General features: G+C 32.3%; 5 protein-coding genes and 1 pseudogene across 7 annotated transcripts; 3 read left to right on the top strand and 3 right to left on the bottom strand.

Moving 5' to 3' along the window:
* Positions 1 to 17,717: 17,717 nt before the first annotated feature.
* Positions 17,718 to 18,480, top strand: LOC129888586 (brassinosteroid-responsive RING protein 1-like). The gene has a single exon (XM_055963538.1). The coding sequence runs from the start codon at positions 17,809 to 17,811 to the stop codon at positions 18,304 to 18,306; it is 498 nt and encodes a 165-aa protein (XP_055819513.1). The 5' UTR covers positions 17,718 to 17,808; the 3' UTR covers positions 18,307 to 18,480.
* A 6,468-nt stretch (positions 18,481 to 24,948) lies between these two features.
* LOC129890802 (uncharacterized) lies at positions 24,949 to 27,313 on the bottom strand (annotated as a pseudogene).
* Positions 27,314 to 28,574: 1,261 nt separating this feature from the next.
* Positions 28,575 to 31,390, top strand: LOC129888585 (zinc finger protein CONSTANS-LIKE 2-like). Its single transcript, XM_055963537.1, has 4 exons — positions 28,575 to 29,489; positions 30,306 to 30,485; positions 30,588 to 30,725; positions 31,141 to 31,390. Exons 1-4 carry the CDS (start codon positions 28,932 to 28,934, stop codon positions 31,252 to 31,254), a joined length of 990 nt encoding a protein of 329 aa, XP_055819512.1. The 5' UTR covers positions 28,575 to 28,931; the 3' UTR covers positions 31,255 to 31,390.
* A 10,713-nt stretch (positions 31,391 to 42,103) lies between these two features.
* LOC129890081 (general transcription and DNA repair factor IIH helicase subunit XPB1) lies at positions 42,104 to 53,315 on the bottom strand. Of its 2 annotated transcripts, none has more exons than XM_055965608.1 (20): positions 53,169 to 53,315; positions 52,905 to 52,948; positions 52,730 to 52,802; positions 52,135 to 52,303; positions 51,820 to 52,042; positions 51,649 to 51,705; positions 51,327 to 51,470; positions 50,373 to 50,453; positions 49,386 to 49,473; positions 47,320 to 47,657; positions 46,313 to 46,388; positions 46,028 to 46,221; positions 44,814 to 44,977; positions 44,499 to 44,571; positions 44,000 to 44,113; positions 43,146 to 43,226; positions 42,972 to 43,031; positions 42,783 to 42,866; positions 42,523 to 42,665; positions 42,104 to 42,412 (listed from the first exon to the last, which is right to left on the bottom strand). In XM_055965608.1, the coding sequence occupies exons 1-20, from the start codon at positions 53,185 to 53,187 to the stop codon at positions 42,331 to 42,333; spliced, it is 2,307 nt and encodes a 768-aa protein (XP_055821583.1). In that variant the 5' UTR covers positions 53,188 to 53,315; the 3' UTR covers positions 42,104 to 42,330. The 2 variants fall into 2 exon arrangements, with proteins under 2 accessions (XP_055821583.1, XP_055821584.1); XM_055965609.1 differs by having other exon boundaries at positions 52,730 to 52,799.
* Positions 53,316 to 54,200: 885 nt separating this feature from the next.
* LOC129890080 (GPN-loop GTPase QQT2) lies at positions 54,201 to 58,772 on the bottom strand. Of its 2 annotated transcripts, none has more exons than XM_055965606.1 (7): positions 58,618 to 58,772; positions 57,764 to 57,835; positions 57,546 to 57,654; positions 57,193 to 57,419; positions 55,678 to 55,968; positions 54,859 to 55,064; positions 54,201 to 54,745 (listed from the first exon to the last, which is right to left on the bottom strand). In XM_055965606.1, the coding sequence occupies exons 2-7, from the start codon at positions 57,821 to 57,823 to the stop codon at positions 54,472 to 54,474; spliced, it is 1,167 nt and encodes a 388-aa protein (XP_055821581.1). In that variant the 5' UTR covers positions 57,824 to 57,835; positions 58,618 to 58,772; the 3' UTR covers positions 54,201 to 54,471. The 2 variants fall into 2 exon arrangements, with proteins under 2 accessions (XP_055821581.1, XP_055821582.1); XM_055965607.1 differs by having other exon boundaries at positions 57,764 to 57,832.
* A 2,803-nt stretch (positions 58,773 to 61,575) lies between these two features.
* Positions 61,576 to 71,321, top strand: LOC129890079 (beta-adaptin-like protein C). The gene is made up of 15 exons (XM_055965605.1): positions 61,576 to 61,769; positions 63,488 to 63,685; positions 65,277 to 65,390; positions 65,534 to 65,784; positions 66,055 to 66,190; positions 66,301 to 66,480; positions 66,612 to 66,704; positions 66,794 to 67,005; positions 67,088 to 67,151; positions 67,248 to 67,427; positions 68,915 to 69,007; positions 69,273 to 69,661; positions 69,901 to 70,090; positions 70,237 to 70,440; positions 70,762 to 71,321. The coding sequence occupies exons 1-15, from the start codon at positions 61,683 to 61,685 to the stop codon at positions 71,059 to 71,061; spliced, it is 2,691 nt and encodes an 896-aa protein (XP_055821580.1). The 5' UTR covers positions 61,576 to 61,682; the 3' UTR covers positions 71,062 to 71,321.
* The last annotated feature ends 768 nt before the right edge of the window (positions 71,322 to 72,089 follow it).

Raw genomic sequence — 72,089 nt, 5'->3', positions numbered from 1 at the left:
TATTTATAAATATAAAGTAAAATTTTAACACAAATATAAAATATGTGCCACTATTACTGAATGTTATCGAATTCTTAATCGAAATGCTGACTCTGCTCCAACATCTGATACGAATAAATATTTACCATCTAATACTAATTATGTAAAGGCATGGTGAGATTTTTAACGCATCAGAAAGCATTAAGTTCAAAGTTCAGAATAAAAATGAGACCACATTATGGTCCCTTCTAAAAAAATAATTATCTGTCAGCTTTTCTTTATAAAAAATTCATAGGTAATGAATTTAAAATAGGGACAGAGCCACTTATTAAGAAATATGAGGGTTAATTTCTTCCACTAAATATACAGCTAATTAAGTTGAGATTAAAAACAACAACTAGTTTCATTTAATTTGAAATATGGATCTTGTAATATAATTAAGTATAACTAATTTGGCACGAAGAATTACTCAATATTAATATTGATTGAAAGCAGTAGAAATACGATAAAATATTCAAGAAATTAATAAAAGAAATTCTTGAAATTTGTATCGAAATCCATGTTAAAGAAAAAGTAGAATACACTTATGAAATAGTAAAACTATATGAATCCACAAGTTATTGATGTGTGGTTATTATCTAAAATATTAATTTGAGGTATTAGTATAATATAATTGATTCATGAATCTTAATATTTCTAGCTACTCAGGCTTAATAAAAATAAAAAGTTCTTAGGAATGGCTTTTTCACTTTATTCAATGCCCCTTGGACTCTGAGTATCACATGCTCATCTGCCCAACACTTATTTATTTATTTCAAATTTGATTATCTTTTTAAACTTTTTCTTCTTTTGGTACCATCACTTCCCAATTAACTTCCTATTTTCTTTTTGGGCCAAAGTCCATATGAAGGGCCTGATTTGATTACTTAGGAAAAACTACCTAATTAGACATACTATACTATTATATATACTATTATTATTTATACTTTTATAATATTATGTATCTTGTCATTAATTAAGAGTTTTCTACAATATATTGAGAAAAACACACTTAAATACATGTATTTTTGCTACCAAATACAATAAAATAAGGAGAGAGACGAGCGAGATAGTCATGTATCTCAGATACATAGGAGAGTCGCGGTCGAGGTGGGAGGGAGGCAAGTGAGATAGTCATGTATCCCAGATACATAGGAGAGTCACGACCGAGGTGGGAGGGAGGCGAGCAAGATAGTCATGTATCCCAGATACATAAGAGAGTCGCAATTGATGTGGGAGGGAGGCGAATGAGATTTGTTATGTATCCCAAATACATAAAAATTCACTTGGATACAGTATATCTAGAATAAATTATACCTAATTTTGACCTCCATGTATCTGAATGTGCCAAAATCTGGTAAGATTCGTAATATTGCAAATAAAAGTGTATCTAAGTAATTAGCTCCTAAGCAAATGAGATTTCCGTAAGTTTTATTTCTTAACAATCAAATTAGCCCAAGGCTTTCTTGGATTGGGCTGGGCTAATCTGAAGAGTTTGATAGAAATTTTCATGATTTATCACTTAAAGGGATAATCCCTGTATGAATTATTCAAACAAGGCCTCATTTAGTTTCAATTAGCCCAAGACTTTATTGGGCTTGAGCTGATTTAGTTACTTGAAAGTTTGTATATCTGAAGGGTCTGATCTGGTTTCTTAAATATAATTGCATGTCTATTTATTTTGGAATTACTTCATATAGTTTTGTGTGAAGTGTCATATAACGAAGTTCAGTCATTTTTACCTAAATTTTACATATATATAAATGCATTAAGTTATTTTTACCTGGACTTCAGGTAAAAAAGCATGAACTTTAGACATATCTAACTGTAGATACTGTATATGTGAAGTTATTTCAAAATGAACAGACATATTTTTTCTTTTTAAAAAAAAATAAATAATATAAATTAATTAGTGATATCTAAATTGGACATTTACATTGTCACTAGGGCTATGAGTGGGTCGTGTTATCATAACATAGGAATTTATTTAAATGTCACATAAATCATAACATGGGGATCTTATACTATATAGTAAAATTAAGTAAAAAAAAATGTCACTATCTTAATGGGACCTTAATTATGTCAATTTAAACTGAACTTAACCGTCACTCTTACTCAATTTAAACATCATTACTAATTCACATTAGTTAATTAATAATTAATATTCTACTTTATACTTTTTCTTGTTCCAAATTGTCATTTTCCTTTAGGTTAATTAGTTTTACCAATTAGAAGAGCATAGAGCATATCTTAAAAAGTGGATTCTACAAGTACACAAAGCAAGTTGTTAACAGAAACCGAATCACGTTAAAATTGACCTCAAATGATTAGTATATAATAATATAATTTATAAATTTACAGTTAAATATTTGTAAATATTAAAATTCAACATTAAAATCAATAATAATAATATTAATACCTAATATGGAATGAAAAATAATAATATTAAAATAAAATAGGAAAAAGATGTTTGGTAGTCAAGGAAAGGTCACAGTCCCATGATTTGAAAGTTGAGACCTGCTCATTGGCTTGCTTGCACTTTTTTTTTTTTCATGTGATGTGGACATTCCAAGGGTCTCCTGTAAAAATTTATTCACACAAAATTCTTACATGAATACCTTATAACATATGTAGGGGCTAAGGGACGTTCAAGGATTTATCCAAATTTTTTCATCAAAAGATAAGGTCATAATCTTTTTTATACATACGCATTATTACTTTAATCTATCATTTGATCATCACGATGAATGATTTAATATAAACATCGACTATAAATAAATTTTTTGGAATTTTTCGAACTCCTTAATTAATCAAATTTTGGAGGGGATAGGGGTGGGGTGTGGGCCTGGGGTACTGTTATAGTTAGGTAGAAGAACACAAGAGACATCCCACATGATAGAATGACCCACATATCTGACTATTTGTCTCTGCTAATATCGATATCACACACACATACATAGTGTATTCTTAACTAAAGGCTCTTGAGGTATGTCATAAAAAGAAATTAAAATTAATTACAATTTTCATCGCTATATTACTTGTAGCTAATTTTACTGTTTACCAGCCTTGGGAATGAAAATTATTATTGTACGTAGAAAACATTTTAACCTTAATATAACATACGTGGTGTGAAATCAAATGAATCGAGAGAATATCAAATGGAAAATAAAAAAAAATGACGAAACAGTACTATCCTAAATGAAAGCAAAGAAAAAGACAAGTAGAAAAATACAAAGGTAAAGTTAGGTTATGTCCATATATAATACTAATAATTATGGAAATATAAGTTGTATCCATGTTCTGCTTAGTTATAATTATAACGATAATTATGAAAGGAAAGCAAGCAATAGGACATGTTACATCAATAAATCTTGATAATTACAAACATGAAAAGAACAGGAGATAAAAAAGTTCGATTATTAGATAGAGACAGCCAGCTCTGCAAGAAAAGAAAATCCAAATCAAGGGTCAAAAAAGAAGAAGGAAAAAAAAAACCACAAATCCACATCAGAAGAGATAATGTTTTCTCCTTGTTGCCAATTTGAAGGACTCTAAAAACTATAGGACCATTTTTTCCATCTTGTGGGGATGTGAAAGAGAAAACCAAACACTATCATAGGATGGAATTTACCTGATCGCTTAATCTTACATCAATATGTATTATTGTTTTGATTGATTCATTTAACTATTATTATTAGAGTTAATGATTCGATGAGACGAGTATAAAAATGGTATAGGATTCTTGATTTAATTCTTTTCTCATGTCAAAAGTAGGCTTAGAGATGCACACGTACATAAAAAACTAGCTCCGAGCTTCGATTGTCATAAATACTCGTTCATGTGGGTGATATACAATGAATCTTCAAAATTAAGTACTAGTAAATTGTGATAATAGGCTACTTGAAACTTAGTTAAAAGTGATGTGACAGGTGAAATTTAGTTAAAAGTAAGATTGTTGTGTGGCGAACAAAGTCTCACATTAATAGTTAAAATAATTGTGAAGTTGTATATTCAAAATTTGAATCTCTGGGTATCACACCGCTTTGAACAGTAACCTATTGCAAAAATTCCAGCATAAAGCAAGATAATACTTAATATTTATTAGCAAATTTGCATACAAAATTAAGATTTGTTTTGTTGGTTTAATTAAGATTTTACTTACAAGAGATCTAGAGTTCTAATCTACTTATTCACAAATTCTTTTACAATAAATTCGCTACAAATGTCTTGCATGATAAAATAAAGTTCTAAACAAATACACCCCATAACAAGGCTCTAACTTGCATCTCTACAGAGGTAAACCTGAGCTTTAACTACTTACACCACAAAACTTATTATTTCTAAGGATGTCATGTTTAATATTTATACTTTTCTCATAAATATACATACAAATATACATATATATACAAATTTTTCAATCAAGACTACGGATGGCGTGGCACCCCCACGATCTGTTGGGTGAGGAAACACTACAATTAAAGTTTGATATGATAATAAATAATGAAAATAAATTGGACACGAGAATTTTACGTGAAAATCCCTCAAACAGATAGAGGAAAAAAACCCACGGGGTAGAAGGATCTTACTATAATAATATGAGAGTACACTGCTCTCAAATACAAGGAGAAAACAACAATTAACACTTCTCTCTTGTAAAAGGACAACTCACTAAAGAGGACACTCAAGACTACAATATTTATCTTGATGTATAACTCTCTTTGTGTTATTACTCTTTTGGATTGTATTTTGTGGGATAATCTAAATGAGGGCAAGAGGTCCTCTATTTATAGGAAACTAGAAACGCGTAAAATTCGCGTATTGCACCTCCTTTTTTAATTACGCGTTCAAAACGCGTTTTGTAGTATTTGACTATCTTGCATTCTCACACTTGAAGATTTAATAGAGAATCAATTAAGTCTTCACACCATCTTTTCTACCCAATTACTGCAATGTTACGTTTCTGCTAAGACAATAGAAGATCGACACCATATAAACTTGCTAATGTTGATCGGCTTCGTAAACATACCTGCTAGGATTGTCATTAGTGTGAATTTTCTGAATATCCACACTGCCTTCTTCCACCTTTTTACGAAAAAAGTGATACTGAACTCGTATGTGCTTTGTCCTTGAATAAAATATCGGATTCTTTGCAAGATGCAAAGCGCTTCGACTGTCACAAAATAGAGCAACCTTCTCTTGTTTGTGCTCGAGCTCCTCCAGTAACATCTGCATCCATATTGCCTCTTTGCTAGCTTTTGTAGCTGCTACTTATTCTGCTTCCTTCGTTGATGTAGCCACGGTAGATTGTAGTTTTGAAACCTAGCTTACAACTCCTCTAGCAAAAGTAAACACATAATCTGTAGTGGACTTGCTTTTATCAAGATCACCTGCATAATCTGAATCAACATAACCTTTAACAGTAAAGTCTGATCCTCCATAACATATTGCAACATTTGAAGTACCTTTGACATATCTCAGGATCCGCTTAACAATATTCCAATGCTCTCTACCATGATTAGCCATGTATCGACTAACCACTCTCACTTCTCGTGCAATATCAGATCTTATACATATTATGGCGAATATTAAACTTTTTACTACTGATGCATACGGTACTCGAGATATTTCCATCCTCCTTGCTTCATTACTAGGACTCATTCTTGAGGATAACTTGAAATTAATAGGAAGTGGGTAGAATTTGACTTATATTCTTGCATCTTGAAGCGTTGCAAGATTTTCTTCAAGTAGTTCTTTTGAGAAAGCTATATCTTTCTATTATTTCTCGGTGAAATTTGTATCCCTAGAATCTTGTTTGCTGGTCTCAAGTCCTTCATTTCAAACTCTCTAGCCAACTGTGCATTTAAATTTGTGAGATGATCTTTGTTAGGGGCCGATACCAATATGTCATCAACATACAACAGCAAAATGACAAAATCGTCATCACCAAATCTCTTGTAATAAGCACAAGAATCTGAACTATGTCTGTTGTATCCAAGGCTTATAATGAAGGAATCAAATCTCTTATACCAATATCTCGGCGCCTATTTAAGACCGTATAGAAATTTGTTCAACCTGCAAACCAAGTTCTCTTTTCCCTGTTCTTCAAAACCTTCTGGTTGGAGCATGTAAATTTCTTTTTCAGGCTCTTCATGAAGAAATGCAGTTTTGACATCTAACTGCTCGAAGTACAAGTCAAATATAGCATGCATCGCCAGGACCACTTGAATTTTTGTGAGTCTAACCATCGAAGAATATATCTCATTGAAGTCTATACTTTCTTTCGGAGCGAATTTGTTTACCACCAATCTTGCACGATACTTCTCCACTTGATTACTACCATTGCGTTTGATCTTGTAGACCCATTTGTTTTCAATGGCCTTCCTTCCTTGTATAAATTAAATAAGATCCCATGTTTTATTTTATGAAAAACTTTAATTTCTTCTCGCATTGCTTCCATCCACAGAGATGATTCTTGGTCTTTCATAACCTCATGAAAAGTTGAAGGGTCTCCATCCTCTATTAATAGACAATGTGCAACATTGCCCTCCATAGAATAATCTGATTGACTAGTTGGTTCTCTTTTCTCTCTATTTGACCATCGAACTTGTGGAGTTTTGATCTCAGGTTGCTCTTATTCTTCGTGCTCTGGTGCTGCCTCATAAGAAACTTGAGCTTCTTCTATTTCTTCAACTTCAACTATAGTAGTCTCTGAATTTTCTTTCGAAGTGCTACCTTTTTTTGCTTGTATCTTATTTTCAACAAATAAAACATCCCTACTGATTACCACCTTGCGGACAATGGGATTCCACAAGCGATACCCCTTGACTCCATCAGCATACCCTAAGAAAATACATTCTATGAATTTCGAATCCAACTTTGATTTTTGTTGGGTGTTGTACATAACATAAGTAGGACTTCCAAATATATGTAAGCGATAATAATCAGCTGGTTTTCCTGTCCACATCTCCATTGGCGTTTTCAGATAAATTGCGGTTGATGGTGACCGATTGATCACATAACAAGCGGTTTTGACTACTTCTGCCCAGAATGGTTTTTTCAACCCTGCAGTTGCCAACATAGCTCTTGTTCGTTCCAACAAGGTTATGTTCATCTGCTCTGTTACTTCATTATGTTATGGAGTATATGCCATCGTGAACTACTATTTAATACCTTCTTGTTTACAGAAGTTATCAAATTCATCATCAGTGTATTCTCCTTCATTATTTGTCCTCAAACACTTGATATTTTTCTCAGATTCAAGTTCCACCTGCTCTTTGAACTCTTTAAAAATCAAAAAAAAATCTGACTTTCTTTTGATTGGATACACCCAACTTCTCTTAGAGTAATTGTCGATAAATGATACAAAATATTTCGCATCTCCTAGGGACTCCACCGATGCTTGCCAGACATCAGAGTGGACCAGATCTAATATTTTCTTACTTTTAACAGAGGAACTGCTAAATTTTAATCTATGTTGCTTACTGGTAGCACACTGCTCACAAAAAGGGTAGTAAAATCTTTTTGAACCTTGGAAGAATCTTTTGCTCAGCAAGAATCTTCAAACCTCATTCCGACATATGGTTAAGTTTACGATGCCACATCATCATTGATTCTTCAAATAAACTTACTGAAGTGGTTGATGTTCCTCTTTCTTGGTGTGTTTCACCTTTAAGCACATATAGATTTGTAGTAAACTTTTCCACTTTCATCACTACAAGCGCTCCTTTTGATATTTTCATGACTTCACCATGAGTTTTATATAAACATCCATTATCATCTAATTGTCCCAAAAATAATAGATTCTTTCTCAAGTCTGTTAGATGTCGTACCTACTGAATGGTGCGTACCTTGCCATCATACATCTTTATTTTGATGGACTCAATACCAATAACATCCAAAGCATGATCTTCTCCCATGTACACAGACCTTCCTGAGATAGAATTATATTGATGGAACCATTCTCTCCGAGAAGTCATGTGCCATGTTGCTCTTGTGTCCATGATTCAAACATTAGTGAAACATTTTTTGCCTTCATTATTTGATATTGCTTTACTGCATAAAATATCGCCATCATCCGAGATACTTGCAACATTCCCTTGAGCATTTGATGACTTAGGGTGTTCACTCTTCTTCTTGAACCGACAATCTTTCTTGAAGTGTCATTTCTTGCCATAGTTGTAACACTTGATATTCTTCTTACTTCTTGATTGAGATCTACCATGATTGTGACTCCCACTAGGGCCACATTCCGTTGGTCTTCCTCTCACCATCATCAAAGCTTCAGCTTGCTGCTGTGTCTTTCTTATTTTTGCGCTGATTTTCTTCTTCTAAGACAACGACTGCAATTTCATCAAAAACTAGATTATTCGTATTGTTTGTCAAGCTGATGATGAGTTGATCATACGAGTCAGGCAAACTATGAAGTAGAATCTCCGCTCGTTCAGTTCTTTCTATTTTGCAACCTATTGTTGTAAGTTGCGAAAATAAAGTATTCAAAGAATTGACGTGTTCAGTAACCGACATGGACTCTGCCATTCAAAGTGTATACAATCTTCTTTTTAAGAAGATTTTATTATGCAAAGAGTTGGCCTCATACAATCTCGTAAGAGTATCTCATATTTCCTTAGTCGTCCGTTTTTCAGCCTTACCAGACAACACTTGATTAGTTAGTGTCAAGTGTAGATCAGCAATTCCGTTGCTGTCTATGTCGTCCACCTGCTGTCATCAGTAAAGTCTGTAGGCCTGCCTTCAATTGCAGGTAAGTAATTATCTTTTTCTCAATATTACTCTTATTTTCATTTTTCACAATGAGAAATTAGTCCCATTGAATTTCTCAATGTCAAACTTTTTTGTACTCGACATTGTTATTTGCTTCACACCCTTTTAGATTTCTGAATAATTTGCAAACAATCTTGATAAACTGTACCGTCATCGAAATTTACTATTCACATGAATAGTACTTTTCACCGAATTTTACTATTCACAAAAAAAATACTATTCACAGATAGTATTTTCGCATAAAACAGACATAATAACCGAGTGCTTTGATACCACTGTTGGGAGGAGGAATCCCTACAACTAAAATTTGATATGATAATAAATAATGAAAATAAATTGGACACGAGAATTTTACGTAGAAATCTCTCAAACTGATAGATGGGAAAAACCACGAGGTAGAAGGATCTTACTATGATAATATGAGAGTACTCTGCTCTCAAATATAAGGAGAAAACAACAATTAACACTTCTCTCTTGTAAAAAGAACAACTCAATAAAGAGGACATTCAAGACTACAATATTTTTCTTGGTGTATAACTCTTTTTGTGTTATTACTCTTTTGGATTGTATTTTGTGGGATAATCTAAATGAGGGCAAGAGACTCTCTATTTATAGAAAATTAGATCCGCGTAAAATCCGCGTATTGCACTCTTTTTTGACTACGCATTCAAAACGCGTTTTGTTCCCTTTTTGACTATGCGCTCAAAACGCGCTTTGTAGTATTTGACTATCTTGCACGATCAACATAGATCTGCCCCTAATTGTATGCATATAAGATATAGGGTAGACGATATTAATAACCTACCACCTTTAGGTAAAAAAAACTATACAAATTTGATCGAAACAAATAATATTAATATCATATTAAGAATATCTTTAAATCAGTTGAACAAAAAAAATGATTAAATCCTAAAAAAAATAAAATAATCCCTCTCCATTTTTTATAGCTCAAAAATCAATTAAAGTAATTAATTATTTCTCCTGACATACACAAAACATACACACTAAACAGTGGCAGCTTTATTTTGTTTAATTTAGGAAACAAAACATGGTTTTACAGTACACAAACAAACAATCTTTGTATTAAGATTTTCTTTTCTTGCTCATTTAGTGAGGGGTGGGGTGGGGGAACAAAGATAGTGTTGTTACAGTATATGCATAGCTGTAATTTTGGCCTTTTTATTGAGTCAAAAATAATTTTAAAAAAAATTGGGTGCTTAACAATATTACTGACTTACTGTAATTCAATATTATTGGACATGTAACATGCAGTGGAAACAACTTATAAGAGCAGTGAATAATTAGCTTTTAGTACTAATTAATACTACTAAATTATTGATTGTGAATCATCATGTTTTGTCTTAAGCTGTGAATCACTTTTAACATTATTATGCACTTTACAAACAAGTTTTCAGAATTGCATGTGATGGTCTCTAGTAAAGTCTAGTAAAAATCATCATTTTTTTTATTAACCCTAGAAACACAGAAGATAGAAATTAAAGAAAAAAGATTATTATTAAATCTTATTATATCTCTGTAGAAATTTTAGATTTATGAGTTGTTGTTTCAACTTTGTCTGTAATTTTTAGAGCAACAAGTACTACTTAGTACTGTACTATATTGTAAAACTTATTTTAATGTAGGAGGAAATAAAAAGAAATAATTTAATATTTTTATATTACAAGTGTATTGTAATTTGTCATTGATATAGAATCAAGGTTCTATATATCATCGCTGTAGCTGATATTAAGGATGCAATTTTATTTTTTAACCAAATCCCATCAATAATCTACCTAGCACCACGTTTGACAATATGACTCTGACCTGGATTATTGATAAATGATAATGATAGCAATATGACATTATTTCATCACCTGAGACTCACTATAGCCAAAATGTTAGCGTTATTTATGAATTTTTCCTCCCTAACACATGTCACACACAATATATGACATTTTTCGAAATCAATCGCGTGCTTATCAAAATTAATTATAGATAATGATAGCAATGACACGATTTTTTAAGTCTATCAAAAAGCGTAATGTTTGATTATAATTTCAACTTGCATGAGCCTTGCCATAAACAAAATATTGCCAAATATGACTAGTGGTTTGTGCTATCACATGTCTAATTAAGCGTGATTAAAAGAAATCTTTAACTTTTTTCACTTTTAGATACAAGTTGATATTAAATGTCTCATTAATAACGTGGTAATTAATTAATTTTATCACCCATTATACATATAAAATAAAATAAAAAACAAAGACAATTTCTGAGATGCCTTGTAATCCTATACCCTTAGACTTTATAATATGGCAGGCAATTCCTGATATCTTAATGATAAAATTAATCAAAAAATTTGGAACTAAACGCGTACAAATCTGGTTTGGTTATCATGGAAGTCTCCTATTTTAATTAGAAGAACGGTTGGATTATTAATTAATTAATTATTTTAATTAAGGGCTAGTGGAATTGCTTTGGCATGATTATAAAAAGCAATCAACAAGGGTGGGAAGTTAGCTGGCTTAACTACTAATCTTCATCCTAATTAACAAAGCCAATGGGACTTCTGTCTTATTTTCAATAACAATATCATTATTTCGGGAGTCAAATAATTTTCATTTATTAAGATTTTTCAAATGTTTCATGAATATTTCTATTTATTAACGTATTATTATTAGGAGTTATTTTTTTCTCTCTCTATGTGTGTAAATGCATAGTTTCTCCTCCAAAAATGACTATTCTGGTCGGAAAATGCATCATATATTGCCATACGCAAAAAGGAACTCCAAGATAGACTCCAAGAATGTGTCTCGATCGTAGATATTTCTGAACACCCTCCAAGACATGGTCAGGAACGACAAATCTCTTTATAATAAACAGATTCATTTTTGCAAGTTCTTATTATAGGTGGTTCTTAGGAGAATACACCGTGATCAATTATCTTAAAAAATATTGGGCACTCTAAACCGTACGTCAAATCAAGTCATTTTTAAAATAAAGGATAAAATGTTACTTAATTCAATTTATTAATAGATCACTATATAATTAATAGTATTAATTTAAAATATTCTGTCAAAAAGAAAGGATTGACTCACTTGGACTAAGAAAACAAATATATAATTGATAACCATCATATTATTTAGAACTCTGTATATGCGCCTGTCCAATTATTAAGTGCTGACTGAAAGCCACATCACTTTGTTGATTATGTCTTATATTGCTGAATTTAAATTATCATCGATAATAACATACTTCATAACATTTGTTATTCTCAATTCATATTCCAAGTCATTCAAAAATTTATATATACAAAATCAACACTAATTAGCTAAGTGTGTTTGGTACAAAAATATTTTCTAGAAAAATATATAAGTTTGTTTTTTATTATTTTCTTGTGTTCAGTATGTAGATAAAAAAATATTATTTTAAAAGGATATAATCTAGATAATTATTATAGGAAATCGATAGAGGCGGGGATGCGGGGTGAAGATGAGTGTGTTGGAAGGTGAAGAGATTAATTATAATCACGAAATGTCATTTGTACACAACTTGTTCATTTTCGAAAATTTATTTTTTCAGGGAAGATATTTTTCAACAATTTTAAAATTAAAATGAATTATTTTTTCGTTCGTACGAAAAAACCCTTAGAGAGAAAAAAAAAGTACACTAGTGAAGTCACGGATTTTGTTACAAAAAGTTGTGAAAGTAAAGGAATTTCTAACTGCTGATTATTATATGACATAAAAAAATAACTACTACATTATTTTACTTACTATAAGTACCTAGGAATATTATTATTTAATTAGCCACTGAAAATAACAAATATTTTATTTTACAAAAGAAATGTTGGTGAGACGAAAACTTTAACAGAAAGTGGTACCTCCTATGTTTGTTTTTGGAAAAAGCCTAGGTAGTATAGTCCTACTCCTTTTATACACAAATATTTTTCTCAATGTATGCTTATAAAAAATACACACTTTTTCCACCCAACAATTTTTACTATATCTATAAGAAATTGGAAGTATTCATTAATTACGCCAATCATGCACGCAAAAACTATTTTCTTGTCCAGTATTTTAACAATAGATTTTCAATTTTATTTGTTATTTTTAACATATTCAAGAAAAAGACAATTAGTTTTTTTATGTTTATCCTCAACATTAATTACTTATTTTTCAAATCATTTTCCAAGCTAAGACTTAAAATTATAGATCAATAAACAATTAATATGATTAATATAGTAAAATACTCATATTAATTATTGTTTCTTAAAAAGTATGTCAAATTTAAAGTGACAAGTAATAGTGAACGGAACGGAGGTACAAAAGCAAATGAGAGAATCACAGAAAGACAAAGGAAAGGGAGCAGAGTTGCGTGGAGGTGTTTTGGAGATTAGTGAAGAAAATATGTTAGAGAAAGGGTGCTGTGCTCCCTTCCAACTGGTTGGCGGTGGGTGGGGTGGGAGGGGTGGGACATCTCTCTATATAATACTATATATTATATGTATATATTTCATAATAAGTATATATACTTGAATAATACTTCCATTCTTTCGTGGGGCACCATGTCTTGGTCTTGTTAGACATGGTTTAAGGGTGAAGGTAAGTTCCTTTAATTTCACTATTTTGCATATGTTTTGGGGGTAGGGGGTGGTTGATTAATTTGGGGAAAGAAATAGACCTTAAATGATTCAAGCTCGCTATTACGGATTGTTCCTATATGAAATTCGGACTAATTATGGTAAGGTAATAAAAGTATTTTTTTTTTTGGTGTAGAGAGTTTACTAATCTAATTAATTTGAATTTGTGCCGAATAGACTCTCCAAAAAGAATAAAACACTTAAATTCTTATTGGAAGGCTTCACTCATAGGACTTGAAATCGAGACAAACCAAAAGAGCTAGTCATATCAGTGCACCTAGTATTTCATATTCACCTCAGGATTCAGGATTAGACGGCAACCCGTAAAATGTATGTATTGTAGATAAACAATCCTGATGCAAATATCAACGGTTGATTTCACGATTCAAACTTATATATACATAAATAATAATATTGATGATGTACATGTGGTGCAATTTTTCAACAATGGTATATGTATGGATGAACCCCTCTTGACCCTCCTAACTTCACCCCTAACTATCTATAACTTCCAACGAAAATAACTTTACTGTTGATTCAAGACTTACGAGGAAGAAATAAGTGAGTTTTGGAATAGAGCATAGTAGAAGATGTAACAAACACAAGTACCCTACACACCCAACCTTAGCCAAAAAAATGCCACGCCTACGCACTTAATCCAAAACCCACCCATGCTCTTTGGCTGGTTGGCCAAGACTCATCACTCACCACCCATTGCCGACATTTGCACTTTTATTTCCTTTTCCATATGATCCCACAATAATTTTTTTTCTTTTGGTTCTTTTTCCTCTCTTTATATCTTGGATTCAAAAAACATGTTCTTCTTTGATAGCTCATATATATTCATTTCTCATTATCTCTCTCTATATATATAAAAAAAAAATTATATAAGCTAGATCTCACTACCCATAATTGTTGGAGTAAAAGTGATGGATCATGTTTCTTGATCCACCAACATATATGCATCCATTAATATTTGGATATGTTTTTTAAAAAAATTGTACCATTGATGTTATCTTTGATGCAACTATAATAATTTGTGAATACCCCATGCTTATATAGCAGGTATCACATTCTATATGCACATGTTTTGCCCTTCATTTCATTAATGACAATTTAGAATCAACCACACGAAGGAATATTGTGACATGACAACAAAAGGTTTGATCAACGATTAAATTTTTATATAAAGTGATCAGTAATGGAACCAGAAGTAATTAACACACAAAGAAATCAAGATGATTCAATATATACTAAATATACATAAGAAAATATTGATGTTGTAATTTATTTATTTTTAGTGAAAGAAATTCGAATGAACCCCTTACGCCTCTAGCTCTAACTTGATAGTGATTAATTAAAGGGAATAAGTTTGAAGATTTCTTTAACAAAGTGGACAAAATAAATGGGCAAAGTGGCACCCTAATGAAGATGCAACAATGACAACACAATGGGCATATGCACCAAATAACACCCCACTAGCTAACTAAGGGGTGAGCCCCTTTCTAATTCTTGCTCCTTCTATTCCCCATTTTAATTTGTTCTTTCTTTATCATGTTTTGGCCTGTTTTCTTTTTGTGAGTTTTCAATAAGCTAAGAAAATGATTTATATATTGTTTTTTACTTTAATTTGTTGTTTCTTCATGATGTCTTGGCCTTTTTTATTTCTTTTCTTTTTTTAGTTTTGAATAAGCTAAGAAGATGCATGATTGCTTTTTTCCTTCTAATTTTATTTTTCTTTTGACAAGGATGATTAAATTCTAGAAACTATTAGTCCCCACTTTATGCCTTTGGATATTGCATAATTCTTTCACGACTTTTCCCTTTTGGTCCCATTGCTTTTATCATTAGAAGAAGAAAAAAACCTTTTTTCTACAATATTTCGATAGATTTTCTTGGTCCTGACCATTTCTATTTTGAAATTAGGGAGCGACATTGTAAAAGCAAAGCGAGTTTAAAGTAACAACCTGTTATACTTTTCGACTTTTTTTGAATTTACGTTTTAATTAGGTAGAATTGTCACATTAGATACCTAAACTAATAAGGATCGAACAACTATAATTCACAAGGATTATGGTCATTTTTCAATCACTATCTCATCTAGAGATTGCAAAAACTTGTACTCAAAATACTTTGAAAATATTAGAGCCAAATTTCAACCAAAAGGTTGAAAAAGTTGGTACATTACCTAACTTTTAAAAGTAAAAATCAAAGTCTCTTTTTTTGGAGGGGATATAATTACATCTATCTATTTTTGAGTTAACAATTTTGAAGAAAGTAGAAGTATGTGCATTTACATGAACACACACAAATAAGTAATAATTGCGTCTCGATTCAAATAAGTTAGAATTAGCTAAATGAATTTTAAGTGACAAGATTTCTCTATTTAAACCCAAAAGTGAAAATAAGTTAACAACAACAACAAATGAAAAAGGAAAAGTTTCAAAAACACTTACTAACAAGACTAAAAACTTATTCTAAAACTAGTCCACGTGACCTATATGAATCTTAAATTCAAAGTTAGATGTGCATAGTCTTTTAAAATTTATTTTTAATATAATTTTATATCTACTTCATTCTCTTTTATCACATTTTCTCACCATGGATTTACACTTATAAACCGATGCATTTGTAGATCAATATAATGTAGTTTTATATCTATTTCATTCCCCTTTTAACATATTTGCTCACCATAGGTTTACACTTATAATCAAACCATCTCAAACAACATTCTCTTATTTACGTGAAATAGTTAATTAAAATTAAACACATGCATGAACAATTTTATCCAGGGTTATTTGTAAATGGTGTATACACTTGATCATAAATTTTTGGTTTTATAAGTAATATAAATAAATATATACAAAGATTACTTCCTCGATTTTTTTAATTTTTTTAGTAATTAGTATTGTTCCTCGAAACTCTTTACAGAACAACTAGTACTTTTTTTTTCTTGTGTTTTGTGGGCTGTGACTCATCTCTTGAAATTGTCATAAAAATATTCAACTTGCTTAAGATACAATTACTTTCTATTTTAACATATTTTGTCATGATTAATTCTTGAAAATGAGGGTTATTTTCCAAAAAATTGAAACATGATCTAACATATTAAAGTGATAGTAATCTAGGTATGTTTCTTCATTTTTTTAAGATGTCCTCAATTACATATGATACGTAACATATATCTATACTATCTTTTAATTTTCAACCAATTAAAGTACTAAACATTTAAAGGTTTCTATATATGTTATCTACTGGTGTATAATTGAATTGTTTTAAACTACGTAGTACGTACATATATATCCCATTTTTTCCCTTGAATTTTATAAATAGTCATATATATAATGTGTCACAATTCTCTTTTGGTCCACCAATTTTTTTACGTCATCATTCATATTATTAGATTTGTGTATGCTTTTATCAAATAAAAAACCACAAAGATGATTTAAATTCGTCACAAAGAAACCTTCATTTCCTTTTATGTGACATGACCAATATTTTTATTTTTATTTTTTTAAAATCCATCCCAAAATGTCTAATTTTACAAACAAAAATGAGAAATTTGTTCTCCAAAGTACGTAATACAAAAAACAATGAAGTATGAACACCTTCGGGATGGGATAGAGCGAGAATCAATTAAAAAAATGTCAGATATTTTCATCAAATCGATAGATGCATGACAAATAAATGAAGTTTTATTATTTTTATTGAAATTCAGTTATATTTAACTTTTGATAATGTATCACTAAAATCATTTTGAGATAGATATAGTATAATCACGTTTAATTTGGGTTCAACTCATAACATGTATGTCCTCAAACTTTGAAATACAAATAAATAAATAAATAAATAAATGCATCCTACATGACAAAAAATATGAGATACACAGTGCATGTGTCCGTGTGATTTGTCATGTAGGACAAATATGTCTATTCATTAATAATGTATCTACTTATCAAACTTAAAATAAATAAACGTCCAACTAAAACACCGTTAAATCTTTTAGGTAAAAAGGAGAAAAACACAACGTGTTTATCAGTGAGCGGCCCAAATTGTATGACAACTGCACCCCTACAACTATCGAATGGGACATTAGCGTATAATACAAACACATCGTCACGTCCCTACTACCCCCACCCCCTTCCACGACCTACCCCTCATATTCACACAGGTTCACCGCAATTTCCTCCAAAATTCATACCCTTTTCTGTCATTTCATCTCTCCACCTCTACCCCTATATAATCCACCTCCCCGTTTCCCGTTTTCTCTCCGCTTTCTCAAATCTCACGTTCTGCTCCTCACTCTCCATTTCAACAATACTAGAGTTGTCTTTTTTGTTCTTACATATTAGTATTTCGAGAAAAAAAATATGGGTTTTCCGGTGGGATACACGGATTTATTCTTACCCAAATTGCTAGTCTACTTACTTACCATTCTAGGATTCATTAGAAAGTTCATTTGCACGCTTTTCACCGTTTTTGGTCTCGGTGATTTCCTTGAACCCGAAATGTCGTTCCCGACCCGACCCGAATCACACTCGGAGCTCCATTCAGTGTCGGCGGCGTTGATCCGGGAGCTACTACCGGTGGTGAAGTTCTCCGAGCTGGTTGACCCGCCGGAGAGCTGCGCAGTTTGCTTGTACGAGTTTGACGGAGAAGATGAGATCAGACGGTTGACGAATTGCCGGCATATTTTCCACCGGAGCTGTTTGGACCGTTGGATGGACCATGATCAGAAAACTTGTCCACTTTGCCGGACGCCGTTTATTCCCGACGATATGCAAGAGAGTTTTAATGAGAGATTATGGTTGGCTTCCGGCATTTCTGATTTTTACGGCGAGTATTCTCCGGTCGCCGCCGGTTTGTAGCATTTTTTGGGGGTAAAATGATTTGGATTTGATAGTGTAAAATGTATATAACTACAAGATTAAAAAAAAAAAAAAGAGGTGGGAAAATGATTACGGAGGAAAAGTGAAAATGTTATTGTATAGTCTCTACAATTTTGAGAATATGGAATGAAGATAAATAGTTTAAATTTTCAATTTTGGATGTTCATCTAGTATTTCGTTATGGTATTGAGATTCGATCAAATTCGTAATAACTTCTAATTAAAAATGTAGGAATTTCTATCGTCCCAACTACGTTGATCTTATCACTTGTCACAATTGCAATAGAAACACTCCTCCAATTAATTTCTTTCCAAATTCAGTCAATTTTGGCTGTTACTGTGTCTCACAATATGGTCAATAGTATCAAATTTAAAATAAGTTAAACCCATTCAACATTTTTTTAATCAAATTTTGGATAAATAAAATATAACATTACCGATTTTAACTTGTTTGGAAATAAGCGTATCTTAAATATTTCTGTAAGTTTTTCTCTAAAGCAGAGCTGGAAATTAGGAGTAATGAGATTTGATCTGAGAACCTCTAATACGATTTGTCTATGAAATTAAGACGGATGATATTTAATCATTTAAACAGAATAATTAAAACAAAATCAGGTTTTGTTCAGATTATAAGATTTTTTTATTTTTAATTTAAAAGTTTAAGAATAATAAAGTGATAAATATAAGACATGAGGGGCTTGTAGTGTGGAATACTGTTGGCTATCAGTGTTTGTACCTTGCCGGTTAAACCGGATCTTGTCTTCCACTTCAATAGTGTACGATATGTTTTTTAGAAAATAATGATTAGTTATTTAGTTCGAGATTTTAATCCGAAATTTATAATTAAGAATTGAGAAATTTCATCTATTTTAATTTCAAAGTAGGAGTAATTAATTTTGTTTATAAGCACATGTTCATTAATCCTTCCTATACATGATTAATAGACAATTTTACATTAAGAAAACTACTTAATACACACAAATATTTTATACATTATCCAAATGATTTTCAACGACAATCATCTCGTTGCTTATCTGAATCAAAGTATCTTCGACTAAAATATATATTTATAAAATTTTAACAATCATAGTTAAAGGATGTTCCTATGAGTTAGAGCTATCAATCTCTTTATGTCTTTTTAATTTGATGGAACTTGGGCTTGGTGTTTTGTGTCAGCATGGAAGAATAAAACCTAGGTCTTAGGTCTTAGAATATAATTAGGGTTTTCAGATGGAGTACCTAGCTAATATTCCATGGCCCCTACCAACACAAAAAGACCTATCTATCCCAGCTAAGTTCTAGATTGGCAACTTATATTTCTTCTAGTAAGATATTTGGTATTTGAAATTCACTCATTTAATTAATTTAAATTAATTTGATTAATTCAAACTCATGCTGAATTAATAAGATCCAATTATATATAAAGGTAAATTAAAGAACCCCCTAGTCGCTAAGGTAGCCTTCAGGATACATGTTCCGCAAAATATAGTAGTATTAGCTCAAATTATATATATGTATTGAGAAATTAATTAAATATATATAAACATTAAATTTAAAATCTAATGACTAGCAATAAAGTTATAATCCTAAAATTCAAAACTCATAAAGTTTAAATCACTAATCTGTCTCTGCTACTCCCTAATCAAAATTCCTGTTTATAACCCGAACAAGACTATTTAATTATGAGAAAATTAGTTATCAGTATGATGCACTAATGGAGCCAGATCCAAGCTTGCACCTGACTGATCTATTTATTAGCAACATTCGAACCAAATATTTTTTTGTCTCGACTGATTAATGCTCAAAAATTAGAGGTATATATCTTTACTTAAATGCACATTCATTTGATCTCACAAACCTCTATTTATAGTGAAGGAATTTCAATTATCCCTCAGTTACAACTCTTAGTGGTAGGCAACACTCATCTCAATCAATGGGAATGAGTCTTTATCTAATGCAACAATAGCCAAAAAAACAAGTGTCAAATTGAAGTAGCACAATCAACCTGGCCTCTATAGGCTGGTCCTAATATAAGTTATTGGCATATCAAAACTTTGCCATTTGTAGTGTTGGACTTCAATCTTAATCTTTGTGCCCATTTCTTGTATGTTTGTTTGTTTGTCCCTTCATATTCAATTAATCGACACCTTTGTTACTGTCTCTCTAATTATTGAGGTTGTTTATTATGTATGGCTGTTTAATAATATTCCCTTATCTTCTTTTGGGCAGATGTGAAAGCTGTCATGTACCAAAAATTCCTTGTCGAAAATGAAGATATTTTTTTAAAAATAAAAATAAATTCATAGCAACCAATTTAGTACTCATATTACTCAGTTAATTGATTTGAACTAGTTTAACAAATAGAAATGCAGAAGAAATAAATTGATGAAAAGTGGTGGAGCATAGTGTCATTGTCATAGTTGGTAATAGTAGTACTAGATCTTGGCTTAATTAATCTTATAGTTACCAACCAGAGGTGTGATGGAGTGGTAGGTGTGATGGAGTGGTAAGTATTCCTTCATCTTTAATCAGATGTCTCGAGTTCGATTCGTCTTTGTTAGGGAGCTGAAAATAAAATTTTAAAAAAATCTTATAGATCCATGGGCAAAAGAAATGAACTATAAAGTATGGAAAGTGGAAAAAAACTGCCTAGCTATTTGATGTATTGTTTATCAAAGAAGCTCAGGATAAATTTGCAATGTCACTTATTTGGGACTATAATTGCAAACCATAAGTATATATGTTGGAAGCTTATAAGATCACGATCAATGTGTCAATTTATTGGCGAATGAAGGTCATAAACACACGCAAAAAAAATTATAACATAGTAAACGTGCTAAAAAAAAATAAAGTTTAATTTCTTCTTTTAGCAGATTTAAGAATTTCATCTAGTCAATTTTGAATGTATCAAAAAAAAATTTGTAGATCTCAATTTAATATTATGACTAGTCATTCAAAATTTTATTTGGTTTTCACAATTCTATAACAAAAAACTATATTAGACAATACCTTATTCCATAGAAAAAAAATGAACAACAAAAGAAATCTTAGTTGGATATCGAATATCCAAGTGAAAAACGAAAAAAAATCCATCATCCCTAATTTATCACCACTACTCAATATGAAATTAAATAGTGTATCACTTGGACTACAAAAAGTATATGACTTTATAAGATTATAATTAAGAAAAAATTACTTAAATACATATCTTATTTTATCATAATATTTAAAATTTTCTATTATTTTAAAAAAAAAAAATCAAAAAAACCCTCTCATATACATCACTCTTCTCTCGGTGATACATTCCTATCCCTCCCCTCCGTGATACAACCCTTCTATGTATCCGGATGTCATATCCATTTTCTGATACACGTTTCTTTCCATCTCTGATACATCTCTTTTTTATGTATTCGGATGTATGCTGATATATTCGAAAGTCCAGTAATATATTCGGGAGTCAAGTGATGTATTCGAAATTCATAAATTTTAAGAATTTTTCATAATTTAAAAAAAATTAGAGAAATAATATATGCTATTTATGTAAATTAGACTAAAATTAATACTGTAGTCCGTACGTTGTGAATGTATTAGAGACGACGTGGCCGACGCGTAACGAAGCCTTCCTGCATAATCCAGCTATGGATTAATTTATATGGTGCCACGTGTCCAATACCCGACAAAATAGTTTAGTATTTACAAAGAAAATATTTATTTTATTTTATTCTCTTTAAGTACTTATAAATAATGACGTACCCTAAAATCAATATAAAGAATTTTTAATTTATTCTTTATTCAATTTGTCGATTTATAACAAAAGCCAACCTAGGAATGTTTCATTCAAACAAATTAAAGATGGAAAAAAAAACAAAGAAAGAAAATAGCCGCCCACGCTTTATTTTATATCCAAAAAGGGAAACAATTGACAACTAACAGAATATTGCTTAATTAATTTATATTCAGAGAGGTCATTTCTTTGTAGTTTCACGTAGATAAATTAATTTGTACTTCTCTTATCGTCATTTTTAAATCTTTTATGAAATGCTCATTAGTCAACATAGAAAGTCACAGGAAGCCCTCTAATTTTATTATATATAGCCGTCTTTTATTTCTATTATTAATAAATTAAAAAAATCAATAAATTGGTTTTAATCTATGTCTTGAATTTCTTTTCGAGAGTGAGGGACTTTATAGATGATACGCTCTTTTCCTGTTGCTATGATACTGATAACGAGTAAAAAATGGTCAATTTATTGATTGGGAAGACACTTAATAATTAGAACTAGTCACTTGATAATTTCAGTTGCATCATAGCATGATATATGGTCCTATATATGTGATAAAAAGTTGATTTAGTAGTTGTGAGGTTTGCGTGATGAGTCTTGAGTGAAAAATTGTGATTGAAAGAGTAAATTCTAGATCATGATTTAATTATCTAAGAAAATTAGAATTTATGAATAACCTTATTTAACTAGCACTAATTTGATATGGGGTCTATAAAGGATAGGATTAATTGTCTGAGGAAAAACAAAAGATCATGATACAATAAATATAATAAACATCAAAACACCAAATGAAGAATATATATGCCACAAATTAAAATAATTTTTGGGTTTTTTTTCCTTGTCAAAGTAGATAAAAAGATGAAGAAAAAATGAAATAAAGAAAAGAGCCGCCCACGCTTCACTTTAGACTATAGTACCTTTTAAAGAATATAATCCAAAAGAGAAAAATTATTACAGCTAACACACCATGATCATGTTGCTAAAGTACTATATATCCACAATAAGGCCACGTAACTTTTTTTAATCGATGAATCGTCAAAAAGCTAAATTTATCCTCGATTGATATTAAAATACGCTTTATTTCTATACTTGTTTAAGTTAATTGATGTCATGAGTGATCTCTTTATTTATAAAAATAAATTATTAAAAATAGAGTTAATTTCTGAGATGATCATTCGATTAATAATGTTATTATCTATGATTCAATAGGAGTAGATCTTATTTCTTTTTTCATTGGTTTATATGTAGATGGAAAGTCAAACATTTATAGTCACAGAGTCAGCAGTCTAGCTAGTATAATATTGTAGTGTCATTTTGTCTTTTACTTCTTATTTTTTAATTTCAGGTGAGGGAAATTTACTTTTTTGGTCCTCACCAATTTTGTTTCTTGTTCAAATCAAATGTATAATGACCAATCATTAGTGAATTATTGATTATTAAACAAGTACTGTGCCCATTACGTATTTCTGATTAATATGTGAATTTAATGTAAAGAACTACTAAATAAAAGATATAACCTTTTATTTTAAATATTTTATTTTATATATATATAGAGAGAGTGTGTTTTCATTCGTACTCTATTTAACTTTATATGTCAATTGTTCATTATTGATTAAATAGAAAAAAAGTCAAAAATATTTTTAAACTATTTTAAATAGCTTTTTTATTTATCCTCCATTTGCTTTGGATATCAAAAATATCTTTTTCCATCTATTTTTTGGACCACAAATGCCTTCAAACTAACGGATATCCAAATGATCCATTTAGATCGTTCACATGGCAGTCCAACATGGAAAAAAATAAGATCAAAATTATCATCCGCACTATCAAAAATAGCTCAATAATACCATCCGTTTGCTTTGGTAAATGTGAACTATTTCGGATAGTTGGAAGATATTTTTTGCCCCTTTCTGTTAATGAATTTATAGGTTAAATGGGCTCTGTCAAGTTCCACATAATAGATAGCCCATAGACTAATCCTTTGGGTTTATAGCTCTCCTGTTTAGTCTTAATACTTTTCGGAATGTTAGAAATATTAACAAATAATGTAGTTTTTAATGAAATATTTGAGTATTACAAATTGATCATAACAATGTTCAGAGTGTAGTTAGAGCAAGTGATAGACAAAAACTTAATTGCCCCTAATGTGTAATTTACATCAAACTAATGAATATAAGATATTATGTTTCTGTTATACACACTAACTAATTTCACTTCATTCTTTTTTTAAGTTGTTGAAGTTAAATTGTTTAATTTGACTTCCCGATGCAGGTAAGGTTTTACCTATCAACTGAAATCTGGAAATCACTATACCATTGCAGTTTCCCTCAATTCAATTTCCTACTACCATGATGGGACATTTACAAACTTGTGGAAAACATCAAGCCTAAGGTTCATGGTATCATGATTATGAAAATCTGAAAATTGGAAAGAAATTAAAAGGGCTGCTCGGTGCATCCAGTATCCCGCATTCGCATTCAGACAGGGTTCAAGGAAAGGTCATACGCCAAGTGGATCTAACCCATGAGGTTACACAAGGACATTTTTATCGTAGCTCCAAAGTTCCCTTCCTACTAAATAGAACATAGAAACAAAAAATATGCATTTATGAATCCATAACCCAAGTTTAGCTAGTAAACAACAATCAAAATGAAAATTTTCCATTTCTATTAGCACATCACATGTCACAACAAATGTAATATCCAAACACCAAAAAATAACTCAGCTCTAGGATGCATACATATGTTTTCTGTTAATCACAAAAAGCCTACTATATATTTTCATGAGACAGGGAAATGTACATAGATATCAGGACAAGCAAAAAATTAAACATGGTTGCTATATATAATTGCTAGTTCCATCCGATCGTAGAGACAACACTTTTCGTGCTTCATTCATGTGAAACGACATTATAAATCTTCAAAATCATCACATCCAGAAGCCAGGTTGTTGCTGCGGTGGATAAGGTCCTGGAGGTGGATAAGCTGAGGCTGAGGGTGGTGGGAAGCCAGAAGCTGGTGCTGGATAACCTTGATGATGAGGAGGTTGTGGTTGACCGTAAGGTGCCCCATAGGCCGGAGGATATCCAACCGTTGGTCCATAAGGCTGATCAAGCCGCGACATCTGTTGAAGGGGTAGTATTGTCATTGGTGAAGGATCACCAAACTTGCCATCTCTTTTGTCCAATTCAATCTTGTGTTGTGTCTGCAATCTCAAGAATAGTAGATATTAAATGATAAAAGGAAACTGGGGAAAAAAACTTGAGAGAAGATCAACCATCTCCTGCTTAGCTGCATACAGGCACAGACCCTGCAACCAAATGTGCAGCAAATTGAACAATGTTGAATTGTTTTGTCGGAATAAATAATGCTAATGAAGAATGTATAGAAGCTTACGAATAGTAGACCATGTCAGAGAGGCATGTCAATATATGAGCAGCATCCTCAAGTCCATCATCTCCAGTAAGACAAGCTGCAATTCTACATAGGCAAGAAAGGAAACATGTTTGATCAAATTTCATATACATGAACTACGCGATCTAACAAATGAGGAAGATTTGGGGAAACAGAGAGAGAGCCTACGATAATGCAATTATCAAATTTTGTTGTTCATATGTTGAATTCATCTTGCAATAGGAAGCGAGTTGAGCTCACTGAATTTCCAAAGCAACAACAAACCTAGTCGCGAAAGTCAATACATCAGCATTACAGCAGAATATTGCTATGTGTATTGTTATGCAGCATCTAATTCCCAATTTAAATAAATGAACCAATTTTTTACTGAACTCAGTTACAAGGCAAAATTCAGGGCAACTACTTTATCCACACCTACCACTGCAAGGCATATAACCAGCACAGCACTTATACCTGTCGAAAACAGAAGTTTGTTCATCAGAAAGGCAGTAATTAACATGATACTGAAGAAAAAGAAAGTATCTTACCTTGTCATATCACCCATATAAAGCTCTTTTCCTTAGCACATACGATGAACATGGTCCATTGCAGTCGATGAGATCAGAGAGGACGTTATATAACTACTAAACGTAGTTGCATAATATCAAATGTAGATGAGTTTGTAGAATAGTAGGGCAACAGTCAACACCACAAGGGAAATTCTTTAGATTTGATCACAAAACCCCATGAATCGACGTTTAATTATTGAATATTCATCTGTCAATTCCTTTCTCTTGTTGAAATATGCTACATCAAGATGAAGGAAGTTAATAGTTCTTCAATATATGCTACGATACTAAGTCTTAGCCAATATTTTCTAGGATACGAACTTTATATTTTCCATTCACATCACATCGAAATACTAAAATCAAAATTAGCTCAAAAGTCGAAAAAATCTGCACTTTGCTGTAAGCATTTATATCTCAATTGAGTTATGAAATCCTTCAGCAAGACGATGAACCCCTTTGGAACAAACATTTAGACATATAGTAATCAAACTGATGAAACAAACACAAATAAAGAGCAAATCAATAGCACTGGAGAAACAAAATAAACGGACGTAAAATACAACTCACCACCATAGCGCGAAACACCAAACTGCAAAACCAAAACATGAAAAACGATTATAAAGTCAAACACATTACACCTTACATTCTTACTTCAAAAAGAATCATGACTTGCACAGACTCTTCAAAAATGTCAGACGAGCAGTAGCCTAAGCTACATTGATCCAAGTGTGGTCACTCAAACACCCTTCCTCAAAAACAATTATATTATGCAAATAGAAATAAAAAACAACTTTTATAGAGATATATACTAAAGTTTTGAACACCCTTTGCAAAATTTTTAGTTTCGCCACGGTTTATACGCGTGCCTATAGTAGTAATGTGACAATATTTTTGAAGAATCCGAGCAACATTAAGTAACCGGGTCAAATCATCCAATTTTGACATTAGCTTATAGAGATTTGAGAGATACAAGAGAAATTTTACATGGTGGATCGGCTTTAAGGGTGCCCATGAGATCCATGAGCCATAGATTTTGAAAAATTTTACGATTTTCTGCCTTATTGTGCTGACGCCATTTTTTGATTATTAAGATAAACAATGAATATGAAATCCTTATAAGATTTCGACCAGAAGCGTCTTGTGGCCAGAGTCAAAATGAATTCAATTCTCAAATTGGGTGTTTTTATACAAAATTTTACAAACCGTGGAATTTCTGAAAGACACATTTCCTCCTCCCCTGCCATTTTTCACGGTGAGAATTTGAATCTTTTACACACAAAAAATCAATGGACTGAAATTTGTTTGGTTAAACAGAAATTCGTCAGATTTATTTATAATTGCTTTAATAAATGAGACATGAAATATAGTTGTCAGATTTTATCTAATAATTAATAAAGATCAAAAGTGTTTACTTGATTCTTTCGTTAAAGTTTAGAGATCAAATTGCTTTGACACATATATATGAGTGGCTATTTTAAACCAAGCCTAAAGTATATGAGATCATTCTTTCACTAATAACAATTAGGATCAAGCATTTAATATCAGGTCAAAAGTCATGGCAAATAATAAATATGTAACTTTATTTTTAAAAAATTATCAGATAAGTATCATGTTCGATTATGACTTCGACCTAAATCATTTTGTCTCTCTCGTTGCCATAGTTAGGATATATTTACATTACCCAATAAAAATATAGATCGGAGACATCGTCAGCTCTTTAAATTTGCTTATAAACTTTTTTGAACACTTAAACTATGAATGAATGAAAGTGTAATAGAAACACTTTATTATATATTCAAGTACTTAATTAAAATATATCATAATTCATATGTCTAATGAAATTTTACTGAAAATTTAAAGGAGAAATCAATAAATTCCACCAAAAATATATAAAAACAATATCAAGACAACCATAGTATTGTAGTGTAGTGAATAAAAAAGGAAAAAAGAATTACTTCACAACTAAACTATTACCAATAGTAAAAAAAAATCTCTCCCTAAATTCTACTGAAGTACTCGATAGTCTGCTTTGAAAAGAAATGGAAAACGTGTTAAAAATATTTGGACAACTCTTCAAGTAAAAAGACAATTCGAATTTGAGAAATAATGACACTTCAAGAAACATGATATGATATAGGCCGTCTATTAATAATTATTTTTATGATTTGAGAAAGGATCACACTTTAAAAAGCATAATATATATAATTTATTTTAAATTAGTATTAATAATTGTTTTCATGATTCGAGAAAGGCATGAAATATATGATCTATCCTATACAAACATTAATAATTATTTTCATGATTTGAGAAGGATCGTACTTCAAAAAGCATAATATAGACAATCTATTCTATATCAGTATGAATGATTATTTTCATGGCTTGAGAAAGGCATGATATAAACGATCTATTCTACACAAATATAAATAATTATTTTCATCACTCAAAACCGTGACCTATAAATCAGACCGCAGCGACTACTAACTTCTTATTGAGTGACATAAAAAAAAGATAGATAGGACTTATTCCAAAGTCTCCTCCTTTATATAATGGAAGTGGACTAGTAATCTCTCCTTGTCTGATTTTGTTTTTGCTTACATACACAGAGAAAGAAAGAACACTCCAAATTTAAATTGTCTTCTTTCTCCACAAACCAAACAAAAAGCAATAGTGAAACACAGCTTTTTGCTGCTATATTTCTTCACTCAATCAGAGCCAAAATAATCAGAGAGAAAATTAGTTTCTTGTCTTCTTCCGCTGTCAATATGGACAAACAATTCTGAAATCATCTTGAACATTTTTGTCCTGTTTCTACAAAAAACAACAAAACCTTTGAAATTTACTTCCAAGATTCAATTTTTTTCAATGTCTTCTGAACTTTTTGTATTTGACAACACTTTCTTTACTGACCCTTTTTCCCCTTCTTTCATTGATAATACTATTTTCCAAGATAACAGCAATTTCACCATGCCCACCCACTGTTTGATACAAGAAACCCCACAAACCAGAGTTGATGACACACCTTCAATTGACCAAATTGCTTCAACCCTTCTCTCATCTTCACCTCCAAGTCATCAATTTGAGAATCTTTCACTTTGCCAAATTGGAAATCCCAATTCTTTGGCTGGTGTAGATGGATTTCTTGATTACTCCGTAAAAGCAGAGGAATTTCAAGTCCATTTTGAATCTGATTACTCTTTAATGGTGCCTCAAAATGATGTGAAATTGATGCAGAGGAGTTTTAGTAGTAATTGTTTTGATAATAATAATAATAATGATAAAGCAAGTTTTTCTATTTTTACACCAAAGTTTGATAGTTTAATTGAGTCTACAAATTTTCAAACATCAGCAGCAATTAGCTCACCTGAAAACAGCTTTTCTTCTGGTCAAATGAGAAGGGTTTGCAGCACTGGTGACTTGCAAGTTAGTCCTCCTTTCTTATAATTCCCATTTTTCTAAGTATTTTTTTTAAGTACCTTCGAAAAAAACGAATGACATCTTTCTATATTCGAAAATAAAAATGGAATTATGTAATTCTTTTATGAATTTGACTGAATTCAGCAGTATTGGTCCAAACTTTGTATTTGTATTTAAAAGATTCACTCAATGTCTGTCAACGGTTTATTCAATAGTATTTCTTTTAGTAAGTTCGGGAAAAAAAAGAACGACATCTGTTGATATTTTGAAAAGGGGTCTTTATACAAATAGTCGGACAAATTATACATAAATTTTAGTCGTTATATCTAGATTATACACTGATATACATGATCATGTACATAAATATATATTTATATTATATATTCACAAACTACTTTTAATTTAATCAGTGGTCAAATGATTATTTAAGTTAATTCTTCATTTCTAAATAGGGGTGGAGCTACCTATTCACTTACAAGTTTGATAGAATTTAACAGTTTTGATTCAAACACTATATTTATATTTAAAAAATTCACTTGTATGTTAATAATTTATATTTAGAACCCAATGAACTATCATTTCAAGAATCCAGAATTCATACACTCAAAAAATTGTAGTTTCACTTTGTTTGAAAACTCTTTTAACTCTACCTTTTTTATGTATGTTTATATCTTGAGATGTTCAAGATCATAAGTTCTAAAGACAAGTTTTGACGTATAAAAAAAAAATCTTAATCGTTATACGTAATCAAATATCGTCAAATAAAAATAAAAATGAATACATATTAATTTTTTCTTAATTATTTATCCTTTTTTTAAACAGAAGATGAAGACAAGTCAAACAAGAAACACTTTATCATCGAGTCCATTATCAGGAGAAAGAACATTTATTGAAGAAGCAGCAAATATCAAAGTGGGGAGATATACTGCAGAAGAAAGAAAAGAAAGAATTCATAGGTACAGAGCAAAAAGAACTCAAAGAAATTTTAACAAAACTATAAAGGTAATTAATTTATTAACACAATTTTTTTTAGGATTTTATTATTTGTATTATTTTGATTAAAATGTGATTGTACAATTAATTTTTATAATGGTACAACAACAGTATGCATGTCGAAAAACACTAGCAGACAATCGTCCAAGGATTCGTGGCAGATTTGCTCGTAATGATGAAGCTGATCTTGAGATTCCAAAAACTTCATCATCAATGTTTAATAGATATGAAGATGAAGATGATATTTGGGTAATATTCTCTCTTAACACTTTTTCTTAAACAAGAAAAAAATATTTATTTTATCGATCAATCAATCAACCAAAAAGATTTATTCTAACCAGAATTTTGAGTTATTTTATTGTATCTTTTGTGTAATGAGTTCGCAAGTTCAGCAGAACTCAGCCTTTCTGAATGAAATCCTATAAAAAGTACATAAAGATTTGTGTCATGTAAGGCATAATAAAAGAGAAAACATAACGCTGCATACAAGAATATTTTTCCTTATGGACGCCTGATCATAAGTGGAGAGATCGTATTGATGCCCACTATAATCCTTAATTAGTGATGTGCATTTTTTATTAATGAGAAAAAAAATTTGATTATTTCTTAGTCTTGTATTATTTATTTTATTAATTTATTTTTAAATATAATTTTATGGTTGTAGGTTGAGGGAGTTCATGAAGAGGAAGAAGATCATCAAGGCTCAATAGGGAGAAGACAATTCTACCACAACTTTGGTCCAATGACACAATATCATCAACAATATTCAAGCCACTAAATGGGGTCATAAATAGAGATTAATTTTTATGATTAATTAAGTCATTAAAGTTTGTATTAATTAACCATGATTAATGAAAGATGTTAGCTTTGGTTTATGAATAAGTTTGGTGCACTTGCAAGTGCTACAATTTCAATGTCTATGGAGGGAGTAGACTAGCTATAGTATCGAGCACAAATTATTTTTCTATCTTTTTCTTTATTATTATTATTATTATTATTTGTTTTGTTTAGGAGCTTAATTATTAATTAAGTGGTCATGTACAACTCATTGTCCTCTATTTTATTTTAAAAAATTAAGATTGCTATCAACTGAATCTGTATTTAATATGACTTTAATTTTCATCTAATAATAGTATTATGAGTTGATTAATTATGACTAGTGCAATCTTACTATGTTACGTATGTTTGGAAAATAATTGTCAAAAAAAATGAAGAATATACGTAGGGTTAACCATGCAAAATGCATGGGATGCCTATTGCCTAATTAAACTCTAAAAATAGTGACGAAATTAAAATTTTTACTACGAGATCAAAATATAAAAAAAGTAGTTAAACACACAAAGAAGGTAAATGAGTCAACTTATATACATAATCTCGTCTTACCTATCCACCCATTAATTATATTTTTTTAACTAAGGATGTCAATTGTCAATTTGACAATCATTGGACAAGTGTAGCTCCGCCATAGCGCCACTATATACATATTATACAGTATAATTTTTCAATTAAAAAAAGTTTTCAATAACAAGAGTGCTCCGCCCCTCCAATGATGTAAAATAAATAAAACTTAGAGGTAGTTACATGAAAAACAAGGCAGACAATCTATTACAACTTATTAAATTACATTAAAAGTATAAAATTTATTTATATTGTCATTTATATAAGTTAATTAAATGTATTTTCATTTTTTTAAAAAATGTTAATGATAGTTGAGAAACTATATAGGTCTTTAAAAGTGAAAAATAGGAAAGGGAAGAAGTGAACAAACAGTAGAAATAGAAAGTCAACAATTTCACCTCAAATATGATGGGATAATTAAGATTCTTTTTTCTTTAATAAAAGGTTTTGAATTTGAATTTTTTAAAATAATAATAAAATTATTGAAAGTATCATCTCCAAAGATGAACTTTATAATGTGTAATTCAAACTCAATCGAGTTTCAATATAAATAATACACACGTATTTTAATTTTCTAAATCAAAGTAAAATTAAAGAAACAAATATCAAATATTATTGTATTTCTTAGCGTTGAATTGAATTTTTTTTGTTAGCATTAGACATTAACATTGATTAGGCTTTATTTGAGTCTCTAGTATCAGCTATAACCCCTACTGAATCATTCAAAATTCCGACTCTCAAAATTAAAATAATATATTAAAACTAAAAATTATAAATAAATTAAGAAAATATTTATAATTATCACAGTAAGTACTTTTGTGTACCAAATAGGAAAAAACACCCACACTAAAACTTTCAAGTGGAGAGCACATGAAGAATAGAGTGTTAGTGGAGACAAGAAGAATAAACAAACAATATGCAGTAAAGCAAGACAAAGTGGACATATATGGAAATATTATATACCATAGAGAGTAATAACTGTGTTATTTTGTAGAACAATTCCAAATATATATTGTGGTTTAGTCAACTGCAAGCCTTTATTTTTTGGGTTAAATTTGATATTTTATTGATAAAGTAAAGAGTATAAAACAGTATTTTACATTATATCGGATAAAGTTCATTCCCTGTATGGTCCAATCGACTAGGAAAAAAATAAATAAACAACCAAAAATAAAATACTTAACACTTTACTTTCAAATAGGGGCATTTTAGTTTATCACTGTTAATGATAAGCCATCACTAACTACTATGAGCCCGTTTGGATGGGCTTTAAGTTGGTCAAAACCAACTTAAAGCCCCTTTTTAGCTTTTGGACGTGTTTGCCTAATGCTAACTTTAAGCCATAAAGTTCTTAAAGTCAGTCAAAAATGAAAAGTTAGGATTCCTAACTTTGTTTCCTAAGTGCTTAAAGTCATTTTCTTTGACCATAAAAATTACTTTTATATCCCTTATATTTTAACTAAATTCCCAAACTACCTTTTTTATTCTTTTAACCCTAAAATTCACATCATTTTCCTTATTTAAGCACTTTTATCCAAACACCCAACTGTTTATTTATAAAAATAACTTTCATCACTTTAAAGTTCTAAAAGCACTTCATACATAAAAGTTACTCTTTTTAAGCTCATCCAAACGGGCTCTATATACGATATATCTTTAGTCTAACTCTATCTACATAAAATAACCTCCAAAAAGATAAAAATAAAAAATAGAAAAACATATAGGAGGAAGAATTTAACTTATATATATGTGTATATTTTTTAATACATTATCAATATATTTTAACATGTTATATAACACATATTTTGCCTTATTTTCTCGACTACTATTTTTATGGTAAAATATCCATAATTATTTTTTAAGTTATCTGATAATATATCTTATGCTATTAGCCTAAAGAAGTTAAAACTCACTCACTAGAAATACTAGGCTTCAACTTGATTTTAATTTCGTAGGGGGTTGGATGGAGTTGAAACTATTGAAGTGTATATTATTGTGAGATTTCGATTTTGCACCTTGAAAATTTAGTTATCTTTGGTACGTAGAAATCTTCGTACTCAAAATGAGATAAATGGCTGATTAATTAATAGAAATAAAAATGAATATCGAATATAAAATGAAAAAAAATTAATTTACTTTTGAAATTTCATCATGGTGACATATGCGATGTTTAAAAAGAAAGTTGAAAATCGTTGTATTTGCAGGGATGTTAAAACAAGTTAGTTGAAAATTGTTGTTGTCGCAATGATGATTTAAAAAAATAATTAAATTTTATAAAATCATTGCAAGAATAGCGATTTTATTAAAAAATTTAACGGCGCTAAAAGTAGTAAAGGAAATCGCTGCTGAGGTAACGATATGTTCCTTTTGTTTTTTTTTTAAAAAAAAGAATGGCCCTTTATGCATTTTTGAAGAAAAAAGTAGCCCTTTTTTGGCTCCGGACTCTGAATAGTTTGAAGTTTATGGATTTTTGGTAATATAAAGTTTCCACTCTTTATGGTTAATTAGTGTCATTCGTGCACATTTGGTATGATTATATCTTCTATCATAATTGAAAATCAGATCTTATTATAAAAATGGTTGAATAAATAAGAAGAAGACACTTGCGAGAGTGGTCAAGTTGTTGAACCAGTGATCTCTTAAATAGAGGTTCTCGAATTTTAAATTTTCAACATACTTTTTCAATCAAGCTCATCGTACTAGTGCGTTTTGTGAACTATTACATTAAAGTAAAATTTATCCCACGTGCACCTAAAAAATAACGAATACGGATTCTTTTATATAAAAAAAAAAGAAGGAAAATGAAAATTTTGACAAGAATTGAAGAATCGTTCTTCAAGAATAAGCAAAAGTCAGTCCAAAAACAACTTTTTTGTATTTTAAATTAACAGCATTTTTAATTCATTCTCTTCTCAATCCTCCCATAAATTAAAGCATTGAGTTTTAAATATATTTTTTCAGGTATCTTACAACTATTTTTTGGTCCAATCGAACTCCTATTCTATAGCAATTGCAATGATAGGGTATATTGAAGTTGAAACTTAACTAGTACTATATTTTTAATTTAATAAAATTGGAATTATTCTTTCATGAGAAATTAAAGAGTGTGTTGGTCAAAAGTGATCATATTCCTATTGGAATCTTTGTTTTGTTGGGGTTGTTTGTTGATCAATTTAAATATTAATTCTTTTTTGCATTTTGCTCATTCCATTAACTTAGTAGTTGGTTCTCTCTTTTCACTATTTTTCTCTCAAGAATTAATCAAAGTTACTCAAAATATTACCATAAAAAGAATATTGCTAGCAATTCAGTTGTGGAAAGTGTTAAATAAGACCAAGATGGTACGATAAAGTGACTAAAAATGTTATCTTTTAATAAGGTGTAAGTTTGGAAATATGAACAGAAAAATTCTCAAAAATCGCCAGTTCAAATTTTGAAAATAAAGAAATTATGTTATAAAAAATGATTTTATCTTTTAACGAGTCCTATATGGAGCCAATCCATATTAATCGATGTACCACAACGGATATCAAATATGTGGTAAAATCCCCTCTCCCTTCCCTCACCCCCCACCCCCACCCCCCCAAAAAAGAGACTCTCTATTGCTTTAGATTCATTACTTATAATATTTTACTTGACAAATATGTTCAATTACATGGTTCTCGAGTTAAAAACAACTCTACTTTCAACATAAGAATTCAAAACTTATATTTTATTGATTCAATTTCCTTTTTTTTTGTAAGTTCTACGTATCGATATATGATGCTTCATCTAAAAGAAAAGAATAAAAAATATTTTAGTCATAAAAAAAAATCACCATAAAAAGATTCCAAGTGTATCATAAGGTCAAATATGTAAATGATTTAAAGACCAATATCTTTGAAACATTTTAAATGAATTTTATTGTGCAAACTTCAATTTGATCTTAAATTAAAGTTCATTTGTTGTGACAAAATATTTTTTCTTACAAAGCATAATGAATTTGTTAGAAAATAAAAGAAAATAGTATCATAATAATCTATTCAAAATTAAAATAATAAATAAAGATCAATAATGACAAACACAGAGCTGTGAAAAAATAAAAAAGATTCGGTCTTTGCATTAATTCCTTTTTTTTTTTTGCTATTCTTTTTTAGATGCTTATTGCTTCTTTTGGGGGTTCATAGCAATTTTATCTTAATTTCATCTTTGATAGGTGTCAAAAGAAGGAAAAAAAGACAATTTGATGAACAAAGCATTTCGCGTTTATGCAGAATTAGGGAAAGGGTCGCTTTTCAGGGTGTGATGTCGATCGTCTATCCTAATGCAAACATTAATAAATATTTTCATGGTTTATTGAACCCGTAATCTATAAATCACGCGAAAATAATTTTATCATTGCTCAAAAAAAGCAACAACAACTATATTCTTTTTATTATCATTTTATAGAAATAATTGAGTCTCAACCTTTCTTAACCTAATAAAAAATTAAATGAAGATGGTATCGAAGTGTTAGCTAGTCAAAGAAAAGGGTTTTTTTGGGCATATTTTCTAAATATAACTTTCATAAACTTTTTAGTAAAGGAGATAGCTTGTCATTTCATTAATAATAGTGGTGACAACTAGTATTAATTAAATAAAGTTGCTTATAAAAAGATGCTAATCAAGCTTTGGAAAGTGTTTTTTTCCATCTATGCCTACTACCTAGAAATAAAGCATGCTTTGGCTTCTGAAATATCTATACAAATGAATAAATGATTGGTAACTCTGTAGTGAGATGGACGAAATTTTTATATTAATTAGCGATTTTGATTTTGAATTATAGTAATAGAGAAATTCTGGTAAAAATATCACTCATTAACTACATTTCAATTTTGTTTTTTTAAAATAATTACTATTATGGAGTTAATGAAATTTAAAACGGCATGATATGATTTGGATTAAAAAGTGACTATTTGAAAAGTTTACTCGATTTTTTTAGTGGGGAGAACTGGGGTAATTTATAGTTGAAAAATAATTTAGAGTTTCACTTATAGTAATTGAAATTCTAAGATGTTATCATAAAAATTTGTTTGTGAAAGTTGAAATCATAGTATAGTGACTATTTTTCAAGACGTACCCAATAATTAACCCTATTTCTCATAATACTTCTCCTTAAATGATCACATTCGGTTCGATCTGAATTAATCAAGTCAGTCGAATTTGAATATTAAATAATTATATAAAAAGAAAATAAATGCTTCTTAATAGTTTCTTTTACTCACTTCTTTTTAGTTTTAGTCATTGGAAAGCATGCATTTGTCTTTGTCAAGTACTTCTATGAAAATGTAGCAATTGAGAAAACTAAACATATGCGACGATGGATAAGCTTATGAAGAAGAGGTGCATATCATATATTAGATAAATTATGTATTGGAATAGAAGGAAAAATTAAAGACTATATAAAATGAGTTTAGAGCCAATTATTAAAGTGTCTTTTGGGTTAAAAGTTAAAAGACAAATTTGTGCATGTCTAGGTCAAAAATTGTCAATACCTTATTATATATATATAAGAGCAAACCTTTGATGATCGAAGGGTGCATATTACACTTTAAACGAATTTCACATCTGAATGAAGAAGAAAACTAGAAATTATGAGTAAGCAAAATCATAATTAAGTCACAATAAAATGTCAATTAAAAGACATTATGCCGACCACATTCTATCAATGGCTCTAATAGATTTAGCAAAATTATAAATATATATATATCACTTGATTTGACAGCACGGAAAGGGAAATTGATCAAAATATAATAATTTTATTAGGTTCTTTTTTATTTTTTATTATTACTAATAAATTACATCTCCTAGGCTCTAGGGTTTGAAATTCCTTGACTGAACTTTTTGATAAATTATAAAAATAAAAAGGTCTCATGTTCTTCTATATATAACTTTCCCTTAAAGAATTCAGAAACAATTTGTGCTAGCTCTGTAGTAGTTAAATTATATTATTATTGGTTACCTTTTTTGTCCAATTAACGGAGAGAAATTTTTCAACAAATTAAAAATTAAATAATATTACACTAGTTGTTCATAACTTAATTATAACGGTGAAGAAGCTAATTACAATTATGATTATGCTAAACATCTCTTTTGTTAGTGCAGCATATAGTCAAAAATTAATAAGACCTAATAAGAGTGATAATTAGGTGATTACTATTTTGAAAATCATAACATATGGGCTAATACAATTTTATTAGCTTTCTAGATTAATCAATCCAAAAAAAAAAAAAAAATCAAAAATAAATAAATTATACCCTTATTTGATTGAGAAAAGTGTGTAACTGGAAATTCGCTCATATATAGTTTAAGGAGTACTTGTACATTTTCCCAATTTCTAACTATAATGTAGTTTAATTATCTGCTCTGTTTATTTTTACTTGTTTAGTATTTCAAAAATACATTTTTGCTTCTACTTATCGCTTTTAATATATCAAGAAAAGACAATTATTTTTTCCTGTTCTACTCTCAATATTAATTACTGATTCCCCAAATTATTTTTCAAGATCTAAGACTATACATCAATTAATATGAATATTGTGAAAAAATATTCATATTAATCATTTTTTTTTTATATTTAGGGGTGTGCAAAATTTAAAATGGACAAGTAAAACTGAACGGATGGAGTAATTGGTTAAGCAGAGTTTAATTAACAAGATTTGTACAAGTTGACAGAGATTCTATGTACCTAAATATATACTCATATTTGATTTAATTAGAAAGCACACTAAAATTCCTTAGGGTAGGTCGTAATAATATTAATGGGACTTAATTCAGTGAACCATAAAGTTAATTCTTTCCTGGTTAATGATTACATTCAAAAGTAATGAACATGTCTTAACAGTGCCTTTAATAGCATTAATTAAGAATAAGAACTAGAAAACTAGTTGTTGATCGGGGCAGAGCTAGAAAGTTGGTTCAAATTTAATATTTGCTTTGGAGCTTCATTAATTTGGATTCATGTTATAAATTTTCCTTTGTAACTAGGAAGGTAAATTATTTCGGATTAAAAATGATTTTATCCTTTAAATTCGAATTCAATTACCCGAAAACTTTTGATTAAAAATAGAAGCATACTTAAACCTTTTGTGGTACATATCTTTTTAAGTTTATATCGTTTTCAACTTTATAATTTCAATTAATATTCGACATTCAAGTGATGAGAATCTTTTCATTTTGTGTTACAAAATGAAACTTTCTTGTACCAAATGAAGTACAAATATATATGTCACTTTTTTAAACCCTATGTTTACTTACAAAATATATTCTTCTAACCTTCACATAAGCCATAAGTTGCCCATTTTTTCCTAACTTCAAAAAAAAAAGAAGTTTTTCCATGATGTGCTAGTTTTGCAAAGTTTTTGGGGTCTTGTTATTAAGCTAGTCTTGACTCTTAAAGCTGATATTTTTCATTAGTAGGACTTGTGAAACGAGTTTAAGTTATATGCATCAATGGTACTATAAAAACATACATATGAGACGTTAATTGGAAAGAAACTATGAAAAATCTTTTTCTTAAGATACAAATTGGTGAAAATGAATTTGAGAAGTTCATCCTGATGATTTATTTAATTTAAACGGCTCATGTACTTCTCACGATCCAATTCCAACAAATATATATAACATCATTATAATGATCAAAAGTTCTTGATTTTAGTAAATATAAAGAACTAGAATTGTTCGAATATATATGTAGCAATTTAGACTGATCTTCAAACATATTGAACTATTTTTTTTTTCAATTTATCAACTTAAAATCTTGTGAAATAAATGCAAGTTGTTAAAAGAATATTTAATGAGATTCTAATTTGGAAAAAAAACTTCTTTTTTTTTTAATGACGGGGACCTTAATTATATCCAGTGCTTTTGAGTCTGTAAGTAGCACGATTCTCATTTTAGGTAGTTTTGATAGCTTATAGATATTACAACTAAACTTGCCTTTTCAAGTCTGGGATTAGACATCATACTTTTGAGTTTTGACCTTTCTTTTTGGTTCTGCTTGGTATTTCTTTAATTGAGACGTCCGTAAGTTGACTCAATACGCATGTACGTCCAACACGACTATTAGGTAATTGTGTTCATTAAAGCTAATTAAGCATATGATAAGAAATCATATAGCATTTAGATTAAGTTGTATCTACTAGAATTTGAATTCTGATACTTTACGAATTTGATCTAACTTCAATTACCACTAGACCACATTCTTGAACGCACAATAGCATCTTAGTCTTGAAACTTGATTGTTCCTTTTTATATCTTTTTTCCTTTGTTAACCTTTCATGTTTGTTCACCAAGGCAGACAACAAGATTTACATTTGCAATCTTCTAGGTCAAATAATGGGATATATTCTTTTTAGTATGCAAGTTACACATACTAAAAATTCTTCCATACTAAAAATAAAGCGTGAAATGTGAAAAACACATTTAAAGTATTCAGATATTTTCGTTTCGTAACTAAATTTTTAGGTAGGAACAGTGAACATTTAATAATTGAGGTATGTTTTGATAAATATTTGATGATAGTTCAAATAGAAAACACCTACACTTAATAATGCAGATAGGAAACTCAAAAAAATAAGAATACTGTAAATATGTTTTTAATTAATAATGAAACATAACTTCTTCCATTTAGTGCAAATGTAGGCCTTTGAAAATGAGACAATAATAAGAACCACCCTTTCTAGGAAGTCTTAATAAAAAGAAAACCTTTGGAGTTTAATTTTTCTAGTAAAACCTAGGTCCCTATACAACTCATGAGAACCAATTTAAGATATAGAGTATCCATTATGTTATATGAGCAAGTCATAATCTGTCCCTATTTACTTTCTTATTCTATGGTCACAAAGTTCTTCTAGGCTCTAGCTATTTTCCAACTTTTATAGAAGCCAATTTTCTATTTTAATTTCTTTATGAAACTTTAATTTCAATGAGAGAGTTGTGTGATTGTGGGTCATAGCTTCACTAGAATTTTCGACTTGAGAATAAAAAACTTCTTGATCAGAGGTGTTTTATTCAAGGGTCGATTCTAGTATACTATAGTTGCGGTTTTCTATTTTAAATCAATACTTTTGACTTACACCTAAATTTATTTGTGTAAAAGTCATTGAAATTAACCGAAAACTCAAATAAGGTGATGGAATCAATAGTTGAAACTTGAAACTGAGTTTTAAACCTACTGAATTAAAATCTTGAATCTACCTTTGGACAAAGCTAGAGACGGAAAAAGGGATCCATTTGAATTCGTATCGGCGAAAAATCTCGAATGAAAATATCAGCTATAACCAAAACTTAAAGCAAGACCCCACAAATTCTTTCCTTTTTTCGGCATATGATATTTAAAATTTACTGATCCGACTAATTTAGAAAATTGGTGAATAGACCCAACCGAATGGATATGTAAAAATATAATTTTGCCCAATGATTGGAGTATGATCTATTATATATTTGTAAAAAGAAATTTTGATATATATATATATATACACACCCTTGTATTTGTTTATACTTACTTGAGAAGTATTGATCTGGACAAGTGCTTTGTTAAATTTTTTAAAACCTCCCAAACTTAAATATTGATATGATATAGTGTTTATCGAGTATATTACCAAATTGTTAATTGACTTCTGTTTATTTCCGTTAAGACTTGCTTTGAAATTCAACCCCTTGGTCCTAAATTGGCTAGTTTGGACTGGTGAAATGAGGTTTTGGACCTTTGTTCGTTTCAAACTGGGCCTGTTGCCATGTAACCTTGTACCTTGTTCATATTTTAAGACAAATATTGTATAGAAAATAACAATTTGGAATGTATAATGTCCGTATGAAATGCAAATTTATATTTATAACATAATAATGCAGACTAATACTGTAATCATTAAATCTACATGTTATTTCTGTGAATATATCAATTTCTGAAGGTTAACTTCTCTTTCCTGTATAAAAGGATTGTTCCTCGAGAACTATGTGACACTTTTATATTCTTTTTTCTTATACGTTTGATCAGTTGATTTGAATGTTTATAATATTTAATTGTAAATTTTAATCAATTAAATTTATAAATATCACACGTAGCACAGAGAGTTTCCAACTAATTATGGTTGACTTCCATTAATAAACAGAATAGAGAGATCTGCATGAAATAGGGGTGGCTCAATAGTAAAACTCTGGCTCTTCTTATGGCATGAGTCTCAATTAATTTGAATTTGTGTTAGCGCACGTAAAACAAATGATTTCTTCCACAATTTTTCTTAGTCGTCTCTTTTTGGGACAATTGCTTAATGAATGACCCAGTTTTGATTTCTCTTGCAATTTATAGACCATTGTAATAATAAAAAATATTGAGCAAACTGAAAATCTTATATGAGAATTTTATGAGGAATTTCTAGACAAAAATCTAATGAATTGTGAATCCTAAGAGATATATTTGTACAAGTTTAGGGTTGAATCAACCAAATCGTTTCTTGAATAATTGATGTCTCTTGGTTGGATCTTTAGGCTTGCCTTTGATAAGGCCCTTCTTTCCAGTGCTGCATATTTTAGATAAACAACTATTTGTTAGAAAATTTCAGTTTCAATATTGAAATTTGCATTTAATTATCTGCATTCATTCAAAGTGAGAGAAAAGTAATCATCATACTTGTACTCCATATAAACCATCCCTTTAGCTCCTGACATGGCACTCATAGAACCCACATAGCGACGGGCTTTTTGAAGAGCTACATCATCTGCATCTTCATCTAGCTGCTCCAAACCGACTGCATCATCGCCAGCACTCAGTACCTACAGGCGAAAGTAAAGAGCAGGTGAGTAGAGATCAACAATCTTAAAGTTTAAGTGCTGAACAAAAAAACTCCTTGCTTGATGTATAGATAAAAAGAAAGGAGGAAGTACAACCACCTTTCCAAGAAGTTGAAGCTGATCATCAAGACGATGGTAAGATAACTCAGGCCCAGAATCAGAAGGCGGCAAACTTGTGATCACCTAATACAACAACAGGTCAGAAGAGGAATTACAAACGGTCGCTGTATTCAGAAGAGAAGGTAGAACAACATGTATGCTATAAATGGCTTTGCCAAGAGGCAGTACCTTAAAGCTATAACCTTGATCGATCAAGAACTGCTGCCTTTTGGTTGAGTAGTACATTTCCTGGAATTGAGAATTGCTTGTAAGGTCATATACTATTAAAATGTTATTTCCAAATAGCGCATAAGAAGACATAAGATATCAACAGAAACTAGAAACCCGGAAAGGATTCTGTACCTGGGTATCTGTTGACACGAGCGAGTAAAAGAATGCATTATACTCCTCTTTACCTCCTGCCATCCTATCTTGATGCCGCCCCTGTCAACCCAACAATGAGATGAAGACAGCTAGATTTGGAAACATCTTTTTGGGTAAAAAGGTTGCAAGCATCTAGATGTCAAATCATATATTACCAGAGGCTGTTATGAGGATATATTCCCAGAGAAGTCAGATAATGATTACACACATGCATCTCCCTAGAATTACAATTCCTTTTCGACTCTCATTGGCAAGTCTGCCGAATAAACTTCCGCAAAAGATAAGACCAACTAAAAGATAATTAATATGCTTAATACCAGTAGGTATATGTTACAGTTACCAATATTAAGGAGTTCTGACTTACTAATAAGTGCTTCTTTCCTAGATATGCAGGTATTTTCAATTCCAAGTCTATTTGGACATGCACTAAATATTTGAAGTTATTTCAACTTTTATGTTTAAAACCATGGAAGAAGGTTTGGTTTTTTTCTTTTTTCTCTTGTATAGAGATGTTTATAGAATGGTCTGTTAGCCAAGTACATATTTCATATTACTTATCAGGAGGAATTTCGGCCAAATAATAGCTAATCTTATCAAAAGGTTAACTCAACTGTCCACCATTATGGTAGCAGATAAAGGATGAAGAAGACTGCCATGAGCCATCTATTAGTCATATATATGCCCTTCGAAAACACAATGACAACATGTTATTTGTATAAAGGATTTACCTGGAGAATCACTCACTAGAGAGATTTTATCAATTATCGTGATTTTTAATAGACACTTAAAATACGAATCAAGGGAGGCAATTATGAACGAGAAAACAAACACACCTTGGCCCTGAGAATACGCCCTAGACGTTGAGCTTCCTGTCGCCTTGAACCAGCATGTGACGAAATTTGTATTATAACGTTCGCCTCAGGAATATCGATGGAGTTATCACCCACCTGTAAATAAAAGTAGAAATCACACCATCCACACAAGAAAAACTTTGAACTTAACACTTACGAATAGGTAGCAAGAAAATTATGATTTTAACTGGAAAGAGGCTAAAGCAAATGAATTATGGCATGACAGATTAGAGAATCATGGTTCAGCACAACCACAGACGCAAACTTTCAAAGATCTTGAAGAAAACACACACATATGGATAACATGTGTGTGTGTGTGTGTAAAGAGAAAGACAGTGAGCCATATTTGGCAATCCAAGGTCCAAAATCAACACTTTATGATCAATGCGAAGTACTCAAAAAACACTCGGCTGAACACAACTTGCAATGTCCATCTAAATCACCGAGCTAATGATATTAAAAATCTGCTTGAACACAATACCTTGGAAAGGAATATGGTGTTAACTTCCTTGCTAGTTTTAAATGCCTCAAGAATTTTTGTTCTTTCAACATGGCTGCATAACAAGAAAAAATTCCCCTTTAAGACCTTTTAAATGGAGAAGCAAACAAAAAGGCATTTAAAATCTATATTGCTCGGACTCTGCAAAACTGTTGCCAGGTGAGTGTCGGATCGTCCAAAAGTAGTGCATTTTTGGAGGATCGTACACAGGTGTGGCAACATTTTTGGAGAGCCCGAGCAACATGGTCTAAAATAGCAAAGCAACATGAAATTATTGAGATGACATCTGGTGTAAACCTGGTAGCACCATAGATCATAGGTTTCCGAAGCTTCATTGCGTACTCGGTAAGTGCAAAAAGATTGTCGGCGAAGACAATGATCTTGTCCCCACGCTGCTGTTCATGAAAGCGGATAAGGAACTCACAAGCCCTGAACTTGTTTGGGTTCATCACATAAAGTGCCTGGAACATCACATGGATATGAGAGTTACAAGAGAATAATAACAATCGCCAACAGAAAGGGGTGAACTCAAAATAATATTACAGAAAAGTTGCATTGCAAAGTCAAACAAACATGAATTTGAGAAAGAGAAATTGCAAGTTCCATTCCACTGGCCAAGGACAAGCTCGGTCCCTTTTGCTCATCTGTGGGGGTTCTGATGATCAATGTTTTAAGAATTGAACATGACAGACAGTACTGAAATGGGAAAATAGTGACGTTGCTAAGTGACAATACCACTAGACTTTCAAATCAAGAGGTTGGGAGTTCCAGTCACCAAGGAAAACTGGGAAAGGATCACTGCTGCATCCAGGGAAGGGGTTCTTGATGGTGGGATTTACCAAAGAGGAGAAGAAAAAAAGAAAGAAATTACCAAAACACGCAAATGCTGGTGAGCAATTGAGGTGCTTAGTTACTTCGTTTGATTCTCACACTTTTGACACTTATCCCTAGGGAACATTCTCTCATATAACTCCCACTTACTTGGGAATACGGAAGATTGTCTCTCTGAGCAAAACACTGAAATCTCTCATATAAATTCCACATACCAGGAAAAGTATGACTGCCAAATTTGGATTTTAACAATATGGGCAATATAGAAGTCCGAGAGAGATACAAAAGGAAGAAAAATTTCGCACCCGGAAGCTCCATGTTTTATCTCTCTTAAGATTTAGTGCAACATGTAGAAAGTTTATGACATAGATAGCTTCTTAGATTTTCTCAGACTAGTAGGTAGGAAGAGAGTTTTTGGAAGGTTCCTGGAGGATATGGAGATTGAAATACTTGTAAGAATCCTGATGTAACCATTGCACAATCTTTGTGCTTCTTTATATAAAATGCTCACTCACTACTCAAAAAAAGACTAATCCTTATTAAGAAATCTTCTTATGTTCTAAGGTCCAATCTGTGCTCCTCAACGGGATGAACAACAAAAGGAAATTGAGTCGATGTGAAGTCATCAAACGTTGCATTCTAAGCATTAAACAATGGGACAGTTACAAAAGACTACGTACTTGTCGCTTCTTTGAATTCTCTTTTTTCAAATATTCAGCAAAGAATTCCTTCGTCATAGGACACCACACCTCAGCACATTGTACATTTGCAATAAATCCTCCTTTCACCAAATCCAACCAATTTGCTTCATACAACTTGGGACCAATTAGAAAGTTCAAATCAGTGATCCTCTCGTCTTCTCTGACAAGTGTAGCTGTCAAGTAGCCAAATAGTCCATTAAATTTTGTGAAATACCAAACAAAATTAACATTGCAATTTGCAAAAACTCTTTCTGAAATACATACCAGTAAGCCCAAGTTTGCAGTGTGATTTCGTGATACTAATGACCTTTCGAAACATATGTGCAGGAACCACGTGCACCTGCATAAATGCCAAGAAAGAGACCCTTATATTTATGCCAGTATACATACAAACTTCACCTTTAATATCTGTCTCCAAAGCTGAAATTAACCGTAGGTAAATAAATCTGCAACATACATTTCCCACAAGATACTTGTACTGAACCCGAACTTTTTTTAAAAAAAACATCCAATTGTACATAGCACTAGAGGAGAAAGAAAAAAATATTTTATAAACATTCAAATAAATATAGATATATCATTTTAGAATAAATCAATTTTCCCATATACTATTTAGTTCCCAAATAAAAGGAAATTAGTGAGACGAAATCGACCATTACGTATTGGCAACAACTAAGAACAAGAGTTGCACAGAAATGAGAAACTCAACCAAGAAAAATTTAATCGCTACAGCTTTCATACTTCTTTACATCAGATAATATATATTCCCTCCATTTTACTCTGTCTTAGCTTGAGTGTGCCCGAAGTTTAAGAATGTCAAGAAGACTTCTAAATCTTGTAGTCTTAAACTAAGGTGTGTAGAACATAATAATAATACCCCGTGAATCTTATGGTCTTAAGATGCCATGTCATTTCTATAAAGAGAGTGTCACTAAAGGTAAATTGGGAATATCGGAATTAAAAACATACTAAATATAGATAGGTGCTTTTTTTAAAAGAGACTAAAAAGAAAACTAAAACACATTAAAACGGGAGTATGTGTGTCTGTGTGTGCGCGCGCGCATCTATTTCTGTGTGTATCTGTATCTATGTATGTAAGAACGATTGTGTGTTCTTCCATAAACAGAAACATAGACGGATATGATACTCCTGCTGTCAAGGATAACATTCAAATAAACTATTATTTTGCATTAACCGCGAAAAGCAAGATTCATATACTGGATAGTTATTTGAAAGACACAATTTGAAACATTGCAAGACCAAACATTTACCTCATCCATGAGGAGCAAACCCCATTCTCTATTTCTTATTTCTTCAATGATCTTCTCAGATTCTTCAGAACGTTTGCCACCAAAAGCAACCATGTTATATGTTGTCACCACCACACCAACATTTCCACGGAACCTTTCTTTGCTGTCAGATGTGAAACGACATATCTGCTCTTCTCGGATAGTAGACCACAACTTAAACTGGAAAGCCCATTGATCCACAGACACAGCATTTGTTGCTAAACAAAGGCAGCTCTTTTTTATTCTGCTTGCTGCAGAAACACCTACTAAAGACTTCCCGGCACCACAAGGTAGCACAATAATTCCAGATCTTGCTCTTCCTGAAGCATTCAACATACCATTTAACCACAGCGCATTAAATCTATCAATCAACTACGACTTGGTATCACAGCCACAAATCAGTACCATGAATCAACCAATCAACTATGACTCTTCCTGAAGCATTCAACATACAATTTAACCACGACATACAATCTAAGCACAACCAATCAGCTTATGAATCCCCACACACTGAGTTCAGCATTAATTGGATTCATCATAATTTGTATGCAGCACTCAATCTACTACAACCTTCCTCAGTTATGCAGACATGAGACCATCTATTTTTTGCGAAACTCACATAGACGACGTCTAAGGTGAGATTATATTCCCCTGTAAAGGAAATATGAGATGCCAAGATTCTAAATAGTCATTCCAACTGAAAAAAACTTTCCTTTTTCGGATCATTCCAAAAATGTTATCCAGCCTTTCATTGTTGTTACATATGGTTTCACAAGGTACCGTATTACATGGTATTGTTTTGCATTGTACTATATTGTTTTGATGAATACAACGTTTGGATAGATTGTATCATTTTCTGTCATTACATAATGTCAAACATAAACAATTTGAAGGATAAACCTACAATATTATAAAGAAAAGTAGGGTACGGGGTAGAGTTATTATAAAAAAGTTAGGTAAAGGATAAAGGATAATGAAATAATAAAATTAAGGCAAAATATGGGAAATAATAAGGTAACGACGCAACCATACCAAATTGGTCGTTACACAAAATGAGACTTCTCGTCGTAACATAACAATGGATACAACGATACGATGCAATAAAATTTAGAGGTAAGGTCTGCGTACATCCTATCCTCCCTAAACCCCAACAGGGTATGTTGTTATTGATATAATAAAATTTAAGTAACAATCAAAACAAACATTGTATTTAAAATAATAATATGATTAAGTAACAATCATCCAAACAAGTTGTTAATGGCATTCTTCCCTTGGGTATTCATTGTTTTTAAGACATTATAGCGCTTCAAAGCTAGAACCCCTTTTTTTACCCTCATAATTTTGGACAAAACAAAAGGTGATTTTCACTTCTATGCATGAGCCCAGTTCTTTTTCAAATTCAAAAACCATATAAAAGCCAGCTCCGCTCTTCAGTTAGGAGCAAACTAGAGAACCAGAAATGGGAGCAAGGGAGTATCTATATTTCCAGTCACAATACCCATGTGCTTACTCCCTCCCTCCTATATTTATCATTTATCATGATTACTTTATTTGGCAAAAAGTTCAAGAGTAAGTTTAAATCATGTAAAAGGTAAAAAGCATCGACTCCAGAAGCAAAGATAATGTCCATACCCATAGGTATGAGATTATTATAATAAAATCAGATCAGTGACTAAAATCTATTTCTACCAATTAGAAAAATCAGGATATAATCGGATTACATGCAATTCTTGGAACAAGACAAATACGAACATCTTAAGACTCTCTCTCCAGTTTTTCACCAAAGATAATTTAGATATGAGTGCCCATCGAAAATATTCAAGATGCATGAAGAGTTACCCAACTTCCATTACCAGAAAGTAACAAATAAACAGAAGCTTAATCATTATATTAAGTTAATTAGAAGACTAAGGAATAGAAGAACACATAAAAAGTTTTAGTAAATAAAATCCATTGACCAGGACAGCGGACATTCAAATAGAGAACAAAAAAAAAAATTGGAAAAATTAAAGTCCTAGGCTTGAATAAATTTGGCTTTATATCCTTACCATTTCCAAACATCTTACTAAGACTCTTCTCTTGATAAGGCCGTGGCTGTGCTTGAGGCTTCAACTCCATATCAAGATCAGGATTAACCTGCAATTTTCAGTGGGCATTAAGAATACTTAGCCATTTGTAGACCTCATTAATGATACACCCTCCAAATCTATAGCAAACAACAACTGACAATACAACAATGTGAGGTAATTTATTGCTCAAATCTTCTCATACTCAAGACCAAATGTTTGATTGGCCTCTACGAATCCGACAATGGCTTTCACACCACACGGTGCAATGTTAGTCTCACGCCATTTTAGTTACTAGCTCAAGCAACTTATTCATGTCATCCCTTCCCAGTGCCAACCCAACAACTCAAAAGCCTAGTTGTCAAGTACTCCCTCCGTTTCATTTTATGTAATGGTGTCTGGATGAGCATGATATTTAAGATGTTAATTTAACTTATATTACATATTAATGATGGTGGAATAAAATATTAAACTAGCGGTTGAAAAGAGTGAAATATCACATCGAAGTTTTGAGTGTGAATCGTTTAATGCATTTAAATTCTTGAAGTTGTATCAAACTACAATTGTGTCGAACATTTTGGAGCATGCCAAAACGTAAAGAGAGTCATATAAGTTGAAACTGAGGGAGTAATTAGTTTCTTGAAATATTATAAACCATGCCAACAATATATACATATTGAATACCAAAGATGCACTCCCCCCCCCCCCCCCGAGGAACCCCTACCACCCCCTCGCTCTGGGGGACCCCTCCACCAGTTCAATTTAGCCAAAATACCAAGTCTCTTTAGCATCTACAATTGTTTCTTCAATGCAAGTTCCTCTGTATAGCATCTCAATTGAAAAACAGAAGCCTCTAGAGATATTTCATAGTCCTCAACTAAGGGAATCTAATTCCTATTTTAACAGTAGGAAAGATTCTCCATCAGCTAAATTACTCACTGTCCACCCTGATGAAGAAAAAAAACTCACTGTATCATTCCTGAAGTCATACTCCTCCATCATCGGATAATTCAAAGCATTTGGTAGACAACGCTGCTTCACATTTTCAACCTGTTCATATACAAATTGGAAAGCTGTCATCTTCTAAGTGAGGGCAAAGAAAGTTGTGTGTGCATGCACAAAGATGTTCCAACACCAGGAGAAAGCCATCTAGAGCAAGCATACATATTTTCTTAGCATGACTTATCTCAAACCACAAGATACGGCAGATAAATGGGCAATTGTAGCACCCTAAGAGGACATTTGGAGGATACTGAAGCACAAATATCAAAGTGAAACACGGTGCCAAAATGGCACAGTTAAGGCAAAGTTGAGTAGTTCACTATATCTATTATGTCTTCAATTCAACTGTAATGAGTAGTGAAAATGAACTGTTGCATAGTGTCTGGTCCTAGAAATACTGTTATCCAATTTATTAATCAAGCCACCACTTATTCATATTGCTAGAGAACCAACATCTAACAGCATCATCATTGGTGTTACTCAAGTCATAATCATCGGTATCCAAATCCCGCCCATCATACATTAGCGCAAATCCAAGCTCCAAAATGAGACCACCATATACTAGGGAAACAGCAAAAAAGACGGAGACAAACAACTAAACATCCTTAGCAGGTGAAAACAACGATCATGCTTATACTTGTGTTGGTTATCTGACATAACAAAGATGTTTTATCAGCAATGAATAACTAACACTGACCACAAGAGAACTGGTTACCAAAAGAGTTAAAAGAACAAGAATAATTTAGGAGAACTGGAAATTATTTTTTTGATGACCTAACTGGATTTGCAATACTACAAAAACAGAAGTTAGTTTATTTCATGCAAATGCTGCAAGATATTACAATGGTATCCGACACCAGTGGCTCCCACCTCCGCCAGAAATGTAAAACGAGACCTTCTTGCAAAGCATTGAATTATTACCTGAGCAGGGTCTATTTCAAATGAATGAGTTTCTTTTTCTTCAGCCGCAGCAACCACATCTACTTCATTTATCAATTCATCATGTCCTCCTTCAATTTCATTCACGGGTTTGCTTACAGTAAACCCATCATTTCCATGCATCCCCTATTTCAGAGATAACCAAAAATGACAATAAAATTTCCTTGGTAGTATCTACTTGTAACAGAAATACAAAGCATCAAAACGAAGTTATGGGGTCTGGTGCTTTTTTGGTGTTTCTGCCTCACAAGTCTAAAACAATGCAGGCAAATTTCTTGATAATATTGACACATTGGGCACAAACCTCAGCAGAAATCCTAGCCTTTCCTATGGCTTCATCTGCAAGCAATCTTTTCAAAACCTAGAGATAATCACATCAAATGAATCAATTTAGTTGTAGGAGTCCTCAGTGGACCCTATAGTCGAGAAGATATGTTAAATTAAAGCATTGTTACTATATAGCTCATTATCTTGCCTCTGGAAATGGAGATTCTATAAAATACCGATTCTTCTTAAGTACAAGCTTCACTTTTCCGTAGTTAGCAGTAGAAGCATGAATAAAATCAATCATCTCTTTGGGAAGCTTGGTCTTTGACAATTTGCTCAAAACAGCTATTATAGTTTCAGTCTCAAGACCAACTGACACAGCTGCATACAATGAGTGAGGGGTCAAGTTGTACTCATGCATCGACTCCGGCCTACAAAATAAAACTAATTCCATTAACCCTCTCAAAACATTCAGAAACAAACAAGAACACAGATTTCAGATTGTCAACCACATAAAAGGTACCTGCAAACAGGCTCAGCAATGGCAATGAGAAAATCATAGGCTTGCTTATATAATGGAGAGAACGTCTCAAGGAAAATTCTTCCATCTGCGCAAGCCCACAACGGACGATTGGCATGATCGGGTTTGAGTTCCAGTTTAGTGAAATCCATCTTCTTCCCTTCCCTCTCGCCTATTTTATAACAGATTCAAACCCTTCTACATCAATCGACTTAAAACGTAACACAAACTTATCATATAAAAGCATTACCTAGTATAATTGTAAAGGGCTGCGACAATACATACTCTGTCCATTTCAATATATTTGTCTTGCTATCCTTTTTAGTCCCTTTCAAAAAAGAAGGCCTATTTCCCTTTTGGCAACTCTTTAATACTTTCCACATGGCATATTTAAAATAACAAAATTAAAGTGCATTTTAGTACATTCTACTGTCTTTAGTCTAAAACCACAAAATTCAAAAATCTTTTTTACTTTCTTAAATTTCATGTGTAAGTGAAAATCAGACAAACAAACTGAAACAGAGTAAGTAATAGTTTTTTTTCTAAATGAGACTTTATATTATTCTGGATCCACCTCTATATTAAGATAGAGTAATACCATCATGAAAATCGTCACTGCCTTCTTCAGGGTAGTACTGATCATCATCAGCAGTTGAAGACCTTGAATCCTCCTCCATCACCACAAAAACAAATTTCAAAAATGCAATCTTTATCAATTTATACTTCAATAAAACACCAAATAACATATTAAACTAGCTAGGAAATCAAAAAACCTTAGAAGCAAACTTGATCTTCTTGCTGGGTCGACTTTTATCACCTAAATTCAATAAATAAATAAAAATAAACAAACTACTGATACAAAAGCTATACATATATAAATCAATCGAACAAGCAACTACCCATTAAACCAAACTACTTGCCACTTGCTCATTTCATTCCAAATAATAAAAAATTCATAATTCCCATCAAATTTTTCCCAACTTTTTTTACTAATTTTTGGGGATTTTTTTGTTCTTTTTTTTTTAATGAAAAAATACCGTGTCCATGATGACCCATTTCTGAGATGCTGCAAAATTTGTTTTATAGAAACCCAAATTTGAGCTTGAGAGTTTCTCTCTTCTCTCTCTTTCGGTTTATAAGTCTCTTGCAATGGCGGTTTTGAGGCAAATCGGCAAATACTTATTAATTCTGGTTGCTCTGTAGAAATATATTTGTTATGGAAAGGGGAATTTTCGGGAATTGGCATTGTAACCCCTGATCTGTGAAAGAGTTACAGTTACACCCCTCAAAACCTATTAAACTATATTTGATTGAGGTAACAAAAAAAAATACTATTTTAAGAAAAGGTGTGTATTGGGAAAATTTCTCCTTGAGAATACATGTACTCTAATTTTCGGAGAATAACTTTCCTTGAATTGTGAGATGTAGAAAAGGGGGAGATTGAAGATGAATCGATCATGTTACACATTATATTGCAGGCGAACAGATGAAATGAAAGGTTGTATTGATATTTTTTGTGATAAGAATGGTTCATTAAGGTTCAAAAACAAGTTTTACAAAATGATTGTTAGACCAGCTATGTTATATGGGATTAAATGTTAGCCGGTCAAGAACTCACACATCTAGAAGATGAAAGTAGTGAAAATGAGGATGTTGAAATGGATGTGTGAGCATATTAAGAGAGATAAGATTTGGAACGAAGACATTCAAGATAAGATTAGAGTGGGATGCCTAAGTTATGAAGTGTGAGAGGTTGAATACGGTGGGTCTAGGAGAGAAAAAAATAGTCCAAAGAAATATTGAAAAAAGGTGATTAGACAATAGCTAAGCTACCAAGGACATGACCCAAAATAGAAGAAGGATTTGGAGATCAAAGACTAATATAGAAAATAAATAGATAGTCGAGCGTTGATCCTAAATTACTATTTTCTTGATAGTGTAACAAATTACTTTCGCAAACAAATTATTAGAAACCATGTTCCTGAAAAATACTATTAATTCTCCAAATCAAACATCGAAATTTATGAGAAAATTACTTATTTTCTATGAAAGCATTTGATGGAAACATATTCCTTCGTGCCAAACACGCCCATTCTAGCAAATTGTCATAAATAGAAAAGGTAAATCAGTTGACAATCAAAATCTGTCAAGGTTTTCCTTCAATAAAAAGCACACAAAGCCACATCACCTAATTCTAGAACTACCAAAATGAGATGCAACCAGTACCAAATTGCCACATTTACAGAAGCAAAACCAATTTTCTGCCTTCAATTTCCGGTTCAACACTTTTTGATCAGTCCTATACAGGATAGTTTTTCTTAAAGAACACCATGTACAGTCTCAGAAATTAAAGCCAGCAACTTCTTCATCTTCATCCTCGTCTATGGCATCTTCATCGTCACTAAAAACCTTGATGTTGTCTTCCTCCTCTTCTTCTTCATCCTCATCGTCCATCATAGCCTTGTTCTTCCCTTTTACATCCTTCAAACCAGTGCTCAATACTACAGTTTCCCCTCTGGTTTTCTCCATATCTTTCCTCAGCTTTTCCATGTTCTCTCTTCTGCGTTTTTCCTCTAATTGCTGCTTCTCCTCCCGTCTCTTGTCCAAGTCAGCCCTACCAAGAAAAGTTTGCAACAATTAGAAAGTGGACATAATAGTTTTTTAGTATGTCCAATTATCAGTGGTATTTCAAGAAGTATAAACACTAAGTTTCAGTTACTGTTATACTTGTAAGTTTCCATATACTCTTCAGCGCTGGCTTCAATTGCCTTGAAAAAGGCGTCCATCCCAGCACCTGAAACTGCAGAGACTCCAACTGATCTGAGATTCTTGTAGAACTCCTCAAGTGCAAGAGAGAGGCTTCGAGTCAGAGTTGATGTGTAAGTGTTGTCTGCATCTAGTGCCGCATGAAACACCTCAAAATCTTTCATCCACTGCATTTAAAGTAGTAACATCACAAATCACAATTCCAGAAAAGCAGCCAATGAAAGTAAAAGCAAAAGAGGCTGAAAAATCCAACACTAAGAATTGAACTCTACACTCGACCAAAAACACCTCTCCCGACCTTCCCCTCACACGCATAAACGCACATAAACACACTTCTTTTAATTGTTAAAAGGCATTATATTAATGTGCAGCAAAAAGTGCTGCAAGTAGAATATGTGACAAGCTCAAAAGATCAATTCATAGCTTCTATAATAAACACACAATTGCACACAACCATCATAACCAAAGCTTTACACGATGACTCTTTGGTTTACACTACTTGCAAGAAGATACAAACACAACAGGAATGCTTTTGAGCTGTCACTATAATAGTCTCGTGGTTCCAATATCAATTATTATAGTAAAGGGTAATAGCTTCTGATCCACCTAGAGATTTTTATTTTAATGTCATCATTGGTTTATATTAGGTGCACAATTGGAATAAATTTCCATAGCAAACTTAATATGAGTAACAGTGGAGACACACAGCCCTTCATCTTCCTCCCAACTCCCTGCCCTTTTCAAGAAAAAATAGAGTAACGTCAGAATTTATTCTGCTACCTCCAAAGCAAATTCATGATTAGCCACATCCGTCTTGTTGAATGCCAATACCAACGGCAACCTTGTTTTGTAGAGGATGCTACAAGCATACAGCATATTGCTCATAAAAGTTGCTGGACTTTCGGATCGTGGTGTATCAACTACATATGTCACCACAGTGGGAAAAGTAGATGCAAAAGCTTCAGTAATAATTGCACCAGAGGCAGACCAAGTGAATATCTCAATCTGTCCAGGAGTGTCCACGAGAACATAGTCCAACTGGTCTGCTCGTTTTTCAATAACTGATATCACCTGCAAATAGGTAGAAGAGGTTGTTGTCTCAACAGAGCTTGAGACATATAATGCATGTAAAGCTTTGCTTCCCTCAAATTGGTGAAAAGAACAAATACTACAAAGCAAATATCAGATGTAGATTTTATTGCTTTGACATCTTCCCACCCTACATATTAAAAACCGCCGAGTCTGGCACCAGAAAATATTAAACTTGTGCTCTTTAAGAGATTGAATTTGATAAATAATATGCCTAGGCATCATCCAAGAGCATCAAAGTAACAAACACACAAGAAGCTCAAGACCAATGAAGGGCTGATTAATCTAGGTTGACCAACTTCAAATCCTTACGAGTAAACCAGAACCTAAAGAAGTATATGATTGAACATACTGAGACATGATAAGATCCACATTCGGATTAGACTTCTTAACCCAAAAAGTCTAATAATAAATTGAACATAAAAATCTGGATAAGATAAGTGGATTGGGTGTAATATGAAACCTATTCAATTCACTGCAAGAAAACATGGTCCTAGTGTCAGAGGAACAATTTTAGTGTTGAATCATATAGTCCCATCAAACATTTGTTGACCGAAATGCAAAATCCACTATAATTTATGCACTAATATCCTTTAGACATTCATTCTGTCCATTTTTCTACCACAATAAGTGACCAATACAAAGAGAAGACTTGTATACCACAAAAGATGCAAGATGGAGGAAACTACAAAAAAAGGTTTCTCTAGATCACCTAAGTTTAAGAAAAGACAGAAGACCAAATAGATATGCCCCCTCAAACTAGGCACATTTTCTCAGTTAGACACCTCAACTTTTATAGTGATCATTTGAACACCTCTATTTGGCAGTGGTGTATCTAGTGCACACCAGTGTCGGTAACACCGTGTGCATGCACTCACCTTTGAGGTGTCAAATGAACAAATTAACTACTGACAAACATGTGTAACTTTTTCTTAAAAAGGCCACATGTAATTAAAAAAAATTAAAATACAATATGAAAGGAAATAAAATTGATGGATACATAAGTTGTACTCCATGTAAGACATCTATATTCACGTGACACATTCACGCCTAGTTGAAGTGTCTATATGGTCACAGCACAACCAAATGTCTAACTAACAACTTGTGCAAGGTTTAAGGGGCTAGCTATGTATTCACCCAAGGCAAAAAGAAAAAGTAGTCTCACAGCCTATTCAATAAAAGAAAACCAGACCACATCAAACTAACCTCATCAAACTTTGTTGCAAACAAGTTCAATGAAGTAAGAATTCCACCATTTGGCCCAAGATTGTATTGCTTCATGACTTCCTTGTATCGAACAGTGTCTCTAATATCAATATTTGCACCAAATGGAAGGGTCAAAACAGCAGGATCAAGGTTCAAAACATAACCCCGGAGATTGGACGCCATTGTGTGGCAAACAAGTCGATGGAGAAACGTAGTTTTTCCACTACCTAGTCATCAATCAAAACAAGTGTTATATCAAGTCTTCAAGTAAAACTTAAATCACAACAAAACACCTTGGGACAATGCAAGTATCTTAAAATATGAATCCTTAACGCAAACAAATAGGACTTTACCAGCCATCCCAACCACTATGATAATGATAGGCTTTTTCTTGAAAGTAAAGGATGATCCCTCAATATTAAGATTTTGCATCGAGTTAGAGATATCATCCTTCTCCTGAACCTATAACCAGACAATCGAGACAGAAAAGAAGGAGAGCATTAGTTAAGGCTCAGCTTCCTCTGCTGTAATCTGAATAATTGTAAAAGTAATCCAGATTAAGAATATTTACCTTACTGTCAACTTGCATCGAACACTCAGCCTCTTCTGGTGCCTTTGCATCAATCTCCATTCAAGATAACTTCTAAGTCAGTGCAGTAATGTCTTCAATCAGGCTCAGTGAAAAATAATTAAGCGCATCAAGGGTAAAAAGCAAAAAGCAAACTATAAAAAAGTAGAAGACAACAAAAAGATGGTGATAATTTATCTGCCAACAGCTACGGATAAATACTTACGAGTTTTTCTTTTCTTAATCTCAAATTAATGATGACTTTTGATAAATCTCAGACTAGTGATATTGTTCTCAAACTAGAGAGGAAACTTCTCAAATTCCACCTGAATGTCCCATCAGAGTCGGATTCAGGATTTGGAGGTTTGGGGTGCCAACTGTTTTGAATATCCAAATGTTGTTATTTATATGGACCAAATAGGGTATACATTAGGTTGGTTTGATCTATTTAGGGCTATGATTCAGGGTACTCCTTTTTCAACTTCTACACACAAATCACCCAAAAGCAAAGTATAACCTCTAATAATATTAAAAACAATAAATATTATTCTTTTAATTATTTCTAAATGGCTAGATTACTTACTATGCTATGTCGAATATGCACTCATTATTATAGAAGTTCAAGCTACAAAACTAACCAGAACAAGGTAAGATTGCAAGCACTGAAAGCTGAAAATCGTTACATACAAACCACAAATTGAAGCTCGGGTAATAAGTAGAAAACATAGAACACCGTAGAACACGATAAAAACAAAAAAGAAAAAGAAAAATAAAAAAGCCTCTGTATTGAAGCTCAGGGAAGAGCAAAATTTTCTCCCAAAACCGTTTGAACCATTATCATTAATCCGTACACTAACCGGTAGTTGAGAAGTCACCGGCGTATAATCGCAACCACAAACAGGCGTATGGCGGTGGAGGCAGTCCGGCGGAGTGGAAGCAAAAGGGAGGGTTTTGCTCCTTAATGGGAGAATAGAATGACTTTGGAGAGAAAATACGAGAAATAAAATTTACTTTTAATGAAGAAGGAAAAAGTGAGAATAAAGGTATTTCCAACCTATTTAATATTTTACTCGATAACTGTTTTGCTTGTTCTTAGTTTATCTAAAATAATTTATAAATTAAAAATAATTTATAAATTAAAAAAATAAATTAAACATAATATAAAATTTTCTGTATTTGAATATTTGAAAACAATCAATTTCAACTTAATTCTTTATTTTACTTGAAAATCTTTTCAATATTTTTACAGAGTTAAATCTTAACTCAACATAATATAAAGGGAAGGGGGGGAAAAGTTAGATATTACTCAAGTAAAAGCATTACATAATCTTCTCAATATTTTTACAGAATTAAATCTTAACCCAACTCAACATAATAAAAGAGAATTACTTTATTGCAAATGATGGCAAAGCTCTTGTGTGGAATATTTCGTTCGTATTAAGAATAAGACCAGATATGAACTCGGGTCGTTTGATAGTTGGTTAGAGTTATTATGTACGTACGATTAGTTATGAGTGAATTTATATATTATTTTGATGCATGAATTAGTTATTGAGAGATTAATTATTTTACCATAAAATAATGCATAGACTTCCTTGTAACTTCTATATATTTTAGTTAGGTATGTTTCTAAATTATCAAGTAAATATGATATTAATTTTATATGTAAATAATTTATGTTCTATCTATATATCAAACACCATAAAAATTATATAAAAATTAATACATGAATAATTTATTTTTTATATAACTACCAAATGATCCCAATAACTTCTTAATAAAACATCTAGATTACAGTGCATTAAATATTTTTCTTTAGTTCACTTTTTATATGAAAACGAGACTTTATAAATAAAGTATATATAAAATAAAAAGCCAAAACAACAACAGCAACACACGAGACCTGAAATCGTAAGCATGCGCCAAATTTATACTTTTTATATTTTAAGGGCATTTTCGGTATTTACTTTGATTACTGTTAAATAAGTCATTTGTAAGTTGAGACATCAAAAAAACGAAGGAATCGATTGATAAAATGTATTATAAAAATAATGTATATTAGCTTGGTGTATTACTAATATTTTGTTTGGTATTTTTTTTTAATCCATAAGCATTAGTGACACTCCATTTGGTGTTACAGAATGTACCATTAATACATGAAAGTGATGCAAATGATTATAATGCATGCATTAAAATGATTAAAGATACAATTGTCTCTCAAAAAAAAAATTACATCTTTTTCATCATATTTGTGAAAGATATTTCTGTAAACAAATATTTTTTTAAGAAATTATGCAATGTTTGTTATTTTTGATACATCAAGTCAACATTGCATAAGAAATAATCTTAGCATAACTAATATAGACATTACAAAATACACTATATTTAACATTATTTTTGTTATCTCTTGTATTAAAGTTAGTAAATCAGAAACAATTAAGAGTGAAAAGAAGGAAACAGTATCCGAATTTACATAATTCACCGTGTGTCCTTAAGAAATTTAATCCTCTCACTTTACCCAAAGTTATGAATTATTTTCTCTTAGGATAAAATGGATAGAACATTAAAGAAGTAGTGGTACCTCAAACTTCAATAATCTCAGCGAACTCAAAAAACAACATCGTAATCACACAAAAACATAATTTTGTTTGTAAGAAAATATATGCAGAAGATGGAGAAACTTCGACGATGAAAATTGAGAGGAAGTCTTTCTATTTATAGCCAACAAGGGTACAAACTCACATGTTCAGAACAATCTCATCTGTTCATAACAACGTGGTTACTTTTGAAAAGAAAAGCGTCTATTCGGAAGGAACATGTCCTTTCCGAATCCGCGATTTTCAAATTTCGTTTATTAGTTAATTCAGTAATTGTCTAAAAAATTATCAATCGATCACATCATTTGCCATTGCCAAAGCTAAAGCCGTAGCCGACAGAGCGACAACGACGACGGCACGAGGGTCATCCTCTACTTAACCCTTTATGAGTTAAAGAAAGTGTTTCCTTATAAAAGGACAAAACATTTCCTTTTTTCTACCAATGAGGGAGAAATGATTTTTCATTTTCCCTTCATTTGATTCCCCACGTTTTTCAATTTTTATTTCTCATTCACACTTCACTTAAACTCAACAATTCTCAGGCATCATTTATTTGCATTTAATAAATGTCTTAATCTTAATCATTCAGACCTTATTTATCAAGTATGTCAGTTTTCAAAATTTGAATCTTAACGATTAAGACCTTATTCATTATGTTAGATTCTCAAACTAATGAGAGATAAATTATGTGTATTTTTCACACTTTCAATAATTAAGACATAAAACGCAAAAAAAAGAAGAAGAAGATAATTTAGATATATTTTAACACTTTAACTCTAAATAAAAACATTACATAATCTTCTCAATATTTTTACAAAGTTAAATCTCAGCATAATAATGGAGAATTACTCTATTTGAAATGAAGGCGCATGCTCAAGTGCGAATTATTTCATTCGTATTAAGAATGGGACTAGACATAAATAACTCTTTAATAAAATAATTAAATTACATTGCATTAAATATTTTTCTTTAATTCACTTCTTATATGTAAATAAATAAATAAGATTTTATGCTTTATCTACCATAGGGTTTTTTCAGTATTTACTCTGATTATACTGCTAAATAAGTCTTTTGTAATTTATTTATTTTCTTGGTAAAAAAAAAAAAAGAAAGTATTTTGTAATTGACTCGGACACAGAAAGTCCCCCGGTTTAGCACCGGTTTGATTCAGCCACCGGTTTAATACCACATTTTCCTGCTTTTAATTTTGACGACAACCATTCCGTTCCAGCTTTCTCTCTCTCCCTTCCCCCCCTCCCCCTCTCTCGCTCTGCTGTGTTCTCTCCACCGGCAGCTTCGCCGACTGTCCGATTCCGATCAAAGAGATGAGCGGTCACGATTCAAAGTACTTCTCAACTACGAAGAAGGGAGAAATCCCTGAGCTCAAAGAAGAACTCAATTCTCAGTACAAGGTCACAAAAACTCTCCTATTTTAGTTATTCTATTCACGTAGAACCTGCGAGAAAAATCGAATTTTCGGCATTTATTAGCTTTGCATTGATCTGATTTAATGAAATCTATGATTTTACTTTGTCATTTTGAATGGTGATTTGGTATAGCCGTGGTCAGATCTGGCTTGTTTTCGCATTTGATTCGTGCTAGAAGTCTCTGTAGTCATCGCTTGTATGGGTTGATCCCAGTATTTGAAAATATATTTGATTTTCTGGATGTGAAGTCATGTTTAGTTTTGAGGTCATATTGAGACATACTGCATTTCCGCTCCATGTTAATGAAATCGGGGAAGTTATTTGACTTCATTGAATAGTATTGCTAATGGAACCGGGGAGTCATGCTTAATCAGGATTTATATTTAGTTTCACGATTTAGATTTGTCGAAGGAGCCTCACAAGTCTCCATTTGCTTAATTGATCTCAACAATTTGGGATGTTTGATTTTCTATGTGGATTTATGCTTATTCAGGGTTTTAAAATTTTATGTTTAGTTTAAGGTCTATTGAAATTTGCTGCATTCTCTCTGTGATGCTTATGGAATAGGGGATGTTACTGAAATGATTATCGAAAAGAATAGTTTGTGAAATTGGAGAATTATGCTTAATCAGGAATGCTATTCAGTTTGCATAATATCTCGAAAGAGTCTCACTAGTATTCATTTGTTCGAGTGATCTCATTTGTGAATTATGTTTTATCAAGGTTTGTATTTAGTTTTGATGATCTATGTAAATTACTGCATTTTCAGTGGGATGTTTATGAAATTGGGGACTGAAAATCTAATTGGGTGGAAGAGGGATTGCTTATGGTTGAAATTTGCTTTGTTAAGGAGTCCGGCGAATCTTCATTTGTTTGGTTGATATCAATAATTTAGGCGCTATGATTCGGTTGAATAAGTTATCAGTGATTTCATAGTTGGTTTCACGGTCTTATTGAGACTGTATTTTAGTTTAGATGCTTGTGAAAATTAGTATTGAATTGAATATTACTCACTCATCAGTAGTTTTGATTGAAAAGAATAGTTTTTATATTTTGAATCCTACTGAAATTACTATATATTCTGTAGGATGCTTGTGAAAATGGGGATGTAACTGAACTCAGTTCCATTATTGGCATGATCCTTATGGGTTAGGTTGAAAACGCAGTTTTTCGGTGATGAAATGTTCGTAGAAACTAGATTGTCTGTTTATTTGGTGAAATATTACTTCTCCTCTGTATTTTTTTTTTGAGGATAGTAACAATATTCTCTATATTCACAGGTATACTACATCCAAAATCTGTAGTTCCCCCCTCAAATAGTATTACAAATCATATTGCCCCCTATCACCTCTATTTCTTACAAATAATCTAAAACATCTAAAATATCTTCTGCTTGGACTAAAATATTCTGTTTACACCAAAAATCAAACAATGCTAGACAATTCATCTTGAAACTTCTCTGTATATATGTACTTATTATTCTTAAAACTGGTTTCTTCTGGTCACTGTAGACATGTAGTTGAAAATTGTTGATATTACAATGAACTCAACATTTTTGGTCTGAAATTTTACTCCGTTGAATTATGATACCATTCAATTGTGGCTAAGTTGTGTTTCAAGTCATGAGGCTTTTCATTGCAACCTTGCCATTCCTTCTTCTTTTGGGAAATTTGTAGCTGCTTATATATCTGTGTGGAATGCAGGACAAGAGAAAAGATGCTGTCAAAAAGGTCATTGCTGCTATGACAGTTGGGAAAGATGTTTCTTCACTGTTCACAGATGTTGTTAATTGCATGCAAACAGAGAATTTGGAGTTGAAGAAGCTTGTATACTTGTATCTTATCAATTATGCTAAAAGTCAACCTGATCTTGCTATTCTTGCCGTAAATACATTTGTGAAGGTATATCCGTGATGAAACTCATCTTCAATCATTTGTCTTCTATAAATGTTGCTGTTTTATTCTTCTCATTACCTGCTGGCTTGTTCTTTATATGTCAATCTTCACCTGTATGGCTACGACAATAAAAGCTTTAGCTTTCATCATTTATCTAGACTTCTCACTTCTCTGTCTCATACACGTATGATTACAAATAGAGAAGTATTCAGCAATGTTTCTATCTATATTTTGAGTGATGTAATACAATGAGTCTCGAACGTTCATGATACTCGATTACCCTTTCTTCAATGAGAATTGAGATCGGGGGGGCTTTCCAATCTGTTTCAATCCCTCTGTATACCCCTTTTTGCCCTTCCATAGACCATAACGTTTTTCTCTCTTCAATTGAGTAGCTCCTCTTCTTTATCAGAAATTTTAATTAGTTCCTCTGCTTTTGTTTGTTAGATTGCGGGTAGTGATGCCTAGTAATTGGACATAGACCCAAAGGCACGAAAAAGCGTAAAAAAACAGTGGACATGGAACATGTAAGACTACAATTTTTTTTCAAAAAGGTAACTCATTGTATAATTATAATATACTGAGAAGAGATCTTGGACCTTGTGACAAGACTTTGTCGAGATGAATCCTTTCAATTTAAGATAGGTTGAAATAAGGCAGTTAAATAAAGATATGATGGATAAGGAATGTGGGGTTCCGTATTATTGTATTTTTTCCCTTCTTTTTTGTTCTTTGGACAACAGTTGTGTTCATACCAGTTTAGGGGAAGATCACCTAATCTACTGATGTTTGCTACCTCCCACAACACAAATATTAGATAACTCTGTCAAGCAAAGTTTAGGCAGATTGAAGAATTCACCTAATGCCACATTTGTGAAGATCAGAACTTTGGTCCCAAAGTTGTCCCTCCAGCTCTTCACGCCGCACGATCCTTGGGGCTAGAACAATGTCTCTTCTTTACTTGAAGGACCTTGTTTGTCCCTGCCTCTTTCACAATGAAAAGCTTTTCCAATGGGAGTAGGACATAATGTCTTGCAACAGCCTGAATATTAAGGAAGTAATAAAAGAAGTAAGAACTTTTTGGGCTGTCCAACATGGTATCCAGCTGTTGTCCAATCTGTGCAGTTTGAATTTGACTTGAGTATGACTGCACTGCACAACCTAGTGCCTCCGATTCCTAGCAATTAGAGGTTTAATAAAATGTGTTTAGTTTAATTAACTTGTTCTTTTGAGTTGTATTTATTCATGTTGATTTTGTAAGGATTCAAAAGGGGTTTATAAAGGTCTTCAGCTACTTCTGGTTATAAAATAAAGTTCTTTGGCTACTTTACCCTTCCTTATGGTTTTGAGTTGAATGTTCAAATTATTTGCATTATGTATCATATTTAGGGTACAATTTAAATTTTCCCATTTGTCATGACTCATGTCCCCCTAGTTGATGGAGCATGGCATGGTAAAAATTTGGTTTGCAGAAACATAATACCACCTAATCATGCAGACGTTTCTTCTTAATAATTTTGAATTGGTTTCCTTGCTGGCCTAGCATGTTTCTTCTGATATCTTATTAATAACATGCTATATTTTGCACTTTTTGCAGGATTCGCAGGACCCAAATCCTTTAATTCGTGCTTTGGCTGTACGGACTATGGGATGCATTCGTGTTGACAAGATCACCGAGTATTTATGTGATCCCCTCCAACGTTGCCTTAAGGTGAATTCACAAACTCTCTCTTCGCCTGCCTGCTCCTAGTTTTGAAGTTGGATCTTCTTGATTGATTGAAGCTGGTCTGGAACATAACAGTGCACAATGCTTTCTAACTAAACGATGTACTTTGTCTGCTCTCTTTCCATCAGGATGATGATCCTTATGTTCGTAAGACAGCAGCTATCTGTGTTGCTAAGCTCTATGACATAAATGCCGAGCTTGTGGAAGATAGGGGCTTTCTGGATGCTCTCAAGGACTTAATATCTGACAATAATCCTATGGTTGTTGCAAATGCTGTTGCAGCTCTTGCAGAAATTCAAGAAAGCAGTAGCAGACCCATCTTTGAGATCACCAGCCACACACTTTCAAAGCTTCTAACTGCTCTGAACGAATGCACTGAGTAAGCCTGTCCAAAACTAATGCTGCTACCTTTCTCAATGTAAAATGTGCTAGGGTCTGGCAAATCATCTAAATTGTTAACATTAGTCGGCATGTCATAGGACATTACATTTTCTTCACGTTATTGTTTGATTTGCTTTGTTGTCTACTAGATGCGACTTTATGGATTGTCTTCTATTACCTCATCTTATTATGCTTTTAAATCTTTATGTTAGAAGTTATTTATGTTTGCTCCTTTATTTATTAACGAGGTAATGATCTCTGGATATAGGTGGGGTCAAGTATTTATACTGGATGCTCTTTCCAAGTACAAAGCAGCTGATGCTCGTGAAGCTGAAAACATAGTGGAGCGAGTCACTCCACGATTACAGCATGCAAATTGCGCTGTTGTTCTTTCAGCTGTAAAGGTGGGATTGTCTCCTTCTTTCTCACAAACTTTTTAAAAATATTATTCTTCAGCATGATTAGCATTGCCAGAATTAGACATATCACTAATAGTCATTTTCTGGTGTTGCAGATGATACTCCAACAGATGGAACTCATCACCAGCACTGATGTAGTTCGGAATCTTTGTAAAAAGATGGCTCCTCCTCTTGTAACGTTGCTTTCAGCTGAGCCTGAAATTCAGTATGTTGCGTTAAGGAACATAAACCTCATTGTACAAAAGCGTCCGACAATTCTTGCGCATGAAATCAAGGTATTTTTTGTGGTGTTGACTAGGCACTTGCAAGATTGTCGGCAAAACCTCTATTTCCTTAGCACTGTTGGACCAATCTGTAACTAAAACTGGATAACTAAGCTTTGCTTCTAATATTGTTCTGTTGCTAGGTATTCTTTTGCAAGTATAATGATCCTATATATGTGAAAATGGAGAAGTTAGAAATCATGATAAAACTTGCTTCAGACAGAAACATAGACCAGGTAAATCCTCTCTGCTTTTGATTCAGTCGAGTTCCTCTGATATAGGTTCTTGTGTGTTGCATCATCAAGTGTGGTTTATATGTTTGTAGGTGCTACTGGAATTCAAAGAATATGCTACTGAAGTGGACGTTGACTTTGTCAGAAAAGCTGTCCGTGCTATTGGGCGCTGTGCCATCAAATTAGAGAGGGCTGCAGAGCGCTGTATCAGCGTCCTGCTTGAATTGATTAAGATAAAAGTAAACTACGTTGTTCAAGAAGCCATTATAGTAATCAAAGACATTTTCAGAAGATATCCTAACACGTAAGTTTCGTCGAATTCTGATATGCTAAAGTTGAGTTCTGGTCCTTTATTTAATTTTTTTCGTTCTGCCTTTCTTTTTCAGCTATGAGTCCATAATTGCTACTCTTTGCGAGAGTTTGGACACACTGGATGAGCCAGAGGCAAAGGTAACAGAAGATCTTTCCAGGAGTTGGCTCTGGGAAGTTGTTGGGTCTACAATCTGTTCACAGATTTTGTAATTGCTTCTATCTGTGCGTTGACAGGCATCAATGATCTGGATTATCGGTGAGTATGCTGAAAGAATTGATAATGCAGATGAGCTCCTTGAGAGCTTTTTAGAGAGTTTCCCCGAGGAACCTCCCCAAGTCCAATTGCAGTTGCTGACAGCAACAGTCAAACTCTTCCTCAAGAAGCCAACTGAAGGACCACAACAAATGATCCAGGTACTTCTTGTTGCCATATCATCAAGTGATCCCGTGTTATATTATGCAATATGTCAAGTTGCATTCTGCTTATCAATAATAGAAAACAATCCAATCCAGCTTTCTAGTCAATAAGTTCTTCAATATTTTACTTCCATTTCACTCAGCCTTCTTATTAAGACCAAAAAATTTGATGAATTAGCCTCTCTATGTAGGAACTTTGATATGCTTCCTCGGAATAGACCATAAATAAGAAGAATCAATTTCCTATAAAGAGGATGACATGTTGTGTTTACTAAATGTAGAGTAATGAGTGAAAAAAGTTATGTATCTTGAGGCAATGTTTTTAAAAGTGAAAAGCACAAAAAAGTGACAAGGTCCATGGGGCTTTTTAAATTTTATTTTTTGGATAAAGGTAACTTGACAAAGTCCATTGGGCTTGAAGCAATGTTTTTAAAAGTGAAGCACACACTTCTTTGAAGTAAAGCATACAAGTTACAAAGAGTAAAAAAATACCAAACAAATATAAATTTAGCACTATAATAATCAAATCGCTATTCAAGTAACTACTTTCAACATCCAATAAACAACAACAACAATGTCAATATTAATCCAATTTGTTATAGTTGACATTCGAAGAATTGGCTGCTTCTTGTTAGGATCACTTTGTATGTCGTTGTTTGAAGTGCACACTTTTCTATAGCTCATGGCTTCACACATTTTGCAAGAAGCCAAGAATCCCTTGCTTTGCCTTGCTTCATCCCGTCATGGCTTTTAATAACACTGCCTTGAAGTTGATATTGATAATCGTGAAGTACTTCATCTAAAAAAAGATATTGATAATCATGAAGTACTAATAGTTGGATTATTTTAATTCAAAAATTTAAGGGTGTGAAGAGAAAGGACATTGGGCCTAGCTCAACCCCAAAAGCTAGCTCATAAGCTAACTCATGAGGTGAGGATTTATGAAGACCATGTAAGGAGACAACTCATTCCTTAACCAATGTAGGATACTTAACATTCCCTCTCCTTGGCCCTTGCACACCCAGGATTGGATACATCTGGATGATAAACAATATAACATGTGGGCCCAATACTTAGTAAACCAAGAAAAGACACAGGTTGTGTCTGGTTATGATACCATGAGAAGAAAGTGGATCTTGAGCCTAACTCAACCCCAAAAGTTATCTCATGAGGCGTTGTTGAAGACATATGAGGAGGCAACAACCCATTTTCGCAAGCTATAGACTTATGAAAGTAGAAAGTGAGATCAATTCAATTTAACCGGGATATCGATTTATATTCACTTCTTTTGTCAATTTCATGTTCAAATGGTACTTTTTCCAAGTCCAAACAATAACTGGGAAGTTTGACTGGTTGCTTCTTGCAGCAAACTGAGTCATTTCTCTATCTTATAGAATTGATCCAAGTATCTTTTTGTTTATTAATTTATTTGTTTGTTTTAATAAAGTTGATACTCTACATATGACTTTGCTCAATGCTCATAGGTGGTCTTAAATAATGCCACTGTGGAGACTGACAATCCGGACTTGCGAGATCGTGCATACATTTATTGGCGTCTTCTCTCAACTGATCCTGAGGTACGTGCAAGCAAATGCTTCACTTTTCTTTGGGCTGTCTCATGAACCTTTTTTATGACTTCAGTATGCAAGCTCTATCTTCAATTAAAAGAAAGACTTGCTGTCTTCGGGGTGAGAGTTGATATAATTCTTCACTATTTCCCTTGGCTGTTTTTTTCTCTGCTCCTAGATATGTTTTCAATTTGAATAAATGAGTATGTACATAGTTATGGGATTAAGTTGATCTCTGGATGTCTAGTTATAGCAAACTCCTTGTATATTGCAGGCAGCTAAAGATGTTGTGCTAGCTGAAAAGCCCGTGATTAGTGATGATTCAAACCAACTTGATCCTTCTCTCCTCGACGAACTTCTTTCCAATATTGCTACTTTATCCTCTGTCTATCATAAACCTCCAGAATCATTTGTCACTCGTGTGAAGACCACTCAGAAAACTGAGGAGGAAGAGTATCCTGATGCAGGTGAACAGAGCTATTCCGATTCTCCTGCTCGTGCTGCAGAAAGTGGTGCGTCACCGCCAGCTAGTACAGCTAATCCTCAGCATCCTGCGGCAAGGCAACCAGCTGCACCTGCAGCGCTGCCTGATTTACTTGACCTTGGCATGGATAACAGCAATAGTGCTATTGTGTCAGTTGATCAGCCTGCAAGCCCTACTGGGTATGTACAGTTTGTCTGCATTAGTACTATAATGAATGTCCTGACAATCTTTTTCAAGGTCACAAACATAATGATTAAAGGCTGAATTCTCGGAATACTGAATCTAAAGTTATATATGCAAAAAGGAATTCTGTTTTTTTGTTGTCAAAAAGATCTGCGCTCCTTTTTGTTTGACATGTTTCAAACTCTTTTGAGATATCATCGTGAAAACACTTACAGAGCGCTGGCTTTTATTGCAGCCCCCCTTTACCTGTCGTATTGCCAGCCTCTAGTGGCCAAGGTTTACAAATCAGTGCCCAACTGATACGGAGAGACGGGCAGGTATTTTACAGCATGATGTTCGAGAACAATTCACAGGTCCCTCTTGATGGCTTCATGATTCAATTTAATAAAAACACATTTGGTCTTGCTGGCGGTGGACAACTCCAAGTGAGTATTATATGCCACTTCTGTCTGCAGTCCTTTCACGAAGTATTTATGTTACTAATCCAGTATAAAAGGAAGATCTGATTATAGACCCTTCTGTGAATTTGACTTTTCTTTGATTGTTTACTTTGACGTCTTGTGCTCAATAGGTTCCTCAATTGCTACCTGGGACATCTGCAAGCACTCTCTTACCGATGGTCTTGTTCCAGAACATTTCCCCTGGCCCGGCAAATACCCTTTTACAGGTCGCGATTAAAAATAATCAACAGCCAGTCTGGTATTTCAATGATAAAATCTATTTCCATGTACTTTTCACGGAGGATGGGAGGATGGAGCGCTCCACTTTTCTTGAGGTAACATACATTGTTGAATTTCTAGCTAGATCTATGTATTGACTGCTGTTTGGGAGTGAGGTATTGATTGATTGGGGATTGATGTATGTATTACCCTCTAGTCACGTTATTGGCATAATATGTGTGAGCCTCGGCTTTGATTTTTTCACCTCAGGAGTGATGGATTTATCATCTCTTGCAGCTCCTGTCAGTTAAAAATTTTCTACCTCTTTTCTCTATCTTTTATTCTATCTGCATTGCTTCATTGCGTTGTTGATTGTTTTGACAACCACATAAGCGAGTTGGGTGCTTAACGCTGTATCTTCTTTCCTTCTTTACCAGACTTGGAAGTCACTACCTGATTCAAATGAGGTATCAAGGGACTTCCCAGCATCTGTTATAAATAGCGTTGAAACAACCCTTGATCGGCTAGCTGCATCGAACATGTTCTTTATCGCTAAGCGCAAACATGCTAACCAGGAGGTGTTGTATCTTTCTGCCAAGATTCCTCGAGGAATTCCTTTCTTGATCGAACTAACAACAGTTATTGGAACCCCTGGTGTCAAGTGTGCCATCAAAACTCCAAGCCCTGAAATGGCTCCTCTCTTCTTTGAAGCCGTCGAGACTTTGCTCAAGAGTTGATAAGCTTGCTGCTTGTCCCATCTCCCTTTTATTTATTTTCCCTGTAATTTTGTTTTGGTTCTCTTTTACCGGACACGTCTTATTTTTGTTCTGATTAATTAGCTTGAATTTCCAGGTTGAACTGTTAATTCATGCTTCATCCTATGTTCAGCGCTTGTTATTATAGTTTTTTTTTAATTGCACGAATCTTCAATATTTTTCAGCTGTATGGAATGTATCTTAGAAATTTTCTTATTGCAGCTTTTTTATATTTGTTGACATTGAGGATTGTCAAGTTCATTTGTATCTGAGCAGACACACAACATTACAATCAGCGTTGCTCATCATTCAAGGAAAACTCCGGTATATGGTGCTTCCCTTTTTCTGTAATGTATACATCTATTAGATCGAAATCCCCCGGCAAAATTACATATTCTGTTTTAATTTGTTTGGCCTAGTTTGACTTCACACTAAGTTTTAAAAAAATAAAGAATTTTTTGAATCTTATAGTTTAAAGATATGTTAAATGAATTAAAATACCTTAAATATGTCATGTAATAAGTTGGAATTAAAGACTTGTTAAAAAGTGAAAAGGGTCAATTTGTTTAAAAAACAGACTAACAAGGAATAGAAGGTCAAACAAATTGGAACATAGGGTGTATTCTATAAATAAATTAAAATTTTGACGGATATTAGTAGGCCATATAAGCATGAAGAAAATTGCTAAATAGCCATAAGAATTAAGAACCATGAGTCAATAAAATCTCCAACTTAATTATTGAAACCTCAACTTCAAACATTTTCACCTTTAACACCATATTGTACATAAAATTTTCAAAATTTAAAACCTTGGTGTAAAGTTAGTGAGAGTAATTCTTTTTGATCTTTCATGTGCAGTTTCTCAAGTGCAATTTCAAAATGAAAGCATGAAGAAAGAAAGTGAAAGTTGATGAAGGCAAGGCTTGCTTTAGGCCTAGCAAATCTTTAGGCTTCAAAAGTTATCCTTTTTTTTATATATCATTTTTTAAGTGTTTACAACAACATGCAAA

This window comes from Solanum dulcamara, chromosome 5, assembly GCF_947179165.1.
Source record: "Solanum dulcamara chromosome 5, daSolDulc1.2, whole genome shotgun sequence".
Lineage (NCBI taxonomy): Eukaryota > Viridiplantae > Streptophyta > Magnoliopsida > Solanales > Solanaceae > Solanum > Solanum dulcamara.
This window is presented reverse-complemented; position numbering and strand designations above follow the sequence as displayed.

Excerpts from the sequence above, each read along its gene's own strand:
- LOC129890079 (XM_055965605.1), top strand. The coding sequence starts at position 61,683 with ATGAGCGGTCACGATTCAAAGTACTTCTCAACTACGAAGAAGGGAGAA. Across the intron at positions 66,191-66,300 it reads TTGTTCTTTCAGCTGTAAAG|ATGATACTCCAACAGATGGA; the intron begins GTGGGATTGTCT and ends CTGGTGTTGCAG. Across the intron at positions 70,441-70,761 it reads AGCGCTCCACTTTTCTTGAG|ACTTGGAAGTCACTACCTGA; the intron begins GTAACATACATT and ends CTTCTTTACCAG.
- LOC129888585 (XM_055963537.1), top strand. The coding sequence starts at position 28,932 with ATGTCTTCTGAACTTTTTGTATTTGACAACACTTTCTTTACTGACCCT. Across the intron at positions 29,490-30,305 it reads GCAGCACTGGTGACTTGCAA|AAGATGAAGACAAGTCAAAC; the intron begins GTTAGTCCTCCT and ends TTTTTTAAACAG. Across the intron at positions 30,486-30,587 it reads ATTTTAACAAAACTATAAAG|TATGCATGTCGAAAAACACT; the intron begins GTAATTAATTTA and ends GTACAACAACAG.
- LOC129890081 (XM_055965608.1), bottom strand. Across the intron at positions 44,978-46,027 it reads AGAATTCAAAGAAGCGACAA|GCACTTTATGTGATGAACCC; the intron begins GTACGTAGTCTT and ends GTGATGTTCCAG. Across the intron at positions 44,114-44,498 it reads ACACCATATTCCTTTCCAAG|GTGGGTGATAACTCCATCGA; the intron begins GTATTGTGTTCA and ends TTTTATTTACAG.
- LOC129888586 (XM_055963538.1), top strand. The coding sequence starts at position 17,809 with ATGGGTTTTCCGGTGGGATACACGGATTTATTCTTACCCAAATTGCTA.
- LOC129890080 (XM_055965606.1), bottom strand. The coding sequence starts at position 57,823 with ATGGAGATTGATGCAAAGGCACCAGAAGAGGCTGAGTGTTCGATGCAA. Across the intron at positions 57,655-57,763 it reads CGATGCAAGTTGACAGTAAG|GTTCAGGAGAAGGATGATAT; the intron begins GTAAATATTCTT and ends GTCTGGTTATAG. Across the intron at positions 54,746-54,858 it reads GAGTATATGGAAACTTACAA|GGCTGACTTGGACAAGAGAC; the intron begins GTATAACAGTAA and ends TTTTCTTGGTAG.